The sequence below is a fragment of the Mauremys mutica genome, chromosome 5 (assembly GCF_020497125.1).
Source record: "Mauremys mutica isolate MM-2020 ecotype Southern chromosome 5, ASM2049712v1, whole genome shotgun sequence".
Taxonomy (NCBI): domain Eukaryota; kingdom Metazoa; phylum Chordata; order Testudines; family Geoemydidae; genus Mauremys; species Mauremys mutica.
The window spans coordinates 74,388,276-74,460,364 of NC_059076.1; the positions used below are offsets into that span (position 1 = coordinate 74,388,276).

General features: G+C 39.9%; 1 long non-coding RNA gene and 1 other non-coding gene across 2 annotated transcripts; one reads left to right on the forward strand and one right to left on the reverse strand.

Moving 5' to 3' along the window:
• The first annotated feature begins 13,104 nt into the window (after positions 1-13,104).
• On the forward strand, positions 13,105-13,214 carry LOC123372086. Its single transcript, XR_006580086.1, has one exon. It is a non-coding gene; the product is annotated as a U6 spliceosomal RNA (small nuclear RNA).
• Positions 13,215-14,906: 1,692 nt separating this feature from the next.
• LOC123370611 lies at positions 14,907-44,644 on the reverse strand. Its single transcript, XR_006579480.1, has 4 exons — positions 44,417-44,644; positions 34,792-34,860; positions 34,372-34,444; positions 14,907-15,028 (listed from the first exon to the last, which is right to left on the reverse strand). It is a non-coding gene; the product is annotated as an uncharacterized LOC123370611 (long non-coding RNA).
• Between the last annotated feature and the right edge of the window lie 27,445 nt (positions 44,645-72,089).

Below are 72,089 nucleotides of genomic sequence, written 5' to 3' on the forward strand. Positions count from 1 at the left end.
AGTTGTTTTAGAGAGATCCTCATAATTTATTATGTTCGGTATTGGGATAAGCTGTCACATGTTTTTTCAAAAAGCTTTAATGACTTCTTTCAGTGTGTGAAAAAGCTTAAAGGATGTACATGCCAGAGCACCACACTGAATAATCTTTGCATAACTGCACAACTACACAACTGTACTGTTATAGTCAGTTTGTATTTTATTATGTATTTATTTATTAGTGTGTTATATTTCACAGTAATATTCTATCAATTCAGTTTACTCTTTCCAAGTTCTCCTGTTTTCACTGAATTGTGCTCATTTTATACTATATTTTATAACCAAAGTAGAATATGTTACAAAAGATTTTTAACTTACTTTTATTTTCCTTACATGTCAAATCTAGTTTCATATGCATTCCATTTGTTTTTAGTTCAAAGTCACCAGGTTTTCTTTAATCAGAAAATATACTGTTGCTCTCCTCCAGTGCAGCAAGCAGATGATTCTGAGGAACTCCACTGCAATTGCCAGATATTTGGGTCTGGCCAAGTTCTGCTCATTGCTGTAAGGGCCCAGGGGTCTTGAACCTGGGCCCAGGGGCAATCCTCACACTCCGGCCTCGGCTGGGCAGCTCATTCAGAACTAGTGGAACTAAAGAGCTAGCAGAACTCTGACCCATCCCAGAGGTATCACCTATGAAGGTCCTGCCTGGGGGCAATGACCACTGACCCCACCTATAGGCCTGACCATACTGTTTAAGAGAGACGGAGGCACAAGAAGTTGTCTGAGCAATTGAGAGACTTCCTGACTGGTTGCTGAATTGGACCTTACTCTTATTTGATACCTGTTCTTCGATTCCAGCTCTGACCCCTGGGTTGGGCTCTAGTTCTGATTACCCATGCTCTGACCACTAGGTTCAGACCGCCCATGTCTTGGTCCTCCCAGTTGAATGACATGAGGAGTTCAAAGTTGGCTATAAGCCACCTTTATGCTCCCCTGACTTCTGGGGCTGATGAATCCAGTCCTGACCCCAGTTCAAGCTCCTGATGTAACTTGTTCTGGCTTATAACTTCCCCCAAAGGGGCCATTACACCAGCTAGGGACCAACAAAGCAGAACAGTGCTCTAGACATGCTCCCTGAGCCTTTGACTTACCCCATAAACAGAGGGACAAAAACTGGTGACGTAGAGCCAGATACACCAGCAGTGTTGTCAGTTATCATGAGACTGGCAAATGTTGGTGATTCTTAAAATCCCAGCTGCTGGAAGGATATTGCATGCGAATCTTGCCTTACTTTTTTTAAAAAATAAAAAATTCTAGCTCTCCTGCTTGCAGAGAAGTTTGAAAATGTGAAGTGAGTGCACCCTAAAGGTTCAAAAGCCAGAAGGCAAATAAAAAGAACCCAACTTGTGATATTTTACATTTGGAGTTGATGTACTGCTTCCTTTATGCCAGGAAAATCCTCAGCTGCCCTGCTACGGCAACTTTACAGCAGCTTTGCATTGCTGGAGCATGGGTCAAGATCTGAGTGCAAATATTTAACACTGGGCATCTGAATGGAAATATGTTCTGCTTCTTTAATAACTAAGACTCCTTAACAATGATAGAGAGTGCCTAACTAAACTAATTAATTGAAAAAATAGGCTCTTAGCCCTTCTGTGCTATGTGGACTAGGTAACTTCAGTCCCCACTTTTACAGACTAGGACAGTAGGGGGATGTATTAATTGGCATGCTGAAGGCTAGAGAGGCAGAGTCTAGGTCAGAACCAGGGCTGAAATTTACTGTTCTACAAATCTAACTTCAGTGCCCAGAACAGGAACAAATATTAACCTGGGGAGGAGGGAAGAGACTCTAAAACTTCTAGTAGATAATGGATGCACTAAGAAGCATGCATTTTATAAAGAGGAAATCTTGCCTGAGTGCTTTTTTTATTATTTTTTATAGAGTTACAAAATTAGTGGATGTCCTTTGATACTGGGCCAGCTCCAAGGGGTTGTTCCAGCAGCTAGGAGTTGCTGGAGCGCAGAGATGCTCCTTACCCGCATCACACCCCATTCCTCCAGCCCTGGTCACTGTGCTAGTCATAGGGATTGAGCTGCTGTGGTGGTTCTTTGCCACCCAATAGTCTCTATAGTCTGGAATGATCCTTGCATGGCTGGCTAGAGGTTTTAGGACCACTTGGCACCAGCAGAACAGTACAAAACTGTCCTAAAGTAAGGGAGAATCCAACTCCTTCACTCAAGATCATTACCTCAGTTTTTCCCACAAAGGGCTGAAAAGAGTCAAATGTTCCTTTAGAAAGAATATGACTGCAGGGAGGGGCAAGTCTATAGGAGCTGGGTGTGCACATCTGAGAAGAAGAGGCCAAAGACTTTTTTTTTTTTAAGATTATTGATATTTTAGGATTTTGTTTTATTTTTTGGGCTCTTTGTTTAAACCTGATAATAACTGTCTTCTGGATCTGCCATTACCCAGCTAGCCATGCCCTGACCAAACAGAGACATTCCTGCACACAGACCACATATAAGGGTTCAATGGAAGGGAGCAGGGATAATGTAGAGTTGGCTCAGACCATCCCTGCAACAAAATTTAAGCTAGAAGTGTGGCTAATTGATCCTTTCCTCCCTTTTCTGGGGGGAAAAACTGGTCTGGACTTAACTAATTTTTGTTCCAATTAAATTAGTGACTTCTCCATATTGCAGTGAATTGAAATCACTCTATATTTTGATACTTTATGGAGCTCTTTGAATAATTATAAGTGCGTAACCTGTAAACTTTTTCAATTATCATTTTCATTAGCATACCTGATGATGTTTTACTATAGAAATTAAACGCATTTCACTTTACTGAACTCCAGATATGTCTCTCCCATGACAGACCCAGCTTCCGCCAACATATGCAGGGCCTGGAAAATCTAGTTAAATTTCCAGGCTTTCTTACACATCCTAGAGCAATGAGCTAAAACTAAACTACTTGGCTGGCTTCAAATAATTAATATATTTTTTAAGTATAGAGGAGAGGATACTTAATTTTAATTTACTGCTACTACATTTAGTTAAATTCTGAATGAGGGTTTTCATTTGACATGATAATCTTTGAAAATTCATGAGGGAGAGCTGGGGCAGTGTCTTTTAATACATTAATCGACTCAGTCTGCCAAAAATGGCAATTTATTTAAATTTATAATGAAGGTCAGAACAAGTGCCTATGTAGTTTCATCCTTGGCACATTGCATGTAGAAGCCTTATTGAAACTTTGGCCCTGGTATAATTTTATTAGTTTTGCTGACATGATTTTATGTTATAACCCGTAATACTTTATATTTGGGGTTCGCCTCATAAATGGGTAATAAAATGTGACCTTCAGACACCACTTTCATCTTCAAAAAACTGATGAATTTTGTTTACTATTAATAGTAATGAAACTTCGTACCAGTGGTTTAGGATTCTTCTTAACAAAAAACCTACTTCTGTATGTATGAACATCACACATCAAGTCAGTCAAGAAGTTATCATCACAGGCCAGTGCAGCATTAAGACCCTGATAAATACAGTCCTCTGTTTCTTCCTCTTTTGTGCTTGAAATGAAAAACCCAAAATACATTAATCCCTGTGTTAAATTTTCTAATCCTGAAAATGAGCTGCTTTCTCCCTTTTTTTCCCCTCGGGCCAGAAACAAGTAACTCATACAAGGGACTTACTAGTTTTGTTACAATGCTTTTGAAGGCCAAACGAAAGCAAGAAAGATTGTACAGAAACAATATTTTCTGCTTTCTTAAGCTTGTACCATGCTCTATGTGTGCAAGTAATAAAAGTAAATGGGAGTGACTGCTGGTTCTTGTGGCTTCTCAAGAAACAATCTCTATGGTAATTGACTTCTGTTGTCTCTATGAGCTTCTGTCCTCAGAAACACTGGGCCAGATTCAGGCCTTTATGCAACTCCAGGGGTGTACATGGGCCATGAAGAGAGACCTGCCCCTGCACTGCCTGGTGAATTCACCCAGTTTAGTGATAGCATAGGGCTAGTGTATAGGACTTTTTGCTGACATTCTTCACAGTGCCCAACATAGGGGAATACCATGGGCAAGAGAGGAAAAGGCTGGAACATCCCATTCTACAGCAAATTTGGGCTACAGTGGAACCCATTTACAGACAGGTAAGATTGCTGTATAGTTAGAATAGCTCCTGGGGTTGCAGTGGCCACTGGAGCAGGCCCAAATATAGGAGAACCAAAGGTGGCCTAAAGCCTCTTTGGCCCCCAAACTCATCAGCCCTCATCGTCTGTGGTTCACACCATGAGAGAGAGAACATAGAATCTGTCCCACTGAGTTACTTAGCTATTGCATCGTAACACTTTAAACTGAGATTAAGTATGCATAAGGGGCCACACCTCTCTCTCAACCATCCTGAGTAACTTGCTTGGCAATCAGGTCACTCTTGGAAGACAGAGGGGAGGGGATCCATCTACATTGAAGCCAGAGGTATGATTGCAGCACATGCAGACATACTGGAGCTAGCTTAAATCTAGCGAGCTCAAGTCCCGGTAGCAGTAAGTAGCCACAACAACTCAGGTTTCAGAAGGGCAATCCACTTCAGTAAGTACCCAGGGTCCAAGGTGTCATGTCCTTCTTCTACACAGTAGGTTGCAGGTCTGCTACTAGAGTTCAGGCTTCTGTAGCAGTATCAGATACAGACTGACAACAGAGTGTTATGTTTAGAGAGAAACACACCAGATGTGTTTAATGTCTTCATTAATGATCTGGATAATGGGATGGATTGCACCCTGAGCAAGTTTGAGGTAGATATGCTGGAGAGGAGGGATAGGGTCAAGAGTGACCTAGACAAATTGGACAATTGGGCTAAAAGAAATGTGATGAGGTTCAACAAGGATAAGTGTGGAGTCCTGCACTTAGGATGGAAGAATCCCATACACTGCTACAGGCTGGGGACTGACTGGCTAAACGGCAGTTCTGCAGAAAAGGACCTGGGGATTACAGTGGATGAGAAGCTGGATATGAGTCAACAGTGTGCCATTGTTGCCAAGAAGGCTAACGGCATATTGGGCTGAATTAGTAGGAGCATTGGCAGCAGATCAAGGTAAGTGATTATTCCCCTTTTGGCACCAATGAGCCACATCTGGAGTATTGTGTTCAGTTTTGGGCCTCCCACTACAGAAAAGTAGTGGACAAATTGGAGAGAGTCCAGCAGAGGGTAATTAAAATGATTAGGGGGCTGGGGCACATGATGTAGGAGAGACTGAGGGAACTGTGCTTATTTAGTCTGCAGAAGAGAAGAGTGAGGGGGAATTTGATAGCAGCCTTCAACTACCTGAAGGGGGGTTCCAAAGAGGATGGAGCTAGGCTGTTCTCAGTGGTAGCAGATGACAGAATGAGGAGTAATGGTCTCAAGTTGCAGTGGGAGAGGTCTAGATTGGATATTAGGAAAAGCTATTTCACTAGGAGGATGGTGAAACATTGGAATGTGTTACCTAGGGAGGTGGTGGACTCTCCATCCTCTGAGGTTTGTAAGGCCCGGCTTGACAAAGTTCTGGCTGGGATGATTTAGTTGGGATTGGTCCTGCTTTGAGCAGGGGATTGGACTAGATGACCTCCTGAGGTCTCTACCAACCCTAATCTTCTATAATTCTATGTGTTCATTGTAAGGTCCTTTAATGCTCTGCCAGGTCTGGCTAAGATTAGGGTAAATGAGGCATTTATACCTATTCGTGCAACAGTATAATACAGTTTAGCATTTCATTGCACCAGATGAGCTTATGCAGCCTGTGCTGAAGCCCATGCTACTGCATTCATTCCTATTAGTGCTCAGTCTAGCTAGATCAGTGGCTCTCAAACTTTTTTACTGGTGACCGCATTCATGCAGAAAGCCTCTGAGTGAGATGACCCCCCCTTATAAATTAAAAGCACATTTTTAATATATTTAACACCATTATAAATGTTGGAGGCAAAGCGGGGTTTGGGGTGGAGGCTGACAGCTCGCGACCCCCCATGTAATAACCTCGCGACCACCTGAGGGGTCCCAAACTCTCCGTTTGAGAATCCCTGAGCTAGATTGAAGCTAGCTCAGGTTTTTCTGTGTACTGCACTCACACCTCTAAATACAGTGCAGACACACTGGCTTTGTCTACACTAAACACCACTGGTGGCAGCATGTAGTGTATGTGTAGTGACACAACATAGTGAAAAGGAGGCTGCATCCAGCTTGCAACGTATAGTTACATGTGTCAGTGGAAGGCTCTGGCAGAGGGGAAGCAGTAGGGAAAGGCTTTAGCAGCTTCACTCGGCCCTGGCAGAGCCTTTCCCTCTTGCTGGAGTCTTTTCCTGCTGTGGTGCAAGGGTTCCAGCAATGGCGAGATACTATACTGCTAAAAATGGCAGTGTAGACAGGGAAGCACAGCATGGGTGAATAGAAAGCTGTGTAAGGTATGTATTTGGGTACATGTCCACACCCTTCTGGTGAGTCTTTATTCTACTCACCTATGCGATGCCTCTCAGTCTACTCTGCTATTTTTACCCATTATGTGGAGCTAACCATGTATGTACACTGCACTGAAAGAGGTGTGCAACGTAGACATATGCATAGTGTCATTCATATCTCTTCCTTCCCAGCCTCCAACACAGTTGCTGGGGAAAGGACAAGAGGTTAATATACTGGTTCCACCTATCACTCTCCTGATCTGGGTCCAACCCCCCCAACTTATGAAAGCAAGGTGGGAGTCCCCTCATATCTGAGCTCTGCATTGCATAGGGGCTGTGTGGTATGAACTGCTTTCATAGTATGAACTGCTTTCTGGAAATAAGGCAAATGACATTGTTTTATAGTTAGAATAGGGCAGTAGGAGTCAAGAGACCTTGGCTGCGATATTTCCTCCAGCTACAGCTTCTGTATGCTCCTGCTGCCACTGTACTGGAGGATTAACTGTACAAAGAAATAACTAGTGCACTTTGTGCTGAAAGGAGGAGTATCAACGTAATGTATCTGAGTGTTCTTTTCTCAACACAGGATTCACAGATCCTAAAGTTAGACAGGTGATGTTTATCTTCAAAATCTAGCAAATGAAAGATACAATTTTTCAAAAACTGAAAGGTATTTTCTTCTAATGACCCAATTTCCAACTTAATTCAATGCAACTTTCCCTAACAGAGAGAAATCTGTCCAAAAGAATGCTGAAGGAATCAACAAACACTGGTTGCCAAACAAACATAGTCTTCTGAAAAAGGTGGAACAGAATTTGTATTCAACAGGCCAGATTCTCATCTTTACCCAGGCAAAAATCTGGAATGATGCCATTTAAGTTAATGGGAGCATTCCAGATTTACATTGATATAATAATGTATATATCTGCAAAGGTTTTTGTTTTCAATTTGTAGCACATAATGCTATATTATTGAACTCAAAAGGATTTTGAAATGCATTTTAGTTTTCTTTGAGTTATTCAGGGAAACTTATATAAATACCAGAAGATGTTTACCCAGTCTGTTTTTTTTCCTTTTCATAGAACCAAGCCATGCAGTTACAGATTCATTCTTGATGGATGTTCCCTTGGAGAACTATACAGTTATGCTAAGAACCTTAGTTTTAAGTAGCATTATATGTGACAGACAGTATCTTGATTAAGATGAACTTTAATTAAGATAAATGAGGGCTGCTTAGTCATCTGTTTGGCATGATGAGACTTGCATCTTCAGACTAATGCTGGAAGTAATGAAAATTTTCCATTTTCTTAGTGAAAGTTCAAATTAGATTTGTGAAGGGTTGCTTGCCCACCTGTGCTGAAAGTGTACACCTGTTAGAAAGCACTGATGCTGCAATTTCACTACACAGATTTTTCTATGTAATAGGGTTATGCTGACTTCCCAGCTCATACAAGGAGGTAAGTCAGCAGTCTGTTCCAGAAAGAATGTTATTTAAACAAAGCTAAGCTTAATTGCTACTGATGCAAATAGTCCTCGTTTCTTCATTAATATGACAGTCATGGCTTTTGTTTTATTGTGGGATTTTGGGTTGGGGGGCAGCAAAGAGTAATTCATTTAGGGATATAGTGTTGCAAATCATATAATGTATATATATTTTTAATTTTAATTCTGACATTTTGCCTTAGTAGTACTAAGCACACCTTTGAGTAACAATTAATTAAGCTGCCATTTTGTATGTACAGGAAAGATAGATTTTGATCTTGAGCAATGTTAAAATAAAAAAAAAGGCAAATGAAAATAACCAATTTCATAAAGGTATTTTTAATGTTAACTGCCTACTGTTCTGTGTGGTGGTATATATTTAATGTGGAATTTTCCATTTTTTTAAACAAAATATATTGAAGGCTTGTCTTTAAGAAAAAAGTATTATTTGTGTGTCCTGATCCTGCAATGGTGCATATGATTTCACAGAGTTACTCGTGTTTAATGTGACCAAAAATGAGGCCCAAACAGCCTGTGAGCCGGAAAGGTTGTCATGGAAGTGGAGAGACTGTACTAGATACCTTTGCTTGCCAATTAATTTTAACACTCCACCCACCCATCCCCATGCCATCCCCTATAGAATACCTGATCATGTTGTGCTTGATGAGGATGTGTGTGTGAAAATGTCAATTCAATTATAATTAAAAAACAAACAAAAACAGCCCAAACAAATAGACAAAAATCCAATAAAACTAAAAAACAATAATAGGAGAAACAATATGAGGATTTTACCTTCCTGGTTTTGTTGTCCTTACACAGTAACATATTTGTGGAGAAAAATATATGCAGACTGATATTTTTATTGTAGATATCTATATTTCTTTAAATATTCTTTGTCTGGACACGACACACTCTGCCTGTTTTGCAATGCTGTACATAAGAGAAGAGGAGGGTTGTTCCTGTCTCTGCAAACTCTCATCTTTCACTTTAAAACATATGATGGGGCACAAGTATTTTGATAGTCCTTACCATGAAAATGTACATTGCGTTCAGATAGCTTAAGATGTCTCACTCCTTGAGAATTTTTTTGATAAATCAATGAAAATGATAAATGGCATGTAAAAACACAGTTTGGGCTGGCCTAATCTGGGATCTGATTTATTAACGTATTGCTGTCTAAAAGTAGAATGTCACCTCTGAACTGTGCCTTGCATGTATGCTTTCCAGATCAGAAACAAAAGCAGCAAGTCAAACTTTTAAAAACACACCACCACCACCCAAGTACATATTTTATGCCTTAACATTTCCTGTTACTGTAAACAGCATTAGTCCTTTCTCAAAAGTGCTGTTCTTTTGGATCATTTAGTGAAAGACATACGGTTTGGGCAAATTTAATTTTATTGTTATTGCTGTAGTCATGGCATTAAATTTCAGCTACATCTGTGCAGAGATCACTGTTCACATAAAGGCTTTATTAGGAGTGAAGAAATACCGGTAAGTATCCTGATACCATTCTTGCTTCTGAATGATTCAAGATACTAGTTAAGCAACATACGCCATTCAACTCTCATTAATGCATTTTTGAAAGGAAAACAAGGCTCTAAATCAAAGTCTGAATTTTCAAAAGCTTGAGTGGTGCATGCAAGCCTGTTCCTTCTACATGTGTATATTTTGGGCCACAAGTGGGAGATAGGCTTGCATGGATAGGATTATCAAAGTGGTATATTTGTACTAAAGGATGGACTAGTAGAATAATAAAATAATAATAATAGCTAGCTCTTATATAGTTCTTTTCATCAGTAGATCTCAAAGCACTTTACAAAGGAGGTAATGAAAAAAGAGACTCACAAGTGTATTAGAAAATAAACTATTCAATTCACTGCTATTCATGGCATCTTACTGTTCATGACTGATGAAAAATTGAACAGTGACCAGGTGTCCATGAAAAATATTTGAGAATTTTGTAAATTACTGCAATTTTTATATTCATTATTTGCTATTCTTTATTTTCCATTTATCATTCATTATTCCCACACTAATTAAAATTCAGAGAGAAGCAAAACCATATGGTGTGGAAGCTCAGTTGTTCATTTGCACAGTCGGTAGAAAAATCTTGAAATTCAAATGTGACCCATTTTTTCTTTTTAAAAAAATGTGATTTCCTGCCCCCCAATCAGTTCTATCCATTTGCATAATTTGCTGAATGGACTTTTCTGCTTTGCAAAAGGTTCATGAAGCCAAAATTCAACAAATTAAATGTTTGACAAATACTATTTGCCCCAGCTCTGATTATGGGAGTGACCTAAATATAGCAATGCACAGGACATTTTCAGAACTGTGTGGGGCCAAAGGTGACTAACTGAATGAGCACATGGAAACCAGTTATGGTTTTGTCAAGTGCAAGCCAGGAGGCACAGATAACCTCTAATCAACCTTCCATGGGGCTCAAGTATGTACTTGTGCAAGAGAGAGAGAAAAAGACAGAAGTTTTAGTGGGAGTTTTAGGGGCAAGAAACCTCCTCTCGCTCACTAACATCATGGCCTTATTTGTGTCTGCTTGTCCTTGGTATATATGGAAACCTCCCTCTTGTGTTCTGCTGTGAATATCTACAATGTTGATCCTGGCTGCAATTGTCTCATAACCCTTGCTTCTGACTAACATGCAGTACATGGTCCTACAACAGCTTAGGCTCCAGTACTTCACTGAGGAAAAGTTTTACCTCTTTCTCCTGGTTTAAGATCTACACCTGGGAGAGGGACCATGTCCCATGTGGTCTGAAACTGAGTAATAATTGGAGATATACCAATCTTCTAGAACTGGAAGGGACCTTGAAAGATCATCAAGTCCAGCCCCCTGCCTTCACTAGCAGGACCAAATTTTTGCCCCAGATCCTTTAGTGGCCTCCTCAAGGATTGAACTCACAACCCTGGGTTTAGCAGGCCAATGCTCAACTATATCTTGGTTAGTGCCTGAGGGAAACCTAACTAACTTCTTTCCTGGCCTGCTGCTCTTCATTCACATTTGCTGCTTGGTGTAAGTGCAGCATCAACCAAGTATTGAATGCAGTCCACTAAGTCTTGCAGACTAGTGGGGGAGAAGTTCACACTGGCCTTTATCCCTTCTTTAAAAAAAGAAAATAATTTACAAGAGTCTACAGCTATGAATCTAACATTGTGTACAAAAATAAAATAATTTATTTAAAAAATAGTGGTCCTGATTCTCCTGACTTACAGCAATGAAACTCCATTGACTTCAGTAGAACTACTCCAGATTCCCTCTGGTATTAATGGAAGGGAAAGCTGGCCCTTTATTCTTTGGAGAAAATGTATATAATCACATGCATACAGATTGTAATGCAATGTATAAGCCTAATGGAAAGTGCATGTTCTGTGTTCAACCTGTATTTCATATTTCCTGACTTTTGAGTGCTTCATTATGAAACCTTAATGTCTCTTACTACATTCACAGGCAGGACCATAGCTTTTAAAATACAGCCCCGAGCAGAGCTAACATGGGGTCCTGTGAAGAGTACCAGAGAGAATCAGGCCAGCACAATCTCTATCCAGGGCTGATACACAAAAAGGGTGAGCTATCTGCATTGTCCTCTATCACACCGGCCCTATATCCTGGATAGGTGTGGAGGTGGGGTAGACTCATGACCCTGCCTCCTCCTTGTCCCTTCCCACCCTCTTTTAGACATGCTGTTCTTGTGGGGGATGGGGAGCAATTCTAGCACCCCTTAAAGTGCTAGGATTGCTATTGTCAGTGGGATTGGGGCAGCCATACCATGTATAAGGGCAGTTTCTGGTAGCTGTGCAGAGACCTCTCGTGCTCCAGGGATATAAATCTATATAGCATCATATATGTGTATATGACGTATTTTGTGTGCCATTTATGCACAAAGCAATGACATCTATGGAATGGGCCAAAGTCTAGTATTTTCCACTAGCTAAAGTATGTGATTTCAAACAGGAATTTCCTGAAAATAGCTTTGTACTTTCATCTTTCCAAATGGGAATATTATATTGAAAAATAGTTGTATGAACGTCAGGTATTCTCATGAAATAATGAAGTATTGTTTCTATTAAGCAGAACAAAATATCATACATACAATATCAGTTCAAGAAAAAAAACCTGAGCCAATAAGTCAGATTATAGGAAAGTAACTAAAGGGAATATAAACCAGAAGTATAAAAAGTTTTAGGGTTTAAAGCAATTAACTGCACAGTGATTTTATTTTCCAGGGACAACACTTACTTATAGTCATATTTATTTTTCAATGTTGTTCAGATCGGGGCTGGTTAGTGCCTTTCTCCCATTCTTCTAGGTAATGGGAGGATATTGTGCAAAGCACTGGCTGGGAAATTCTTAGTTGTCCAGGAAGAGTGAAACACAATGTATCACATCTCTCCTTCCTCCACCAGCAGGGTATATAAATCTGTGCATGTTTAATTTTGCCCAGTGACACTAAGGCAAAGTACTGCTGGTACAAAAAGTACCATGCATAAATCCTAGATGCCTAATATCCTTGTGGTATGCTGGAAGGTCAGACTAGATGATCAGAATGGCCATATCTGGCTGGAAAATCCATAAAGCAGCCACGGAAAAAAAGTTTTCAGGAAAATGGACTTTCTTCTTTTCCATCAATATTTGTCATATTTTTTTGTCAGGGAAAAGGTTGGTTAAAAAACTCCACAAACAAACAAATAAAAACCAACACACCCAACTCCCCTGAAAACCAACCATTTTTGGTAAAAAACAACCCTATTTGGTGTTTTTTTTTTCCCCCCAAACACAAACTCAAAATGTCATTCAAAAGCCATTTCCTGTGGAGATTTTAATTTCATCAAAAAGGCCATTTTCTCGTGAAAAAAAATTGATTGAAAATTTTAAACCAGGTCTCATTTCTTAATTCTCAGCCAAAAAGACCCAGGGCTACAGCAACTTAATGTACGTAGCTGAAAAGGATGTAGAGATTGGTAGATCTTGCTGGTATCTCCTAATTTTGTGCAATTCCTTATCCTGACATTTGTTGCAGATATGCATGAAGGAACTTCTCTAGGGGAGATGAGCAGCTTCTCAGGGGAAAGAAAATTCTGTTTGATGTCTAGCTTCTTCCCTCCCTCCTTCCCTCCCTGTGTTTTTGGCCCTATCTCTCTGTCCCTGCACCCACACATGCAATCATGCAAAAAAGTGATGATGCCCCTAGCCTGACTCATCTTAGGCAGCAAATATACTAAAATTGGAATGATACAGAGAAGATTAGCATGGCCCCTGCATAAGGATAACATCCAAATTGGTGGGTGGGATAGCTCAATGGTTTGAATATTAGCCTCCTAAACTCAGGGTTATGAGTTCAATCCTTGAGGGGGCCCTTTAGGGATCTGGGACAAAAATCTGTCTGGGGATTGGTCCTGCTTTGAGCAGGGAGTTAAACTAGATGACGTCCTGAGGGCTCTTCCAATCCTGATATTCTATGATCTAACAAAATCAGGCACCAAACCTATCAGCATTGCTTACAGGAACAAGAATGCTCCCATACAACATGTCTCAGGTAGTGAGGAAATTTTTATTTGTTTTTTTTCCCTAAATAACCAGACACCATTAAAACCATGGACTCAAACTGTTATAAAAGAGCTTTTTCTAAAATAAAATGTAGTAATAAAAAGTACAGTACCATAACACTATTTTTCCTACTTTCACAGCTATAGCTTCATTATATCTTTCCTCATTTCTTCAGTGTTTATATTCTTCCTTTACATCTTCCATCCTATGTTCCTCTTCTTTTAGATAAAATCCTGCTACATGATCTTGACTAGTTCCTTCCCTCCAACTGTCTCCTTCACCCCATCTTCATTCTGTAGAAATGACCCTGAGCATGGTCCCTACTCACCCCCTTTAACTAAATCTAAAGGTCTCTCTCTGCCCTCCATCCTTCTTAATCTTTGTGCTGTCTTTAACCCTACTTACCACTTGCTGTTCCGCAAATGAGGAGCACAGAGAACTCAGACAAAGCTCTTCACAGCTATAAAATAAGCTAATGGGAATTGTAACCTATGAAAACAGTATAAATGAACTCAAGGTGCTCTGCATTGACTTATAGAGTAGGCTTTGGAGTATGGTGATCAAAAAGTTAAATGTTTGAATAAATTGTCAGTTCTGAAAATATGTGTAATAAAGAACTCACAAAATCCATTACACAATTTCCTTGGACTAAGAAGGCTGAGTACTGCTATATGCTTTTTGAATGGAAAAATAAAAAGCTTTCTATGGTCTTTATATCCTACTGATTGGAGTTTGAAATATAATAAACATGTTTTAAAGCTTCATCATGAAGCCATACATAGATAAGAATGATGGTTAGACTGATGAAGGCAGTTATTCCTAAACTCTGTTCAGACAATCCCTCACTTACAAAAGTGATCATGTTTTCTCAGAGTAGTTTGAGATGATTATCACATTTAATATATAACTGAACTGTTTTTAAAAATGCTTGTCTTTAATTGATGTTAAAGATTAAATCACTATAAAATTAAGAAGCCTAATCTTATGCACCTCACCCTACTTTGTAGTGAGTAAAGAATGTATAGTAGTGTTGGTGTGCACATTGGATTATTATTCTGCTCAGAGTTACTCTGAAAACATCTTTTGTTTGTTTTTTAGCACCCACTTTCTGGTAAGGATGGATACATACAATAAATCTTATTTTAATAACTTGCTACAAGCACTGTACATTTTACATGATCATCATGCTCACAGTACCATAAGCATCATTCTTTAAATAACTAATTGCATGTTTCAATGTCCCTGAAACAAACAATGCTATGTTTTTAGACTACATAACAAGACTAATATAGAATCTAGTGAACTCTTAGGGCAAAATTCTGTCCTGTGGTTGAACAGAAGAGTGTGTTAAAAACTGTTAGAATTATATTTCTACAAAGTCATAAAATGAATAGTATTTAAAAACAAATACAAGGAGAGAAGGTGATGGGAATCTTTACCTTTCACCGGGCTCTTTCCACAGTACTCAAGAGAGTGTGAGGAAGCATATCTAGCTAATGTTCTTGTGCACACACAAGTGAGCACAATCATTAACTTGGGGACTGTGTCCATTGACTTCAGGGTTACACAACTGTAAATGAAAGAAGAATTTAGCTGCAGTTTTACTACTTCAGAGGCAAATTAATTGGCTTTATTAGAGTTGTGTGACTCATAGCTGAACTGTTAACTGCAGTGGTGAAGCCCCAATACATTCACATCCAAAATACAAGTTTATCCTACTGGATCCATATTAGGCTTATCCTCAGCTGAATTTTCATTTTATATTCCAAATTTGTCTGATTGTCTCAATGAGGTTTGATAGAACGGCAGCTTACATCTGTGGATGCTTTGCTATTGCCTCATGCTGAAGCCATCAGCTATAATCAACTCAAAAGAGCATGAGTCACTGTCATAGTACAGCTGCAGCACAGGATTTGTGGATCACAGACTTGCTTAAATCAATGAAGAGAGGAAGGACAGAAATAAGTCAAGAGCCTAATATACAGAAAAATAAGGGGTGTTTTTCTCTTTTAATTTTAAATCCATTATAAACTGGAATTGTTCTTTTTACAAAATTCCAGGTAACAGATAATTATTAGTCATTCCAAATAACTCAAGGGGGCTGTGATTTGAAAGTGCTATCCTGAATCCACCCACCCTCAATTGATTTACATGGGATCTGATGACCAGTTTTAAAGGCTCTTGAGTCCACCTGTGGTTAGTTTCCACCAATCAGCTCCAGCTAGGGCTCTAATATTTTATCCCATAGTCCCCAATTTTTTGTTTTTTACCACTAAAAATAGTTTGCTTTTTTCACTTCTTCTGGCCTGGAGAGTTAAGCGCATCTGTAGGGTCACTAACACCAGCCACCAATGAATACACTAACAGAGACAACATGACTTAGAAACACCTAACTCAAAAGAATAACAAACTTGTGTTTGGTAGTTTTCCCAGCCATCTCATTGGGAATGTACCACTAAGTGATGAGGTATAAACCCATAATTCAGAAGTAGTCACATGTTCACTCACAAGGTTAATGATAGTCTCTACCAACAAGTTCTGCTGCCTTCTTCAGAGGAAACCCTGACTGTAAATAAATACACCTTAAAGGTAAGAGTGCCCAGTGTTTACTTTGTAATATCATGGTAGGATATCTGTAATGTGTATCCTGTGATTTGAGTGTTCTCTCCTTATCAGGTTTCCTATAAAGTTTTAATACAGGTTTTAAAGAAAATTAGGATACTCTTTTGTATTATTCCTTTATTAATTGGACTTTATTTTCCAGTGGCTGATTGCTCTGTCACAGTCATTTTTTAAAGAAATATATGAAACAGGAGTATTTTGTTTGGCTGTTTCTATGAACAGTGGCTGTAAATCTATATCTAGGAAGAGGGAAAAGGTCAGTAGGAAGGAAAGGTGATAATGCCTTTTACATGTAAGTATTGGGCCTACAACTAGGAAAAGTACTCATAATTTTTTGGGACAAATCTAACTCATTTTATATTTGTGAACTTCTGCAAACAGGCTTTGATATTTTCCAATGTGTGGGGAGCTCTATGCACTTTCCAAAATGGTGGTAGAGCTCTATTGCAATATTAACACCTAGTTGAAATATACCTGAGTCAGTCAGAACTGTTTCTGAGTCTACATTTTCAATATGCCTCAGCACAAGGGTGGTTTCATTATAGTTTTATCAAGGTATAAAACAAGTCCCCCTCTTTCAAATAATTAAGTACATTCTTAAATTTACACCTGTGAGTAAACCTAAGCATGTACCTTATTGTTTGCAGGATTGGAGCCTAGGGATCCAAGTGTAAGGTCCCATTAGGGATAAAAAAGAACGTTTGTTTGTTTTGTTTTTCAGAGTATGTGTTCAAGAGGGGGAGGGGGATATGTTTTATGTGGAGCAGTGATGGGCAGGCTGTATAAAGAATAAACTTTTTAAAAAAAATAGTATTTCAAGTCAATCTAAAAAGGAAATCATTTTGTGAAATTTCATAGAAGTCAGTAAAGATCATTTTTGTCCGACAAAACCAGGAAGTCAATAAATCAACAGAGGGGATGACTTTTGTAACCAAAAGGTCCTGTTCTTGCATTCCTTGGCTGCTCCCATTTACTTTGGTTAGCATTTGGGATATAAAAGGTAGCAGAGAGAACTCCAAGGTAGCTGCTTAATGTAATCTGGCATGTTTGTTACTTTCAGGGTGGAGATATTTACTACAGCCATAATATTAGTATATAGTGTTTTCATCTTGATCTGTGAACTAGAAACAAATAGTTCATTTTAGCCATTATTTAAAAACAGTCAATAGATTCTTAAATAAAATAGGAAGGGAGATGTGGAGTAGAAGCAAGTATCTTTAGCCCCGATTCTGCAACTGTGCAGCCCACTGTGTGAGTGTAGGAGGCATCTTGTATAAAATCCCCAGGCACAAAGAGCTGCCCATGTGAATCCAATTACAGTATCAAGGACACTATCAAGTTAATGCACTGGATTTTGTAAATGTATTCGAAAATGTCTTCCAAAACAGCTTAACCTAGTGAAATACTTAGCTCTGGAATAGCTCTGGTGTGTTTTCTTAGTGTTCCTTATTAGCTGCTTGGTTTAAGTGGGGATAGGGATGAGTAAATTCCTTTGTCATTCTTGTTGACTGTAGTCTTATAACATTGACTGTGCTATGAACTGATTTTGTGAATGATTGGAAGCAAAACCTCAGGACCTGAAAAAAATTAGTCTTTTAGGGTTCCAAAGATCATTGACAAGAAAATTTTTCCCCAGCTAATATCTGTATATGGTACAAAACTGCATGGGAATAGGGAAAAAATACATATTCAGAGAATGTACCCAGGAGGAATAGAGTGAGTAAAATCCCAGATATCTCTATGTACAGACTTGTGTAACTGGTTAGATTGTCAGCTCTTTTTCAAGTGGTACCTTCAGTGATTTCTAGTAGGCTGTTTAGAGGCACTTCCCCTCTTTTTCTTTCATTTGTTGTGGCTATACATAGGGCCAATGCTCTTCTACATAGGAACAATCCATATCAGAGAGTGGAAAAATCAGAGTTTTCCACACTGTTTCCTGATCACTATCAGGTGCATTAGATTTGCTGCCCACCCTGAAGAAGTGTCACTCCCTCAAACCTCCAAGATCCACCTGCACTGTCAGCCACCTACCATTCCTTATTTCTAATGGACAGCATGGCTCCTGAAGGAACAATGCTGCCGGAGTGTCCCTCCAACCAATTTCCTCCTCAGCAACCTTATGGAGGAGACAGGCTCCACAGTGTGCACTGAAATTTTATGCTTGGGCATTGGAAATCTGAAGATCAGCCAACCATTCCTGACTGAGACTTTCCTCTACCAAGCACAGACAATACAGGGCTTTTGAGGATGGGATGGGATGTGATGGTAGCAAAATAGCCAAGAGACAGCATTCCTACACCCTTCCCCCCATTTGTCAAGGTTGAATCCCCAAGCTGAGGCTCTCTCCAAAGGTACATGTGAAATGGAGCGTAATGGCCATTGAATGAATGTCTATAATTATCAGAGGATGTAAAAGAATATTTAGGAAGATCAATAATGTTAATTTTCCAGAAAAAATCACATGTAAGCCTTCAAATTAATACTACAAATCTTTTCTGTTTTGGTTGTTTTTTGTTTTGTTCCTTGGTCAGATATTTCTAAAGTAGCTGCCACTTTGCCAAGTCTTGTTAAGGGCAAAAGATCAGTCCATCCTACTACTTCAACTGATTAGTTAACAGTAGGGTTGCTCCTGATGGTGCCACAATCATATTTCAAGAAGCAGAAAGGCATAACCCCCACCCCCAAACTTTCCAGGTATACTCAGGAATATTGCCCTGCCACTGCTATGCTTTACCAGCTCTTTGAGAACACAGAGATTTCTAGGGTCTGAGCCTGTAGCTCTTACTCACTTGAATAGACCTGTGAAGTAAGGGAACTACTCCCATTAGACAGGGCTTCAGGATTAGGCTTTAGGTCTCTTGGATTAAATCCACCCCTAAGAGGGAAAATAATTATTGATTAAACTGTCTTGATGGTGAAAGCACAAATTGAAGCTAAAGAGGGACAAGACATTACTAAAGTTTAGGAGACAAGTCTTTTTATTCAGAGGGCAACTATTGTGGAAAACAGACAGAAGGCAGTGGACATATTCAGAGAAGGTTTTGATGAGAGCTTTGAGGCAAGGTTCAAAAACCACCAGAGAGGGGGATGAATCCCCAGCTTCTTCCCTGGGTTAGTCTGCTGGCTATTTTTAAATCTTTCCCAATCCAGTTCAGAGAAATCTCAGAAAACACTGATTCTCTTTGGGCTTCAGAGATTTTAGTATGTGATGCTGTGCGTTAGTCTACCGATTTTAAAAGACAATATTTTATCTAGTTATAGTACTATTGAACACGTTGGCACTTTCCCTACGCTACCCTATTTAGGTAGAGAGGGAACTCTCTATCAATACTCAGAAAATAAACACTTTATTCACCTCAAAATTCACCTCTGCTATGAGGTATACTGAAAGGTGGCATGGTTAAGTAGATGGTTCAGTTGTGATTAATGCTACCAACTGTGTACACAGCTAATCTAGGTTAAAACATGTCATATTGTTATCTTGTGTCCTTCCCCTGCCTAACTGTGGTGTTTTGTTTTTCCGCCTACCTCTTACATCTTTCATTAAGTCCCTTACTGTATAAGTTACTCAGCACCTTATACTGAAGTCATTTGACTTAATGGAGTCCCTGTGGGCATGGACTCACTTTCAGGATTGGGGTCTTTGACTGTCAGCAATTTGAGGCTGGGACTGGCACTGACTAACTCAATGGAGTTTCTACCTGATTAAGGCTTCTAGGTGTTACTGTGGTATAAATATAAATACTTTTCCTTAATCCACAATGGTTGTATTTCATGTGCTATTATGTGGCAACTGTAGATAAATATTGACTTTTGTAAATTATTGTGTGGAAATAAACTATAGGCCCTTAATAGAATGTGATTTGGGATTTTTGTAGTAGCTGCAGCTTTTAACCCCTCTAATTCAACAGTGCCAGTCTACTATCTGGCAGCAATGTCTCTAAATGCATTTTACTTTTTCACTAAATTTAGACTGGCATCAAACAATTATGTGAGTTACTGAGTCTGACATCCAATTAACACTGTCTTTAAAGGTTTAATGAGAAGTGATAAATTTCTATCCTTTCTTTGGCATGTTTTAATTAGCTGTAATTAGGAGTGGATTGACCTGAAAAGATTGTTGTCCCATGGATTCACAATACATTTGTATAATTTATGTAGGCAGAGACAAAAATAAGCTTTTATGGATTGAAAGATCCAAAGGTTATTTAAATAACAATATCTGTCTCATAATAACCTTCTGTAAAGCTCAGGTAACCAGAACATTGAACATTAATATTTTACTGTACTGCAGGTGGTGCTTCATAAATTATATTTATTTTTAGTCTGAAGAATAGGTAAGCATCATAATCTTCATCTGTTGCTAGAGTATGAGACATTGACTCGACATTTATCTGTAGTGGGATTCTAAATTTCAGGCAGAGAGTTTATGTATGTGTTTTTGAAATATTTATTAGTATATTTAACATGGAATAAAAAAGTAAAGTTAAAAAACCAAATGAAAATATAGCTTTCACTAAGATTAAAACATAGGTACAAACAGCTTTCTTTTTAAAGGCATGCTGCAAAAGTAAACTGGAATCCAACTTTTCAGTGACTGAGATCTTTCTTACTCCATTGAAAGATGGGTTTGTGGTGTTGTTTATTACTGGTAAAGGAGGTATTATTTTAATGATGAGAGAAATTTCTACAAGACTGATGCAGACTTACATTATCTAATGCAGGCAGCTTCTAAAGAGTGGACTTAACTATTAAGAGACATTTGCATCTAATAAAAACAGCTAACTTTTTTCACAATGGTGTCTAATTCTGTTCCTGTTTTAGTCAATGGGCATTTACCCATTGAGTTTTCAATCTGAGTAGAAACAGGATACACTTAAGCTACATTATAAAGATTTAAAAGAAAAATACTAAAAATGAAATCCCCATAAATATTATAAAGCTCTCTGATATAAAATTGTCAACTGCCCTTCATATTAAAAAACGGTTTTATAAATTTCGGATCTCTGCTTGTAAACCTCGAAATGAAGTCTGGGTTACTTGTGTGATCTAATTTTGTAAACTCTGAGTAGAACACTTGCTGACTTCAAAGTATCTTATGAGGGGAGTATTTGCAGATTCCAGGTGGAAATCACTAGCAGCCCAGTCCTATGAGGTACAAAGTCCCCTTAACTTCTGAAGCTAATAGGCACTGAGGACACTCAGTACCCTTGTAGGAAGTGTTCAGTGATGTGCAGTGCTGGGCTCTCAATTCCCTCCAAAAGAACTATATTTACGATTCCATAATACATTTGTCTTCTAGGAACAAGAGGAGTTCCTGCCTGCATCTTAGCCTGCACAAGCATTTTACCTTTGAGATATTAAGTGCTCTGATCCACCTTTGCTATCAGAGGTATTTTTTTCTACTTTACATTCCATCTTAGTGGGCAGTGTTAGGGATGTCAAACAACTGTAGCCAAGAGATGTAAAACAGAAATGCCTGAAAGGAATGAGTGTATGGGGTAAGGAGAAGCAGAGCTGAAAATGAAAGGCAGATGGAGGCAACATTCTGAACATCAAGAAGTCAAATGGGAAAGAGAAAATGCAAATAAAAAAGAGAAGGAATATGTACCAAGAGAGAATACAGGAAAAGGAAGGTAGCTAATATACATATGGCTGTAACTATTGTTTGTTTCAGGAGACAAAGGATTGGAATTAAATTACATCAGTTATGTGATCTCCTTGTGACTGTCACAGATTAAATCTGTCATGTCCAGAGTTAAAAGGTTTGTGAGGACAGAAGCTCTTTGGCTCCTTATATAAGTGAGGTAGGAGAGTTGTGGAAATGTTCCTATCTTCTTCAGGATAACTTGTATATACTGGTTTCCAGCTCCTCCATTAGTAAAAAGGCAAAACCAAGACTTCCCTACCTTGCGGCATGTATTATTTGCAAATTCTGCAGAGGAGTTCCATGAAGTGCTCACATCTGTGCTATCTGGAGTTTATTCATACTCTACACTCATGATCTGCATTAAATGTGTTTTGTTACTGTAGATGAGTGTAACAGGGTGAAAATGTGGCAACACAAGGTTATTCAATGGGGCAAGTGAGCCATCCTAAGGTAGAAGTGGGCTCAGAATAGGTGCTCAGGGCTGAGGTGGACAAAAAGGATATCTATTCATTTTTGAGCCTTACTATGAAGGTGCGTAGTAGCAATTCCTTAGCTAGGCTTATGTTCTCAGCAGGGGTACAAAATTCTGCTTTTTCCCCTAACAGTAGGTGGCCAATCAGGGTGAAATTTCACAGGGTTAGTTTTTCTGTGTAGATTTTGTTCAATTTCTCTTCATAATTTTAATAGGAATTATTTGAATTTGGGCTTTGTCTGAAATTTTTCTTTGAAATGTTATACTGTTCATATTTCTCAAGGTCACTCACAGATTAAGAACCAACACTCCGTGCCTTAGAATTAAGACACATTCTTTTGCTAATATTGTAAAAGATTCTGGGGGAGTAGTTAATATGCAAATGAATTTAATATACAAGAAAAAGAGGGGGAAAGGGTTAATATTTACTAACAGGTCCTAACAGTAGGAAATTAAACCACAAATTTTTTTAGGAAGCAGTTGGGGTTGCTCCATACACAAGATGATTGATACAAACCGACAAAAGCAAGGAACTGTAAACTTAATACTTTCCAGTCCCCTGACAACAAATACACACTTATAATCACCACACCTAACATGCACCATAGATCATGCACCTCAACCTTAACTCTGCCTCCTGGGGATGCCAGCTCTCATTTACTAGCTCTTTCTCCACACAGTCCTTTACCAAATTACTCTTTCTCAACACAACCAACTACTAAACCAACATTCAAAACTACTACTGGGGTGGTGGGGGGAATAATATGGTAAAGTGATGTATGCAGGAGGATGAAAATGGGACAGAGTTAAGATTATGGTGCACAGTGTTGTTCTCTGGGAATATGCTTAGTATTAATAGTGACCAGAGTATTTAGATTTAAATTTTCTAGAACCAGAAGTGAGTGTGGTTTTGGTATAGCATGAGCCACTTATTTTAGCTATTTTTAAGACTCCTACACATTACATTTAACCTAGCCCTTATTACTTGGATACCTGGTAGAAGGGATTAAAGTAATAAAGAGCCTAATGCTGCACACCCGATTCATCTAAGTATCCCCATTGACTTCAACTTGAATTTCACTCTACAGGAGAGAAAGAACTGCAAGTTTGAGCTCACACTATGCCCTGCTGTGAGACAAGTAGAGGGCTCCTGCTTTCTGTTAATCCACATAGAACAAGAAGAAAGATCTGTAGGGTTTTTAAAAACTGTTACCTCCTGTCCCACCTGTCATCTTGGAATGGTCTCTTTATAGCTAAACTTGGAGTTGAGCATGGAGGAGAAATAAGACACCGCTAACATTGTTTAGGTATAGAACTAGATCGTGCCCATTAGTGAGTGGTGTGCCCAGACCTTTCTGTATGCCTGAGTGTAGAGGGCCAGACTGGTGCTCCACCGCCTCACCAACTCCACCTGCCCCCTTTGGAGTGATGTGACTCCCGGGAGGAGAGGGGGAGTGGTGCTGAGTGAGCAGTCCCTGAGCTCCCCATAGTACAAGGACAATGCTATTCCCAATTCTTGTGAAAGGAGTTAAGAAGGCTTCTTGCACCCTTTCTGCACCCTGTATGAGAAGTGGGGCCAAGGTGGCCCTCATAAGGAATACCACTGGACTAAATAAAAATGAAAAAAATATGAGACTAGGACTCTGAAAGCAAGAGCATTAACACAGAAGAGGAGACCGGAAACAGATAAAAGAGCATGAAGTGGAGAACTTTGAAAACAGCTGGGAGGAATGTCTTCCTCAGAAGGCAGCTTTAAGATTATATTAAAGTAAGGTTAAGCATCTCAAGTTCAGGTTTCAGTTTAACAGCCTTCCTCCTTTATTCATTTGGTCCATTATATTAATTACTATCATTGTCGCCTTTCATTTTCATTGCCTTTTTCCTGTTCCCTTTATGAAAGATAAGTAAATTGTTCTAATTTACTTTGCCTAATGATTGATGACAATGCCTGGTTTAATCACTCTTTTGATGGCTGTTTCAGTCACTTGTTGAGCCCTGCAACTGAAGTGTAGCATTTGTTAACTCATACTGTAATTTCAAATATGAACAGCGTCTCTTTCCCTGATTTAATCACATGCTTGTAATATAAGAACAAAATTGTGTCCCTACCTTGATATAGACATGAGATATGGAAAAGATCTATTACATCATCTGCTTTTTCCCACTGCAACAGCAGGATTGTTCCTTACAACAAATTTTTAATGCTTTGTTTAGATGAGTTTTAAACATAATAATGGGGCTTTCACCACTTTGCTTGGGAGATTATTCCACAGATCAACAGAAAAGATCTAACTATCAGAAAGCTTTTCCTGACTTTCAGCCTATAATATTCCTTTCTTAGGAGTCAGTTGTACCTCTCCGGAACTGGGCCTTATTGTAACTTCTGTCTGGCTGTGTTTATGATCCAGCAGCCACTAAAATTAACATTTTGTTCCTTAATTTTCAAAATGCACATATGAAACTTCAGGCTCTCTCATGGGTGGCAGAGATAAGATGAGCTGGGAGGCTCAACCTCCCCAAAATTAAAAAAAAGGCTGGCTAGGATCACCTCTCTCTGGAAGTGCACCAGCCCACTGCCTGTCTGTCTCCCTGTGTAGATGCCTCAGAACCTCCCTCAAAGTGGGGGGAGAGGGCATCAGTACCTGGGCTCTGGTCCCACCCATGTTCTGCCCCTGCTCTGTCACAGGGCCCTGCCCTCAGTCCACATCTTCCTGCCTCCTCTCCACCTCCTCCTGAAGCCCCATGTTTGGGAGGGCTGCATAGACCAGCAAGGCTGGATGTATCTGGGGGGCTGCACAGAACAGGGGGGCTGGGTGTCTTTGGAATGCATCAGCCACCACCCCCAGGCAGTACTAACACAACAACCCAGTGGATTGTTCCCACCATGCCGGGGTGAGGGGGAGAGATCGTCTAGTGCGAGGGTGTGCAGAATGGCAGCCTTTGTTCTGTACTCCAGGGCAGCACCCACTCAGCCCAGCATAGCTCACACAGAGGCACCTTCCAGGCTGTGGCAGGGAGGGGTGAATGACTGAATTCCCATAAGCAGAGGTCAGGCTGCACTTCCCTAGACTAGATTCTTCAGGGAAATAAATGGGGGTGGGCAGAAGGGAGGATCACAGACTATGGGGTTATGTGACTGTCTAGCACTCACCCCCCCTGCCCAACACCCCCACATTATACTTCCTGCACAATCCCCCCCCACCTACACACACACACTATACCCCTTGCGCACACACTATACCCTCCTACTTTTTTCCTGCCTTAAGGGGAAGTGATGGTGTGGAGAGGGGGCGGGGAGGAGCAAGTAGCAGGCAGGGCCTCTGGTGAAGAAGCAGCATGGGAAGAGGCAGAGCAAGGGGAGGACCTTAGGGGTAGAGATGGAGCAGGGGTGGGGCTTCGGGGAGGAGTGGGGAGGTAGGCCCACAGTCCAGGAGTTGCTGCCCGCCACCCAATTCTAGGGAGCTTCTGGCGCTCCTGGGCATAGCCTCCCCAAATGAAAGACACACACACACCCCGCCTATGGGATCCCTTATTCTCAATCTAGTTTCATTTTAAATCAAACTATTTTATTTACTTCAGATCCTGACAGTTTGTCATTTGATCAGCTGGGTTGATTCTGCCACATTGTGTTCTGTGTTACTCACTGATCTCATGTCAGATCATTCCAAGATTTGGAGCCAGATTAAATTTGCTGAGCTCCAGCAAAATAAGTCTCATAAAATTTGACGCAAACAGACAGAGCTTTTTTTTCCCTATGCCATTTCTTATTTGGTAAATCTGAACTACTCCAGCTTTTCTTCTTTCCATTTCCAAGTCAGAATAACTTTCTTCATCATCGTGTCTACCATATGAAATAAACAATTTAAAGAAAATCTGTGGATTTTATTTTTTTTTAATGTTGCATTTTGGAAATGTCCTGAGAAGACATGCAGAGCCTCAGCAGATCAATGTCATACATGTGAAAATCACTTCTGAAGGTGAACTTCAGCTTTTTTTCTCCAGTAATGCCCTTGCGTACAAGGGAATTGGCCTTCAGTCTGCAAGGTTTTTTAGCTGGCATTTTTTGGGGGGGCACTAAAGTCACTGGGAGGAAAAAGATGAAACCAAATGTCATGAGAATCAAAAGGAAAATTATCTAGTTTATGAGCCAGTTTCTGGAATAATCATCATCCCTTAAATACTGCTGCTCATCTCTCTCCCTTATAATTGCCACTGTACTGTCATCAAGGAGGAAAATAATTAAATCACAAATCATCCCCTCACATATTTGAGCTGATGTAATAAACTTCATGCACCCCCGTTTTGAGGGTCTGTTCCACCCGTAGGGCATAATGCAACCTCGGTGCATAGGGAAGGAGAAGTGACAAGGGGAACACATTATCTTCACCCTAAACTTGTTGGGATTACTTAGCAAAATTAATGACAACAAATACTAACTTTGACAGACACCTCTTCCAAACTGTGGAATTTCCTACTGGGGAAAGAGAGGCATTTGTGGGGAGATTGAGGGGAAGCCCTGGCCATAACATCGGGGGTAGGGGGAACCTTGTAGAGCTTTTACTCCCCCATGTGTGTTCCTGTGAAGGGAAATGTATTTCCAGGAGCAATGGGGTGAAATTAAGGAGGGAAAAATGTAAGTTTAAAATAAGGAAAACCCTCTTGCAGTGAGATCAATAAGGTTATGGACTAAAATCCCAAAGAAAGTGATAGAAGCCTCATCACCGGCAGTGCTTAGAACCATATTAGACCAAAAAAAAAAAGGGTAGAAAACACAAAGCTGATGATCTGACAGGGAGATAGAGTGGATGGAGTAAAATAGGACACTTTTTTATCAACTGGAATCTAGCCAGACCACAAACAAACAAGGCAGCCCAACAGATGATATATTGAAAAATAATGAGCAAATATAGTATGTGTATTATGTCCACAGCACAGTCACTGCTCATTAGAAAGCAGCTTAATCAATACCATAAAATCCCTTCCAACTTACTTGGCATATCCACCTCTTTTGAGACAATGCTTATGTATGTTGCTATAACACTACAGTAATATAGCTTAAACTTTTGGGCCAAACACTGTAATGACTTATGCCCAATCCAACTTCAGTACATTAACTGCTCATGGGGGGAGAGCGCAGTATTTGGCTTAGTGGCTGCATTTTGAATGACACTGCAACTAAGGATTCCTCTGGAAATGAGTTTTAAAAAAAAATAGTGAAGGAAGAGCCTTATTTGCAGGTAATTCCACTCTGTCTTGGTCTCTTTCTGACTCAGCGCTATTAGTAGTAGTAATAATAATACCTAGCTCCTCTATAGTGCTTTGCAGCCATAAAACTGAAAGCTCTTTACAAAGGCAGTCAGATGAAAAAGTAATGTCATAGCCATGGATATGGACATAGGAACAAGGAAGGAGAAACTATATTTATATGCCCAGACATATCGTTTGGTGGTAGTTAATCAAGTGCTCTTCATTCTTAGTAATATATTAAGTATAAGAGTGGTAGTATGAGAGCCAGATAGGTTACTTCCTGGTATTCTTCAGCTCAGTTTATCAAAAAAACCTGTAAGGTTATCCCAGAGTAAAGCCTGCAACAAAATGCTGCTTCTTGACTATAAATAAGAAAATGGTCCAAAGCAGTACAGAAAATCAAATGGTAAAAGATTAACAACATTAGCAAGGAGTTTAAAACAAAAATTTTGGAGAATGGTTACAAAAATAATCATATTGAAAGCAAAATTTAAGAATGTACAAAGAGGCATGCACATAGTGACAGACCTGTTTAATTTTGTCATGAAGATTGAGAGGATTCCTCATGCCTGGAGAATGAGCAAATTTGTACTAATATTTAAGGGAAAGGAGAAATATAAGGATATGATAACTACCATAGCATTAAATCCATGAGCCACTCACTGAAAATCTGGTACAAAGTTATTGATAAGAAACTACAAAGAGAAGTTAAGATTGTTGGCAATCATTTTGGGTTCATGCCAGGCAAGCCAGCAGTGGATGCTATCTTTGCATTAAGATTGCTTGTGAAAAAATACAGCAAAAAGAGGAAAACACTGCATATAGTATTCATCAATCTTGAGAAGGCTTATAACAACATTTCAAGAAAACTCATCTGGTAGGGTATGAGAATGAAACAGATGCCTGAAGACTATATCAGGCTCATTCAAGCCATGTATAAGGGTGCTGTTATGCTGTCAGAAGGCCATGTGGAGAAAATGAAGAGTTTCTGTAAGAGTCGGAGTACATCAAGGCCCGACACTAAGTCCCCTTTTGTTCACGTTGGTACTTGATGCACTTACACAAACCATCCAGAGAGTAGTACCCTGATGCATGCTTTTGCAGATGATGTAGTGCTCATGGTGGAGAGCAAAGAGGAAGTGGAAGAAGATTTAGAGAGATGAATGTATGTACTTGAAAGAAATGGCATGCAAATCAGTGGGGGGGGAAGAGAATATGGTCTGTAGATTCAATGATACCCTGAAGAAAGTCAAGAAGACTGTAAATCTGGGGGCAGCCACTACCAAAGATACAGAAATTCAAGTGCCGAGGCTTGATAGTACAGGATAACGGTGAACTTATAAACAGTTCAGGAAAGGCATAGACTAAATGGAGAGAAGTGAGCAAAGTGATCAATTGAAAAGTAATATCTAGAAGACAGTAATTAGCCTTGTACTTTTGTATGGCTCCAAATGCTAGGCACTGAGGAAGAGATGGGATCAGATCTAGAATAAAGTGGAAATCAATGTTAAAATGCTTGGGTACTTGGAGTTATAAATATGAATCAGATTTGGAACAAACCAATTTGGGGAAGTGTGAAGGTGGTGCTAATTATAGAAAAGCTGAGGGAATCCAGCCTTAGATGGTTTGGACATTTGGAATGAGTATTGGAAGAATATATAGGAAACGGGGTGTCAAACTTAGAAATGGAGGGTAAGAAAGCTGTTGGAAAACTCATAATTTGATGGATGGATGAATGTCATGCAAAAGGATCTTACTAGGCGCAGATTTTCTGAGGAACTCCTTCAAGTCAGACTAGAATGGAGAAGAAGGACTCGAAGAGCCAACCCCATATAGATGGGACCAAGACTAGAAGAAGAACCAATTATTTTATACCATTTTTAAGTTTTACTTTTTGAATGGAGCTGCCATTAACATTGCTTCATTCTATTTTAGAAGACAAAAAGTAAACTAAATGGGAACTTTTCAAGCAAAAACATCTTTTGGCACTTCCATAACAGAAGATGCCATCACAGCCTTTGGGAAAGTGCTATGTGAGTAGAGAAAACCCAAACACATGGCCACATTTTGTTGTGTATTATTGTACACTGGTGTAAATCCACAGTTACTCCAATGGCTTAAGTGGGGTTACTCCAGATCTACACCTGAGATCACAATCTGGTCCAAGGAGTCATTTTCTTTAAAAAAAAATTCTGTGATGGAGTGGCGTTTTTATCAATGCTATTAATTTGGAAAATCTTTCCCTGAATCTGCCTGCCTGTGCATCTCCAGATGCATTATACCATCATCATGGTATCTCATTACCTAAGTGCTCATGAAAGAGAAATTGGCTTTAGACATAATGAAGACAATCAGTGCAATTCAGTCTTGCCCTGACAAAAATATCCCTGTTGCTGAAGTCTTGAAAGTTCTTAACTACAAGGACAGTTGTTATCCTTCATTATGGAAGAATATGATATGCAACATCATGGAGATTAGATATGGAGAAGCAGGGATGTCAACTTGCCCATAATTGTGGATGTGGTCTGCCTGCTCTCCTTATCCTCTGGAGTATCAGTTTCAGCACTTCCCATATTGGTCTGGGAATGAGCATGACCAGCCATGGGAGATCCATCTTTTTCATGGCGTTAGTTAATTTGTGTTCACTTTTATTGCCTGTGTTCATCTTCAGGGTTAGAAGAAATGTACTTGAGTTCAGAAACAGGGATTGTAAAAAGACATTTTTCAATCTTTTTAGAAAGTATTTTGGAAGAAGTTTTAGTTGTAAATTGTTTTCATGAAGCATTTACCAGATGGTAGGAAAACACGTTAATTGTGCATTATGTGGAGTGAACAGTGTCCTATAATACAGATACACAGCTTGTTCAATAAAGTGTTAATTCTTTGCTGAACATCCATCAGTTAAATATCTCTTACTGTAGTTTTAGTAGATGAACATAGTCTCAGGCATCTTTTATTTCCTTTTCACCTCCTTCAGAGAGAAGGATTCCCTCACTTCTGATACCATGTAATGGGAGGACAGGAACACAAAGAACCATGTTGTAAGCAGCAACTGGAGAACTCCCTGACCAGGAAAAGATCCCCCATTTGTTAAGTCCCCAACTACAGCACATTTTGATCTTCTTTGGTAAATGTGGAGGACCAGGAACTCTATAATCACTCCACCCATATGGGTGTATAGAGAACTGTAAAGGGAAGCTACTGATTTTTTTTTTTTTTTTTAATCTCAGGTCTTATTTTTATTCTGATAATCAGAAAGCCAGTTCTTGCTCTCTCTTACATGTGTATGACTCTCAGAGACCCAAATAAGAAGTATGCCCATGGAAATTAAGTCAAAACTTGGTCCCTAATTTATAGCTCTAGATTGTAACTTTAAAAAAAAACTGGGAAGAGGTAGAGAATTAGTAGTAACTTTCCACAGTTGTGTTCCACACTGCAGTTGCTTGTTGCATGCTATAACAAATTTAAGAAAATATATTTTCCAAAGGGGACATAACTAAACAAACTAGTTTTTAGTCTAGGAAACACACATGCAGTCTTTGACATAGTCAAATAATCAGTGTTCTGTTTTTTACGTGTCTTTGCAAAGCACTGAGTACATTTTTTAAAAAATAGTATAAACCTTAAAATCATATATGAAACTCCCAACGCTGATTTATATTTCTTCCCCTCATAGTCTATAATCAGTCATAACAGCCCATACTGTCCCACCCTCTTCCGACATGTTTCATTTTATTGTGATCCTGCCATAGCTGGCCTGGTGAGGTAGTCTGTAAGGTTGGCATGCCCCAAAGAAATTCTAATTACTGAGATGGCAGCCCCGTTCTTCGCTAGCTTTAGCTTCTATAAAGCCTCAAAGTTCAGTGTTGGATAGACTGCATAGCAATCTATTGATGAAAGAAGAAAGGCATAGATGAATGCAACGAGGTTCTGTATCCAAAAGAAATAGTGGTTTCTGTCTCACTAGGTGAAGATGGAACACAAAGCACTCATGGCTACCATTACCTGAGCATCTAAGGAACCAAAACAATCCATATGGAGTTGGTTGATTGTTGCTTACAGTTGCATGCTATAAGTTTACATGCTGTTTACAGGGATTAAAATGTACATAGCCATGCTCAAAAGAGTCTTCAAGCTAAAGGGCCTTATCTTCTCCCATTGTAGTCAATGGAAAAAGTCCCTCCCATTTGCTTCACAGGGAGGACAATTGGGCCCTAAATTAAACACTGACTATGAATACAGATAAAGAAAAGGATAGAAATTGAGAGAACAGAGGGACAAAGCATAAAATCTCATATGAAAGTGTAACTTTTTTTTTCCTTATCAGCTATGTTTTTCTTCAATCTACCTTCAAGTATATTTTTAATAATCTGGGAAGAGCAATGAAGAATGGTGCTTACGTAACCCACAACAGGTCATGGCCTTTTATTAATTAGACTTCAGTTATGAGGATCAATTTTGGTAACAATTCCCTTTTTGCATCCTCCAATATCTCAGTAGTTTTAAGATGTGGATCTATTAAACCAGTAAGTGTCCCAAACTGAGCTAATGCATAGAAGGAAAAAAATTTCTCTTGCAAGGGCAAAGAGAATTCAGTGAGGCATTTTATTATCATGGCAGGTGAGTCAAGTTATAATTGGCTCAATTAGCACACTCCCAAGGTCATAAATCCTTTACTTGCACTCAAAATAAATGAAATTCTTTTTCCACATATGGAAATCAAATCACTTCCAGTTTGGTGGTCCTATCAAAAAGCCACCTGCTGATCATTATATCTGAGAGCAGGGACAAATGAGCACTGGCTTTGGAAGTGAGATTTCATCCATGCCGTTAAATACTCATTTAACCAGTGGCTCCAGATAAAAAATAAAATGATCAACACAATCAAATTTCACTGGAGTCCATACAGAATACAAAGGATAAACAGAAGAAGAGGCCAATCATGAGCTACAGAATTTCTAGTAACACAAGCAAACTGTAGCATTATACATGGAGGTACCAAAGTCCCAACCCCTTGTAAAGTAGGACTCCATCTACCAGTGCACATACCATGTCATGCAACTATTATGAATATTGCTTCAATCTGGAATTTGTACTGAGAGCTAGAGTTCTTCCATACCTGTCAGTCTTTTTAATCCTGTTTTTCATGATGGTTTTCATTAATTAATAACATCTAGATTTCTGATGTATTAAAGTGGCACATTGGTGTGTTTGTGATCAAGTTTTGAAGATCTCTTCATCTGAAATGATATTTTTAGGCCTTTTTGACAAGGTACTTGGGGGGAAATTACTGAAGTGTACCACAGAAAATAAGCAAAATAAATTAAACTATTTTGGGACTCTGTACGACAGAAAAAAGTACCCAGCACATTGTGGGTGCTACCAGAATAAAAATAATAATAAATGCACATAACAGCATGCCTATCATTATATGGAAAGACTACTGAAAAGGACACTGGACATGGATAACTTCTGAGGGCCATAGGCTTAAAAAAGTTCAGGAAATTAATTTAAAGACTTTTCCTAGTGAGAGGAAATCAAGAGCTATTCCACAGAGAAAGTAGGTGAAAGACAACTGCTCATGCAATACGTGGCAGCAGCATCAAATAGGGTTTAATCCTGCTGGCACCACAGCATTGCTGAAAGAAGTGCAGGAAGCCCCAAAACATTAGGGCTTAGATTATGTGCAGAGAGGCTTCCACATAGCTAGACTAAATATGAGTAACACTTACTTGTTTAGTAATGTGAGCAACTCTCTAGAGTGTAAAAAGAACAGGAGTGCTTGTGGCACTTTGGAGGCTAACAAATTTATTTGAGCATAAGCTTTTGTGGGCTACAGCCCACTTCATCAGATGCATGCAGTGGAAAATACAGTAGGAAGATATATACACACAGAAAACATGAAACAATGGGTGTTGTTATTGATCTGAGTAATGTTAACTAGTGAGAAATGTGGAAGAGAGGGTGTGTGGCTAGAACACAGGTACTTAAATACAATCCAGCAAATGAAAACGATAGAAATAGTAGTAGCCATTTTAGGACTTGTAGCCAGGAGCAGGGTCTCATATCAGTGCACTGAAGAACTGCTCATGGCAGAGGGTGAAAGCAGGGGAGTCATAAGGTCTAGTGACACACACCAAGACTTCCACAGCTTGCCATACAACAGTTCTCACAGGCAGCTGTGATACATGCTACACACCAAATATGCTTTAAGGAGACGGGGGGTTGGGTGGGAGCAGAGGGGGAGAGGGCAGAAGCCAGAGAATGGGGGGTTTGGGATAGCAGCAGAGTAAGAGGGGGCAAGAGACATGGAAGGGGGTGGGCAGGATAGAAGCAGAGAGGGCTGGGGACATGTAGGTGAAAATCAGGATAGAGCCAGGGTGCTGGGGAGGTAGGATAACAGCAAAGGGTATAATGGTGAGGAGCCTAGATGATTGGAGCAGGAGCTGGAGCACAGGAATGGATAGGAGTAGTGGGGGAAGGAGGGTGAAAAGAACCAGAAGGGTCCTGTGGAAAAATAGTATTTGATCATGTAACTAAAGACTGTGTCATAATGGGTACACACACAAGGGGGTCTAATTAAGGGTGCACCGGAAACCTCAATTCCAACATTTTCTAACTTTTCAGTGCTTGACTTTGCACTTAACATTTCTTAACATAGACTTCTCCCTCCCACTCCCAATTCTGGTTGAAATAGTTAAGATAAAAATTCAGGATCATGCCAGAAAACTCTCCTGCTAATGTGCATTACATAGTAAATAGGCAGAAACTGAACAGTAAAATTGAAGAAATTATTTTCAAATTCCACTTGAAATAATGCAAAATCATAAAATCTTTCAAGTATCAAGCTGACACCTTTAAACCATATAAAAAAGTAATATAACACTGAGAATGGATGATTTTAAAAGGTGTTTTACTAAACTTTGCAAACCATGAGGAATAAGAAGCTTTCAGTGATCAGAGATGACAAGTTGCTCAGCTTCTCTGGCTTCCACCTGCCAAAGAAAAATAAAATCATATGATTAATGGTACAGTGAACCTTTCTTTTCTAAACACAAAATATTCTGATTAGAAAAGCTTATGGATATACAAGAAAAAAGTACTCTCCACCTATGGATGTGCGAGAGATGAAAAATTTGTATTTATTTTTTAAATCCCCACATGCTGTGAGACAACGTACTGGCATGATGTTCAATGAATAAATACCTTCCACTCAGAGCTTGTCTTTTTTGCACAAATCAGCATTTCCTCTGAATAATAATGAGATATGGCTGACAGATAAGACAAGCTGAACATGTTATCAGAGAAAATGGCAATTAGAGACGTGCATGTCACATGGTACCTGTTTGGGAGTCTGTTCACTTATCAGCAAGGACAATGGAAATCCACAGGCAGCGCAGTTCTATGGAAACTGTAAAATGAAGATTTTCCTGAAGGTTTTGCTGTATTTTCTGGCATCTGTTTTGCGATATGTATAATTTTTTTTAAAAAAAGCTTCTCTACTTCTGTTTGTGCACATAATCTCTCTAGTATGATCCAGTAATGAGTCTGCAACCAAACTGTATTAGGCAGTAGGACAGGGTAACGATAAATTTCCCACACTCATCTTTATAGGATATTTAATAGGATTCAAACTCTTCCTTGAGTTACATAAACGCCAATGCTGTTAACCACTTCAGTGCTGAACAGTGTATAAGGTACAGCCTGAATACATGGGCTTTCACTGTACCAGTTTACTTAGTGCTTCCTAGGAAATTGCATCAGGATAAATGTATGTGTGATGATTTGGGAATCTGTGCAATTTATGAATTCTGTGTGAGATAATGAATTCTCTATATTTTTATCACACTGCAAACTCCATTCTGAATATGGGGACAAGTTGCCTTTTGTGTGGTCTCTCTGCCACCATGTTAGTCTGACATTTGATAGGGTAGTTATGCTGGGCTGACAATAGAGGGTGGTTAAATCAAGATGGTCCTTTATTGAAATACAAACATTTTGGACAATATGGTGGCTCCCAGCCAGGAGAACTGGTTTGTCAGGGGAGAAGTTGCGGGGGAACTCACCGGCCAGGGGTCACACATTGAGGCTGATCAGAAGGTCCCCTTACAGAAGGACTGGAAGGTTATAAAAAAAAAGAGCAGGTGCTGATCTATTTGGGGTCTTCAGCCGCTTTCAGCTTAATATGAGGGAAGTAGTAGGAGCCTGACAAGGCAGGGGGGAACCTTGCCTACTCGAATTCAGATGGTCCATGAAGGACTCCCAAAGGAAAGGTGAGCTAGAATGTGACTGAGAGGTGGGCATTGTATTCAGGATGTTTGAGTTTTTTATATGATCTGTACTTTGTGGATTTTAGAGCTGGGTGAAATTTCAGACACAATATTTGATGAAAAATGTAGCTTTGGATGACTCAAAACTATTCATGAATTTGACATGTATGATTTCAGCCATTCATAAAACAGCCAATGGAGGAGGTGGTAGTGATGGTCCTGCTGTTCTCCTCACCTTCACCCATAACCTTGAGCCCAGTGGTTAAGCCGCTCACCTAGGATGTCAGAGACAGAGGTTCCAACCTCCATTCTAGTACAGACTTAAAATGTTATTTTTTCCAATTCACCCAAAATTCCTAAACACTTTAGATTTGGTTTGACTGGAACCATTTTCCCCCTCCCCAGAACTGCCATGAAACTGAAAATCAGTTATTCACCAAGCTCTAGCCTATTTCTGTTGCTTAAGAGCAATAGTGTGTTAGGATCCTGTGTGAAGTGTCTGCGTTCTGTGCCAGCGCTAGGCTTCACAGATTAAGCAATTGCTTAGGATCCCCAATTCACTTTTTTTAGTATCTGTTGGGGGAGGGGCAAAAATATTCCTGTTTAGGGCCCCCAATGGGTTAGCACCACCTCTGTCTGCATTTCATATGTTACATCTATTGTGTTCCCCTTTAACAAAGTAAACCAGAAGACTCTCACTTTTGGGTGGAGTTCTGAGTGTGTGTGTGTGTGTGTTTAAGTTACAGGGGCAGTCTGAGGGTTTGGTACTGATTCCACAAACTGGGCAGTAAACTGTGTGGTAAAAACTCTTTGGACAGGATGCCAGCTAGAAGATCCCTAAGCAATCAGGCAGCTTAAAATACAAATGAGTGTGTGCTTGACTGAACCAGAGACATTTTCAAGGAGATGAACAAGAAGTTGGGACAAATGGGCTTATTCAACTCTGAATCAGAGAAACTAAGAGGTGTCTAAGACTTACTAGTTCACTCTTTTCGTCTTCTCTCCAATGCAGAATTTATCTCTACAATCCATTTGCTAATATTTTGTCCAGTTTATATATGTCAAGCAATGCGACTTGCTCTGTTCTATCCATAGAGGACTATTCTTTACTCTAATGGAATGTACTGGCTGGAAGCTTTCCTCTAATTCGACTTCTTAATTTCATCCCATGTCTTGCTGCATCTCCAATCTTAAAGCACTGCTAATGTTTGCACATAATGTTCTTTTAATCTTTCGTTATAAAAAAAGTCCTCCAAAGTCTCTGAGAAGTCTTGTTTCTATATTCAGAACACACTGCAATTTGTTTCTTTTGAATGCCCAGTTACCAGAAAAAAAGCAAAAACAGTATTTCATGTGCGGTGACCAGTGCCGTATGGAGACATAATATTAGCTCCCAGATCAGTGACATAGTGCCTCTTATACAAACTGAAATTAAACTGTCCTTTTTTGCTGCCATATCACACTGCAAACTCATGTCTAATTTGCCCTCCATTATCACCCTTCAATCACTTTCATCTTTACTGCTATCCAGGATTCTCTTCCTTGTGGTATATTTGCATTAATGATTATCTTTCAAGTGTGTATCTGTTTTCCATTTCCCCCCAACAATCTAATTCTGTGACTTTTCTGACCATGTTTCTGGTGCATCTAGGCCCTTTATATTATACTTCTGTCCTTAGTGTCATATTAGTTTTATATGTGGATTTTATTAATATAATAATAATAATTAATAAACTCCTGGTCATTAATGAAAATTTAAACTAAAATAGCATATACCACTGTTCCCTTGAAACTTCCCACTAGAAACCTCTGGTTAGTTTCATCTGGGGGGACCAATGTGCAGAAAAGTAATTGGCACCTGAGACACGCCTGTGAAACTTATAGTAGAATGTGTCCCATTGCTTGATTTTCCTTTGGTTTTTGCTTGTGTTTGTTCTCTTGGTCTTAGATTTCCCTGTTTTGAGGTAGATGGAAACAAGAGGACCTACATTACTTATAAGTATGTGTTCCATAATCACATTTTCTTATGTACAAAGCTCTGATTTGAAGATAGGCTTGACTTTTAGACCATCTGATAGCAGTTCAGTGGTCTTTTTTAAATGTAGTAGTAGCCCCCAACACTAGTGCCTTGTATACAGCTGTTAGCAACACAAACACCACCATGATAATATTAATAGGCACCTTGTTGGCTGGCTCATCATGTTAACCAGAGAATTTTTGGATTAGAGAGTGAGTCATCCTGTCATATCTACAGCTGCAGCTCACATCATGCTTGTTGTTTTGTTCCAATTTTAGTTCCTTTTTTATAAAAATAAATAAATAAATAAAATAGCAAAAAGGACAAATCCATAAATAATGTGACACAAATATACAGTACTTATGTGAGCCCAAGAAAATGCTTCCCTTTTAATGTCAATACCATCTTTTTAAAAGAATTATTGTAAACTTTTTCAGGCATTTCAGTTTCCGATGCTGTCAATATGGCATCTTTTAGTGGCAATAAATATACTTTGTAAAAAGTTTTGTTAGTTGGTTAGTTAAAAATCTTGGCTATTTTCTCAATTCCACAGAGTTAGGAGCTCAGTGTTCCTCAGTGTTCTTCAGTTCTGTGTTAGGAACTCAGCAGGAATGGTGCATCTCCTATACTTCCAATGACCAGCATTTCTTCTTTCCTGGGAATAACCACTCATACTCTTAGGCTCCCTCACACCAGCACTACTACTCCTGCTTATTCTAAATTCCCTGCATCTAGCACCAACATTCCTTCCAGGTGAGTCCCCTCGTATGATACCAGCTCCTTTTCCTCAGTGGGTCACTGTGCAACATGTAAATAAATCAATCCAGCTCCATTACTGATTGTGTACCGCCATTTCAGAGAACTCAAATATTGATTTACAGGACAGGACACAATCATGGAAATATACAGTTCAGCAATAATCTCAACTGTTTTGTATATAATGGAATGAATTAATAAAATGGTTTACAGCATTATTATTAGTTAATAGAAATGCTGTTTTATTTACACCATCAAAGCCAATCACTAAATACACCATTCCCTTGATTTGTGATTGGTGGCCATGAGCCTTGGGCCTGTCTGAGCTTTGATCAGCACAGGACCTGTGGTGGAGGTGGCTCTACCCAATCTTTATGCAACCCTGATCCTGATGCTGGCTGGGGACTTGTTCTGCCCCCCAATGCAAATTACAGCAGCTTCAGAGCTTCTCTAAACTGAGCCAGCTGCTAACATGCTCAAAGAGCCATAACATCCTGCTTGTTGGGCTGATTCTACCCCACACAGGGATTTCTGCAGCTCAGTGGAATCCTCAGCTGATTGGTTGAGCCAGCTGTGTGGCCCTTTGTGCCATGGAATTAGCCTTCACTAAAGTAGTGGTAGCCAGAATTATTTATCCAAAGTTAATGTGTTTATTTAAGGCTCTGCACTTATGTGAGTTACACTTCCAGTTCTGTGCTGGAAATATTTTCAAAACAGTGTGTAAGCTTTTATTTGTGACTTAGATCAAGATCATCAAAGACAAGACAGTGTTTTGTTGAGGGTTTAGTTGAGCTTTCTTAAAGTAATTAGCAACTATTGTGATTATTACAAGATCATTAACCTTAACTGGGTATAGATATTGAAGAACCTCGGACAGTAGGTGCAAACTGCATGGGAAAGGAAAATTTAGGGTATGTGGTGAAATAAAGGAACTTGGAGAGTTTTCTGACCATGATAATCAGAATAAGGTGTGTATATATGTGGTTAGTAATGAGTTAAGGTTTTTTGAGCAGACTAAGCTGCACTGGCATCCCTGGATTGAGTAAAACTAATCTTTGCCCCTCTGTCTGTGCTGTTATATATTTAGTAAACAAACTTGATTGAGTGTTATCTGTTTATTAATAAAGTTGTCAAAACCTAATGGTAGTTATAAAGTGAACATTAGTTATTGTAGCCACAGAAAAGAAAAAAATATTTTAGAATTTTGTAGAGTTTTCCGTATTCCCATCTCCAAGCATTCTAAAATGAGTCAGTCCCCCCAGAATCCCGAGATATTATTTTTAATCTGACATTTTAAAAACAATTTTTGATTCAAAGCAGAGTTTTTCTTCCACAGTCCCTCTAAATAAAGCAGAAGAGAGACTTGAAGTTGGGTTTCTCACATGCCAAGCCCTTCTGTCTCTGGTACATCTATACTGCAATAAAGCACCCGGGGCTGGCCCATGTCAGCTGACTCAGGCTCATGGGGCTTATGCTGTGGGGCTATAAAATTGCAATGTAGACATTTGGGCTTGGGCTGGAGCCAGGCTCTGGGTCACTCCCTCTGTGGGTGCCAGAGCCTGGGCACAAGCCCGAACATCTACCCTGCAATTTTATTGCCCAGTGAGCCAGAGTTAGCTGACCCAGACCAGTCACAGGTGTTTTATTGCAGTGTAAATGTCTCCTCTCAGCTCAGAAGTAACAGAAAGCCTTGGACCCAAAAAATCCAGTGAAAACATAATTGAAACTAATATGTTATCCCCAAATCGTTTCAACCAGCTCTATTTAGAACCACTAGTGCAGAGGTCAGCAACAATGGATAACAGCATAATATGAGTGGGCAATGAACTGAACATTTTTGAACCTTTACCAATATTTGCTTTGGTTAGAATTCTTGGCAATGGTTCAGGTTAGTTCTTATTTTACCGAACAGGGTTTGCCCATGACTACTAAGATCTTTGAAGTGACTTAATAGTCAATAAGTAAAAAGTAAGCTGCTTCCCACAAGCAGACACAGATAATCTATCCTACTGGTAGTAAAATTATGCACGATTGTTTGTGATGCTTCCCCCTACCTCAGCTACCTTCATTGGCCATAGACATGGATTTTTGTTTAGATTGCTGAAGGTTAGTTCTTATTTTACCGAACAGGGTTTGCCCATGACTACTAAGATCTTTGAAGTGACTTAATAGTCAATAAGTAAAAAGTAAGCTGCTTCCCACAAGCAGACACAGATAATCTATCCTACTGGTAGTAAAATTATGCACGATTGTTTGTGATGCTTCCCCCTACCTCAGCTACCTTCATTGGCCATAGACATGGATTTTTGTTTAGATTGCTGATTTTCAGCTTTTTTTTCATTTCAGTATGGGAAAAAAGTAGCAGCTCAGTGCATTTAAAGAAAAAAAAATGCCCTAGTCTGAATAATCTAGCAACGATTTCTACAGGCAGGATTTGTGAGGCTTTTTATTTGGCAGTAGTAGTTGTGTTTATTGTTTGTTCTGTTTCTAGCCAGTCAGTTCAACAATAATTGACTAGTTAAATAATCATAAACCCTGGTCCACATTCACTTGTGACTCAGTGAAGGTCAAACAACTTTCTATATCTTTTTGTAGAAATGAGTTGTTTCTTCAACGTAGCTGATTGATTTAGGAGATGAAAGGAAAAAACATGCCAATACTGCCTGTTGGAATGGCAGGAAGCTGTAGAACTCTTGAGTAGCTGTTGTGGATGCAGTTGCATGGGGATCTGTGAATTTAGGAAGGAGAACCCCATTACTGATTATAGAGTGAGGTGATAAGGGGATGGTCCAGCTGGGTAACTTCCTCCTCCCTTCCTGTTGACTGGCTATCTCAGCAGCAATAGAAGTTCTTGATTTCCTTCCTTTGCCCACAGTGCTGGAAAAGGAGAGCTGAATAGAAACCTGTGCCTTCAGGCAGGGTCCACTTGAGGCCAAAGTTCCCAGATAGGATAAGGTTCAGCAGTGTCCCCTGGTGTTATCTGGATCAGTGATCGCTAGGTCACTTCAATCCTTAACTCTGGGAGCCAGTCTTACCCTGCTCTGCTGTGAGAACCCCCACTCCTGGGCTGTTCACGCACAGCCTCTAGCATGTAAGCTGCTTGGATTGTGCAACTGAATGACACTAGCCAATATCTCCAGTCCCAGACACAACACTAGGAACCTCTGTCTTGCAGTGTCCAGTTATTCCTGCTGGACACTGCAAGCTTATATGAGTTCATCAATTTAACAAAGAAATTGATGTGAACCAGGCTTGGTATCCCAAGGGGAGTCTCTGACACACTTCAAACCAAACACACTGCTTCAGGTAGAATAAACAAACAGATGTATTAACTACAAAAGATAGATTGTAAATGATTATAAGTCAAAGCATAAGAAGTCAGATTTGGTCAAATGAAATGAAAGCAAAACGCATTCTAAGCTGATCTTAACACTTTCAGTGCCCTTACAAACTTAGATGCTTCTCACCCCAGGCGGCTGGTTGCTCTTCAGCCAGGCTCTCCCCTTTGATCAGTGCTTCAGTTGTTTGGGGGTGGTATCTGTAGATGGAAGTGGAAGGGAGAGGAAGAGTATGGCAAATGTCTCTCCCTTTTATCATGCTCTTTCTTCCCGCTTGGCTTTGCCCCTCCCACTGCAGGGTCAGGCAAGCATTACCTCATCATTATCCCTGACTGACCAAGGGAAGGGGGGTGACTCACTCAAGAGTCCAACAGATCCTTTGTTGCTACCTAGGTCAGTGTCCTTTGTTCCTGTGAGGTTGGGCTGGGTTTGTCCCATATATGCCCTGATGAGGTGTGAACTGCCCCTCTGTTCCTGGAGAGTTTTGCCTGGGCTTGCTTTAAGCCATGAGGACACATTTTCAGCTTCATAACTATATACACATGAAATTACAACCTATAACATTACTATTAAAAACCAGTGCTCAGTGCATCTTGAGCCTTCCAAAGACAACCGACATGACAAACTTTGCATTGGATACCACACAATCATATTATATGGATGAACATAGGGGTGCAGGGTGTTCCTCCAAGATACAGAGTGTCGCAGCAGTGTCTCTAGGATGCAGGTAAAAGGAGAATTGAAACCCAAGAATCGATACTACTGTAATACAAAATGACTAAGAATTACACTTCTGGTCAACTGAAATCAGGTTTAGCCCAATTTCTACCCTGTATACAGGCACACACAGGGGTGTGCACAAGGAGGGGAAGCAGGGACACCCCCAATAATCAGTTGGGGCATAGAACTCCTCTGGCCCAGGAGCCTTGGCAGGGTCACAGAGCTCTTGCAGTCCCAGGGCTATGGCAGAGTTACAGATCTCCCCGGCCCCAGGGCTGTGGTGGCCAGGCCACAGTGAGGAGAGTGAGCTCCTTTGTCCCTGGAACTGCAGCAGGCGCACAGAACCTGCCCCTCCAAAATTGGTCATATTTAAATTCCTGTGCAACCCAAGGGACACGCATCTCTTACTAGTTTCAGAAAGACTTTCCTGTGTAAAAAGGACAGAATTTGGCCTACCCATCCCTTGCAATTATGAACTGAATTTTCCAGGCCTTTCAGCCTAAGGAAACAAGTGTTTTTTAGAATTTCTCTGCATGCCATTTTTACAAATTAGAAACTCTAGCTAATGCATATTTGTCAAGTATACCAAGGTGTCAGGAATTCACTAGGGACAAACAGAAATATAATTTACTGACTAAAGAATTTTTCAAGTTGTTTAAATCTTATTCCCTTTCCCCACCATTCCTCCAGACCCTAGTAGGCTGCAGTTTAATATCTAAGGAATAAAGTCAGTGCTAGTAATGGGTACTGCTGCACAATCTGTGTGTTTGGGTGTGGGGAGGGAAAGAGGTGGGGGTTGTGGTTGGATTTTTTGTTGTTCAAAAGAGTGAAGAGCACTAGGAGGTTTTAGTATTTCCATAAGTATGCTTGAGTGTATTTTGAAGTGGTTCCCTGTGCCTGTGTTGATGACTAGGATGGTTGAACCAGTTCTGCTAAAGTAACAACCAATTTGGTCCTCTGTCCAGCCTTTCCATGTTTAGTTGTTTTTACTCTCTTTGTATTGATTTGCACTTCCTGGAGTATAACTTCACAAACATTAGGGTTACACCATTAGGGTTCCGTGTCAAAGCAAACCTTTCTGAGGGTTGGAAAATGTTTGGTTAAGGATCACAGGTAGAACTTCCTCATGTGTCTGCTGGTATTGGCAGAGTAGAATGAGTGATACAAGTGAGATGCCAGGCCTATATCCCTGTATCACATTCTACCTCCTCTGCATGCTACTCTCTCTTGTGCACTTTGTGAATTCACTAGGTCCTACCACAAACATCAGCTATCCAGCCTGCCTCTCCCTGTCTACAGTGGGTCTCACCCTCCTGTCCTTCACCCTTCTGCCTTCCTTTCAATCAGTTTCCATCTCCAGTTACACCCTCCCACACACTACTACAAAATTCTCTTGCTTTCCCACAGACTGTGATGGCCCCGCTCTAAAAATAATCTTTACTACGTTTTTGTAATATGACAAATATATAAACAAATCTCCACATGGCTGCTATCATCCTGGTCACTTTTCTTGTATGTTTTGTCCCTTTCCCTAGGTCTCATGTGTTTGCAGTTTTTAGATTAAGCCTTTCAGGGCAGGGACAGTGTCTTCCTACACGTGTTCAGTGTCCAGTATGATAGGGCCCAGATCCTGAGTGGGGCCTTTGGGCAACACTGCAATAATAAATCTAAATTAATAATATTGTTCTTTAACAAAGGACTCCTGTTATCCAATATGAAGGGCTACCTAGCCAGGTCAGGTAAGAGAAAACAGCGGGAGCGGGGATGGGTAGGAAATCTTAATGTTAAAAAAAATGCATTTCTGTTTTTCATCCAAACTTCCTTTCATTTAAATTTTCCAACTAGTTCTACTAGCTGTTTACTCACCCACTTCCTATCTTCCAGTTTGTGCTCTGTTCTTGTGACTTCTAGGGGGCACTTCTCACTCATCTTCCAAAATTCTTAAGTATGGTGTTTGACCAAGCTTCATGTTTACACAGTCAGCTAGTGAAAAATAGTTCACAAGAAAGTTCCTTAAAACTTTATTAAAGTGCAATAGTTCCATGGAAGTCTCAGACCTGAAAGCGGGGAAAATATTGTCAGTTTTAGTGTTTCACTCACTTCTAACTGAACTTGTTGGCTGTTGCAACTGCAGTCAAGTGATTGGTTTAGAAAGTGGAATGTAGAATTCTGTCATCATTGAAGGAATAATTGCTTGTCTGCTGGTCATAAGACTACACAATCAGTTTTTGAATTTTTCTTAAAAACACAAGACTGCCTCATAAACCTGAGGTCCATACAAGCCTTCCAAAATAAAAAACACTATGGTCATCTCTGAAGCAAACTTTGAGGGAACAGACCACTATTTGTTACAGGTTTTGCCTGTGTTGCAAATTAACATGATAGTTACTGCCTGCCAAATTGTTTTGCAGATTTGTACTGAGTGTGAACTATTTCCATAAATATTGGCTGATATATCAAACACTTGACAAGTCTGAGAACACTGAAAATGATTACAAATTTAAGAAAGTATTCTACAAACAGATGTGGAGCACTGACACACTGATAATGAAATTATATGGACTCTGAGACTAAGAACTGATCTTGCAAGATACTAAATACTTTTAGCTACATGGAAGTCTGTAGGAGCTGAGGATATTAAGCATTTTTTAAGGAGGTGTTCAGCATCATGCAGGATTATAACAGTGTTTATAATTTATCCATGGAGGTTAAGTCCATTAATGGCTATTAGCCAGGATGGGTAAGGAATGGTGTCCCTAGCCTCTGTTTGTCAGAGGGTGGAGATAGATGGCAGGAGAGAGATCACTTGATCATTACCTGTTAGATTCACTCCCTCTGGGGCACCTGGCATTGGCCACTGTTGGTAGACAGGATACTGGGCTAGATGGACCTTTGGTCTGACCCAGTACTGCCGTTCGTATTAGTGTCTAAGCGTATGTCTTAACTGCAAGAAGACATATGCAACAGGCTCAAGTCAGCTGCCCCCTAAGGTGTCTCTTCACTGTAGTTGTATATGAGCTAGCTTTGATCTAGCTAGCTCAGGTACCACTAGGATGTGCTGCTGCAGTTTCACTATTATTGATACTGACACTAGCTCAGGTATATCTACATTTGTTGAATTCACACCTCTGACTCCACTGTAGGCATACCCTAAATACCAAAACCAGAAACATGGAATTAATGGTGACAAGACATACACGAATTAAAGTCTTCGCTGTTCCACTACACAAAGAAACAGACATAAAAAATGGTGACTCAACCTCCTCCCCTCAAACTCATGCGATTGATTTAGAAGTCATGAGATTTAAAGAAATGAAACTTGGGGTTCTTTTATTTGCCTTCTGGTTTTCTAACTTTTAGATTACTCTGGGATCACATTTTCAAGCTTTTTTTCTCCACCCATGATGATTAGAAACTTACTGTTATTTTTATGATAAAGCTGGAATTCTCACAAATCTACCTGACCCCAGTAGCTAGAGCTTTAAGAAGTATAATGATTGTGAGATTCACAATATAATTGTCAGAGTTGGCAAAGGAATAATATTTTGTACCAGAGAATTAGAAAGCACCTGTGAAGAATTCTCCTTCATGTTTATTTTATGACATGTATGGCTCTATAGAACTTACAAAGCAGTGAAAGAATATTACTGACTTTTCAGTGATGATAAATAAGGTCTGTTCTGTTTTTCATGAACTATTTCTTAAATACCCCGTTCTTCATCATCTTGTAACTCTGATAAGGGAAAGCAAAGTAATTACATTTTTGTGCTGGGAATAATTTTATGGTATAAAACATAAATTAGAATACTGCTTTACTGCATTAATATTATTCAGCTCAATTGCATTGAAAATGAGATGTGAAAGTATGCAATTAAAATGTTCTCTTTGCTTTGGGAGATGACTTTGTCCACTGCAGTTATATCGATCATTGGCATAACAGGGCAGCTGCCTCATGGCCAGAGGTCACTCTGCAGCACTCAGACTCTGTTTCCGCCCCCTCTCCACCCGCTTCAGCGTCTCTTAAGAATTCCACAGCATTTTAAACAACATTGCCTCTTCAGGGACTGGGAAGGGCAAGGATTCTAGTTTATTTAATCTAGCACAGAGTCTCCAGTATCTGGTTAGGTCTCAAGGCCTTCCCTGTTGACTAAGGGAACCCCACAGCTCTCCTTCTGTGTCTTGGACTGTTCTTCTCCCTGGTCCCTTTGATTCACCCTTTGCCAGTTTTACTCAGGCTGGCAATAAAGTCTGGTACTCCAAAAAAACACTAAGTCTTTACACCTGTTTGAAAGTGGACCTGACCTATGCCCTCCTTCCTGAAGGGTCTGGTCTCCCTCATCTCATTCAACACCTACTTATAGTCTTTACCTGGCCAGAAGTCTGGCTCTGGCCTCCAAACTCTCCCTATCACTGCGTCTTCTTTGTTGAGAGTCTCCTGTAATTTGTTGAGCTTTTTTCCTCCTTTCTGTTGCTCTTTATAGTGGAATCACCTGATTCATACCCAGGTGTGGCTCCTTAGTAATCAGGGCTGGCTAACCTCAGGCCCTCCAGTCTTTGAGGTGACACTGTCTAAATCTCTACTTACAGCCACTGTATTCTACACTGAACATAGATACAGCACACTGCAGGTGGCCCTGTGAAATCATAGAGGAAAATGGATACTTTGATTACATTTCATATTTATTAAAAACCTGGCAGCTGCCATTATAGTCTCTTACATTTCAAGAGTAGGTGGAGGTAGGCTCATTATAAATCTTATACCATATTCGGGCGATCAAAATGTGCAAACAATTACAGGCAAATTACAGTCCAGAGAGTCCACTTCAAAGGGGAACAAAATCATTACTTAGTACTTCATGCAATATTTGAATAATAGATTCTGATGTGGCTGCTTTCCACTTGTCCCTTCATAAATCCTAAAATTCACAGATGTATCACAAAGGTTCTGAATGAATAATTGATGTGCTTAATATTATGGGTGGCTATTAGAAGTCATTCTTTTGAAATAATTTGAATTAAGAGGGTTAGTGCCCACCTAGGGTTTGATAATTTATTTTTAAGGATTTAAAAGAGCAAGCCTGCTTTGCTAACAAACAGCTTCTACTTGATAAGCACATATGAAATTACAATCTGTTGTTAGTGTTGTTGCAACAGTTCTAATGTAACATATTGTATTAGTCTAATATATTCCTAATAGAGAGTTGTACCATATGGCAATTTTTTCAGCATAATTTAATCATATCAACTACCCAAATACGGTATTCAGAATGCAAAGAACACACTTTTTACAGATATTATGTTGGCACTCCAGTAGTAATATGTAAAAGCTGTGAATCATTGAATAATTCCTGTTTGCTTAATAGGTGGCTGACAGCTGAAAACGCTCACCTCAAACCCAAGCACTTCCTTCCAACCCAAAATATTTTCATTATAAAATTCTTACAAAATATCTCTATTTCTGGGTTACTGGCTAACTCATGTTAGGAAACATAACATACCTTTACTGTGTGTGTGTAATCAAGATTTTACTCTGATTAAAGGAGCATCAATTGAATGGTGTAATATATGATGATTCCCATTAATGAAAGATTTGTGGATATTGTTCCGGTGGAGGGGAAAACGCTCTCTTTCTCTTTCTGCTTCTCAACAGTCTTTTAGATAAAGCATTTTTTGATATATGAAAATAATGCTAGATAGGAAGTATGGTCTTACGGTTAAGGTACTAGACTGGGAGTCAGGTGGAGGTCTGGTTTCAGTTCTCATTCCTGTTTGGAGTCTATAGGGATTATCTCTTACTTTATTATAGTCTTCTGCCGTTAGCTGCCTCTTGCATTTGAATTAGCATGCTACTGTGCTTTGCTGTAGCAGTGTGTCAGATTATGCCTCCTTAGTGTACTGTTGGTATAATTGCTATTTAAATTGTGGTAGTGCATGCACATCCCAATCAAGTTCAGGGCCCTAGTGTCTTGGCAAAGATCAGATAGGTGGTATTCTTCAATGCTCTGCTGACAAAATAAGCTTCCCTTCCCCAGGTGTGTCAACAAAATGACACTACTAACAGTGGATTGTGTAGATATTCAAAATATGTTTGTTTATGATCTCTGAACTCCACTGCACTTCCTGAGCCTGGCTTCTCAATGGAAGGGCTTCTTCATGTCCATGGGCTCTGCTAGGCTCCTTAGACTTGGGCTCCTTGATTGGGGAAAATAAGTGGAGGTATCTTCCATATGTCACCTACTTGTATCACCAAAATGAGATGTTTACTCACAGTAATTTTTTTTCATTTCTGTGACTCCTCTTCTCGTTTCTCACATGAAGAGTGAACTAGTTGACAATGTTCACATTTAAATTATCATCACTGGGCATCTGAGTTAACACCTGACTGAGGTGAATCAGCCAGGGCACACTTCTTAGAGCTATTGCTCCAGGCTCTCTGCAGATACACTTGGGACACATTTTTGAGGTTCTCTTCACAACTGTAAGAGCCAGAGACTTTTATTTTACCGCCCTACCCCCCCCCCAAAAAAAACCACCCCCGAGATTCTGGAAAACAGACTAACAGATAACCGCTTCAGAGAGGTACTCATAGGACATATGATAAGATGCGGTAAAAATAGATAGAACAACTCCTGGAGCCAAAGAGTTTACAGCTGAAGTTAAATTAAAATTCAAGGCATAAGAAAGAAATACTGGGGCTAATGACAACCCCACCAAAATCACTTTCTTTTGCCTCCTGGTCACACTCTTCTCCAAGAGTGGCCTAAATCCTCACTCGGATGGATCATTCAGTGCATCCGGGTCACTCTGTCACACAGGGCTAAGACCCACCCATGTCAATGGAATCTCTGCTTGGCTTGATTCCCCTTGTGTCAGGGTCTGATGCTGCAAGGGGGCATCATCCCTGGCACCTCCTGCTAACCATCTGCCTCTAGCTGAGTCTTCCATGGTTCAGGCATCTGGCCAAGTCACAAAGTCCAAACCCCACATCTGCTGATTGAAAAGGCTAACTTTAGTAGCTGCTGTTTAACATCCTCCTGCGACATTAGTGGAATGAAAAGAGTATTATTATGTGATATGATTACATCATCTGTTGTTCCCCAACATACAGAGTTGAACACATCTGCCTTTTCTGTGTTGTTACTGATAATTGTAATGGTCTACTGTAAGGGCTCTTGCCTACAGTGCCAGAGGTCCTGAGGCCAAATCCTAGATGTGGCATCCCTACGAGACTGAAACATAAATACACGGACCGCAGTTTTGTTAACCCATTTATCTTCAGTGGTGATACATGTATTCAAAGCTGCTCAGAACAACAGTTATTTCATTACGGCCATATGTAGCTCTATTAACCCAGCTTGCTACACTTTGTTGCCTATTATGAAGAGCAGCTTTCCTATTCCCTAGCAGGTGTTCTGTGAAATATGAGGATCTGAAATGTTCACCTTTAATTCTAGTGATTGCATCTTATACTATAACATGATTGATTCTTCAAAATGGATGATGGAAGATAGTAGCAGGTCTAGTTAAATTTAAATATTTTTAAAAATTAAATGCAATTAAAATAGGTTATACTAGAAACCATCCAATATTTACAAGAAAGTATCTCCATGACTTTTGATTATTTTGGTAACATGTTTATACTTGACAAAATATTAAGGAAATGTGCATACATCTTTATTTGCATAAAGACTTTCTTAAGAAGCATTATGAATCAAAGTGGGGATTTTTATAATGCCAAATTGTATTACTATTGTGTAGTATACATTTTTAAGTTATACTCTTATAACATGCTGTTATAGTTATCTAGCCTCTTTCATCTCATGTATTTTACAGATAATAAAGAATAACATTCCCGTAAGGTAGGTAGGTGTTATTATTACTATACTCCTTTTACTGAGGCACAAAGGAGTGTACATGTTCAAAGATAGTTGCCTAACATAAATAATCCAAATTCATATTTAGCTGCTTAATTAGCAGGTGCCTAAATCAATATAATACTGTTAAACTTCCAGAATTTCCTGCTTTTTAGTGCATGTTTTTTATTTATAAATAGATGAATGGTTCCTACTAAGCTTATACAAGTATCTATGACAAAAATTATATTCTCATTATTTACATAATACTGCCTCCCTATTGACAGGTTGTTTATTGGTTCGATCAGGGAATTGTGATTGCCTTCCTGTTTCTGCCCAGATATTTCTTTCCTGATAACTCACATACTGTTGAAATTATGCAGTCTAAAATTAAGGTTCTAAATCCTATTTATACACCTAAGCTACTGTGACTTCTTCCCCTTCTTCATAGCTGTCATACATGCATGGTTGTATTAAGGACCAAGCAGCTACCACATGTTGTATGGTCTCTAGGTAGTTGTGACTGTGAGTAAGTTCAGTTACATTTGTTAGGAGTGGGTGGTGTAGTGAAGTAGGATGAAAACAATAAGAAATAAGTTGAGTTACTTTTCAAGATGCCCTTGTTAACTCATAGGATTCAGGATATTTTGGTATATCTTACATATATACTTGCCCTACTTGCTGCTCCTTGTTAACCTCCTCATCCTTCTCTTCCCCCATCCTTTTTGAGCCAGAGGTTGTTTCCCTTACATTCAGAGCAAGGTGCTGCTATAGTGTTGAACAGTGATAGACTGCTGCTAGGAAAAGGCTTGTCTCTGGATTCTGCTTATGACTGGACTAAGAAGTCAATGTAGAGAACTGGTGTGGACTGGTCCCTTTCTGGAGACAATACTGGGTGAAAACTTACACTGGAAGAGCCTTGGGGCAAGGACCATATTTTGGTTCAGTGTTTGTATAGAGCCCAGCATAATGGAGTCCTGGTCCATGACTGGGCTGCTAGATGCTATGGTAACACAAGTAACAAATAATAGTGGCAATTGCAATTGCACTCAGGCATACTCCTTTAGGGATTCCATATCAGGGGCATTTTCTAGAGCCGCTCCTGGCAGGTACAATTCTTGCTGAATACAACTCAATTAAAGACCAGTAGCACCCTCCTTTATAAATGAACAAACACTCTTCTTTGTGCTCATTTTTGCATCCTCAAGTTCTTAATATAGGTGTAAGTCTCTGGCTGTGGTATGTTAGGTTATGTCTGTGGCTCTCAACCTTTCCTGACTACTGTACCCCTTTCAGGAGTCTGATTTGTCTTGTGTACCACCAATTTTCACCTCACTTAAAAACCACTTGCTTACAAAATCAGACTTAAAAATACAAAACTCCCACAGCACGCTATTACTGAAAAATTGCTTACCTTCTCATTTTTACCATATAATTATAAAATAAATCTATTGGAATATTGTACTTACATTTCAATGCATAGTATATAGAGAAGTATAAACAAGTCATTGTCTGAAGGAAATTTTAGTCTGCACTGACTTCGCTAGTGCTTTTTATGTAGCCTGTTGTAAAACTAGGTAAATAACTAGACAAGTTGATGTACTCCCTGGAAGACCCCTGGTTACCTCCAGGGGTGTGTGTCCCCCTGGCTGAGAACCACTGGGTTATGTAATAGCCAGGGGTGAAAGTGAGCCGGTATGGGCCGGTACAGCATACTGGTAAGAACCCGCACCTGCCCGTATGCAGCCCATATTAATGTGCTGCCGCGGCAGCGCTTTAATGTCCCTGCCCCGTTTGCCTGCCCCGTCGGCAGCCCTGCTGGTAGGGTCCATACCAGCAGCCATGCCGACACAGGAGGCAAACGGGGCAGGGACGTTAAAGTGCTGCAGGGTCCTTTGCCGCAGCAGAGCTTTAATGTTGCTGTGCCCCCCGACCCCATCAGCGGCCTGTACCAGGGTGCTGGTGCAAAAGCACCTAATTAGCCCCTGCTCAGCCAGCCCCAATCAGGAGAACTAGATTGGGGCTGGGGAGAAGGCTGGTGCCTGGCCTCAGGAACTGGCTGCACCTGGGGGCCTGCTAGTTGAAGAGCTATAAAGGCTGGCTAGCAGCCAGTGCAAAGTGGGGGAATGGCCAGGGAAGGGGTAGTCTCCAGGCTGAAGGGAGACCCCCTGTAAAGAGGAGACAAAAAGCCTTGTAAGTTTGTACATAGTATCGCTGGTGGTGGGAACTGTTTGTAAATAAAAGCCATGGGTGCTGCAGTGAAAAAAAGCCTCACAGTGCTTTCTTGAGGGAGCACAGACCCAGCAGGGGGGTGGCCCAGGAAAGGACCCGGTTACACGGCCCTACCAGCAGGGCCACCGATGGGGGGGGGCAGCAACGTTAAAGTGCTGCCATGACAAAGGACCTTGCAGCACTTTAACATCCTTGCCCCTTTTGCCCCCTCCCTCAGCCACCAACGGGCGGGGAGGGGCAAAGGGAGCAGCTGCCCCAGGGCCAGCAATTTAAAAGGACCCGGGGAGTCCAGACGCCACTGCTGCTACTGCAGAAGTGGTGTCCAGAGCCCTGGGCCCTTTAAATTGCCACTGGAGCCTCAGGCAGCGCAGGCCAGGCGGTCTGGAAGTGCTGACTGAGGGGATCCTGACTCCCAGTGCCACCCCTTCCAGGGGCCAAAGCTGGCCCCGGCCCCATACCGGTAAGTGTCTGGAGTTACTTTCACACCTGGTAATAGCCATCTAATGTTCCCATGCTCACAGTATTCCATCCTAACCTACAACAAAGGTTTTTCTTTCAGCACATCATAGTGAATTCATTTGGGTTATATTAAAAAAGAATTGATAAAATTTAAGGTCAATTAAACATAAACCTTCTGTATATAAGACTACATTGAGATGTTTTGTTTAAACTTTAGACACAGCTGTTTGATTCTCCCTAGGCAAGCAGCTATTGCCCTTTTGTGCAAAGCAGGCTGCTGGAAATTGTACTGGGAACAGTTGAGAAAAATAGTTGTTGTGGGGCAGATATCAACTTAATAGCATTAACTCATCTCCATAAACTCAGATTTAATGAGTTCTAACCCTTGAGATCTTCCTTTATATGCAGCATTATTGTTCTCAGATTATCCTTCTTAGCTCACAAATAAATCTTTAATTCCATGGGGCAAACTGAAGAGAGTGGCAAAACATTGCTATCATTTTGCCACATGATTTTATAATCTGATACTAACCGAACATTGCAAAATTCTGCTTTCATGGGACAAATATTATCTGTATATTATCAATAATTGACCATTGGGGTAAGAAAATAAGGTTTTTTATAAGGCTGTGCTAAAATCCAAAATCTGACATTGCCCTCGACTTGAAGTATCACTGCCTTTCTGTAATATGATGATAAAAAGTTTGTCATTCTCATACACTAGTAATTTGAGCTTCCTGTACCTTCTGGATACTGACTGTGTGTGTCTCTCTCCACTCTGCTACTGCTAGTAATTGCCAGCACTTCTGATACCAATAGAAACAGTAATGGTAACAGTGGGTATCCTTTCACAAGCATCAGTCACTGAGTTGTGTCCAAACTTCCCAGCCTTTGGTTTTTGGGACTGTTCTCTGGCTCCCCAGGCTCCCTTGCTGAGTGAGCTGGGCAGGTTGCTGAGACTCCCCTCCTCTTCCTGCCAGCCCATCTGTGCCCTCCTTATTCTTAACTTCTCTCTACTTCTCCAGTGAGAGACCTAGAGGAAGCAGGGGCAGTTGTTGCCCATACAGAGAGTTGCCCAGTGCTAAAGTAAATTTTGGCTGCCTACAATTTAACCAGCTCTGATACCCAGAGTCTTGTCAGTTCAAGTTCTTATATGTTCCAGAGTCCCAATGGATACATTTTTGAGGTGAGCTTGGACAAAGTAGCATACATATTTTATGAAGCTTCATGTTGTTTGTGCATGAAGAAAATCAAAAGGAGAACTACTAATTAATTTCTTCATACATTCTTAATGCTTCTTCACATTTTCTCTGCAAAACATCTTCATTCTCAGTAGATTGGTACGCTGTAAAATCCAAAATTAAGTTGAAGATTTTATCTTAGAAACCAGGGATTTATTTGATTTTGTTTTTCATTGTCTCCCAAATTCATTTGCAAGCATTACATACAGTATTGTCATTTTTAATCTTTATTGTGCATCAATTACACATTGTATAATGATAAAACCCAGAGTGGGATAGATTTCAATTATTGAAATCCCATACTTGCCACTGTATGTATTCTCTTTATGTGTAATAATCTACAAGTGAATCTTAATTATAGTTACTATAGTTCAAATATGGCGGTGTTATTGTTATCCAAAGTAATGGGTAGTTTAATTGCAGTGAATATGAAAAAGATCATACATATTAATGAAACATTTAACACTGTTTTCTCTCACAGTAGGGTTTCACTGACATTAGAATATTAAATTCTAAACACTCTGCTTGAATAATGTGAAGGTTGAGCCACAAACCACAAATCCCTGCTAATTCAAAGCTAAGGATGATAATCAATCCTTAATATATGCTGTTGAGAAAAGCACAATATTTTAAATTAAGGGTGGAGTGACCAACTCACTCTGAAGTTCCCAGCTTCTTTACATTTGTGGCATGACCTTATGTTAAGGGAAGAAAGAATGTCAAGACAACTATGACAGCAGGAATATTATTGTTTATAGCAGGTGGACCTATTGCTGAGTGAATTTACATAGTGTTTGGCGGTTGTCTTGTGAGGTCTGTGTGTATGGGTCTTCTGACTGAAAGTGCAATTGGCAAATAGCTTTAAAAATTGATAAATGAATACTTTATAAATAAAGCACTAAGTTCTATTCACTGTGATTCATTGGGTCATATAAGTTATCGGTCATGAGATTTGGAGGTCTGACTGCATGGTATTGCTGAAGTACTTGTGAATCTCAAAAGTTTGTCATGAATTTTAGTATGGATATTTCTTCACCCAAAAATAAATGCAGGAACTTTATTTGCTACCATCCTATTTAAAGAGTTTGTCATCGGTTGGACTGTAGAAACAATATTACGTGACCAGTCGCACACACAAATAATGAATAATGAAAGCAAACATTTCTCAAATATTGCAGAATTTTAAAAAAAATCATGATAATGATTTGATGAATTTTTACAAATAATGAACACTAGCCAAAATCAATAATGGTTTTTGAGTAGTTTGCTAACCAAAAGAGGAGTGAATTAATGAATATTATTCAAAACTAATAGGAAATAATGTGTGAACATTATCTGTTGCTGCTTTGGACAGTACTGTCTCAGTATATCCTGACTTCAGTTAGTTTTAAGTCATATAATATTTAATTTTTGTAGAGGGGGGTAAGAATTCAGCCTGTAGGAGTTGATTGTACCTCCTCCAGTTTTTACTCCACAAAAAGGAAATGCTGCTCCAAAGAAAAGTCCTGTTGAACTCATGAGCACAATCATATCTTGCCTTCGATGATGAGATAACTGGCTCTGTGGATACAGGGAAAGCGGTGGAAGTGATATATCTTGACTTTAGCAAAGTTTTTGATATGGTCTCCCACAGTCTTCTTGCCAGCAAGTTTAAAAAGGTATGGATTGGATGAATGGACTGTAAGGTGGATAGAAAGCTGGCTAGATTGTCGGGCTCAATGGGTAGTGATCAACGGCCAGATGTCTAGTTGGCAGCCAGTATCAAGTGGAGTGCCCTAGGGGTCGGTCCTGGGGCCAGTTTTGGTCAACATCTTTATTAATGATCTGGATGATGGGATTAATTGAACCCTGAGCAAGTTCACAGATGACCCTAAGCTTGAGGGAGAGGTAGATACACTGCAGGGTGGGGATAGGGTCCAGAGTGACCTAGACAAATTGAAGGATTGGGCCAAAAGAAATCTGATGAGCAGGGCTGGTGCTACCATTAAGGCAAAAAGCGGTGCCCCCAATTTTTTTTAAGCGTTCCTGGGCTGGGCTGCCGGCGGCACACTGACACGTGTGGCTCAGACTCCCTCTCCCAGCGCAGCGGCCGCTCCATGCAATTATTGTCATTGCCGGCCGGGGCGCTGGCAGCTGGGCAGAGCTCCGCTTAGCGCTCACATGGCACAAGCCCAGCGATGGGTGCGACAGCAGGGTTTCGGCTCACTTTCACCTCTGGTGGAGGCTAAGGCAGTAAGGTCCGGTACGGCGTACCAGCAAGAGCCAGTACGCTGTGCCGGACCGCATCAGCTTCTGCGGCTGGGATTAAAAGGGCTCTGGGCTCCCTGCAGCGGCGGGGAGCTCTGAGCCCTTTAAATCCCGCCCGCAGTTCCGGTGGCCAGGCTGGGGCTGGGATTTAAAGTGCTAGGAGCTCCCTGCCACATGATAACTTACATGGTCAGATGTCTGCCCAGTAACTTGGCCTCTCAGTAAGAAAGAACAGTACAAACCCTCCACAGCCCTCTGTATATCTGTGAACACTCAGCCCCCACCCCACCCCTTCGCCTTAAGGGTAGCCATAGATAATTGATGTAATCAGAATAGTTTCTATGCGTATGTTCTGCTCCTGTCATTACATGTTAAGTGTTCTCTCTCTGTCTCTGAAACAGTGTTAGTTCCTGTAAGTACAAGATACATGCAAATGGATTGATGATAAAAAAGGTGTATAACTGGTAACTGTAACACCATCCTTTTGAAGCTGTTTATCAGTCTTCCAGGTGTTGTGAATAAACCTCTTCAGTATTGTCTGTGCCTCCATGATTCTTGGGGAAAAGAATCTCCTTGCTTCACATTAGGAAACACTATTTCACTAGGAGGGTGGTGAAACACTGGAATGGGTTACCTAGGGAGGTGGTGGAGGAAATCTCAGTCCTTCAAGGTTTTTAAGGCCAGGCTTGACAAAGCCTTGGCTGGGATGATTTAGTTGGTTTTGGTCCTGCTTTGAGCAGGGGATTGGACTAGATGACCTCCTGAGGTCTCTTCCAACCCTAATATTCTATGATTCTATGATCTTGAAGTACAAGCGATTTCTTCACACAGCACACAGTCAACCTGTGGAATGCCTTGCCTGAGGAGGTTGTGGAGGCTAGGACTATAACTGGGTTTAAAAGAGAACTAGATAAATTCATGGAGGTTAAGTCCATTAAAGGCTATTAGCCAGGATGGGTGTCCCTAACCTCTGTTTGTCAGAGGGTGGAGATGAATGGCAGGAGAGAGATCATTTGATCATTACCTGTTACAGAACTCACTTTCAAATGATTTATTGCCCCATCTGTGTTGAAGAACAGTCATTGGGAAAGGGATAGCGATCTTTGGAATTTCAATATAATGAAAATTCTTAACTATTCCCATGTGATAGTCAGAAAATGTAAGACTGAACATATTGTGGAATAAAGTTAGTCCAAATACAAGTTTGCTAGGAAGATTTGTTATCTCCCTTCCTGAACCTACCATCAAAAAGACCACCATCTGGAAACCCAAAATGTATTTATTACCCTTTAAAATCAGAAACAGTGTTACAGGTTTGACAACATTACTCTGTAGCTTGGGAATGGAAGAGTTTCTGTCTCCTAGCCCCCAAAGGACTCTCAAACAATATAGATCTTTTACTCAGACTGTGCACTGAGTGAAGGTATTTGGTCTATATTACACCTGCTCATCCACTGGGAAGCCACAACTGGTCACATTTCAGTGACTTTGTTTATTCTCGTACTTTTTAACAATTAACCATAAGTCTTTAGGGTAAATGAAATTAACTGATCGATCAAAGTCTTTCTTTCCTTTCTCACTTAAGGAACTCAAACTTTTAAATTAAACAATTAGACAAACTAATTAAAAATGAACTAATACCTTAAACATAATGGGCCCATGGAGAGTTAAATGCATTTTATTTTTATTGCTATGAGTGTTTGAAACAGCAAATACCTATTAACAAGGAGGCCACAGTGAGAGGTTTCAGAAATGTGTTGTTAACAGGAAGGTTAAAAACATAATTACTTATAGGGAGGGAAGATGTACTTGTGTTTGCAATACAGTCATTAATGTGAAGACTAGTACATGCATGTGCAAGCACACACACATTTTAAGGATGGGTGTTCATTTTCCAGGCAAAAAGAAACGGTTTTTGGAGGACAGTTTTCTTTTAGTGCAATTGTATAGCATTATGGGAATTATGTCCTTCATGGGAATAGTAGATGCCTTCTTACTACCACAGTGTCTGTTCTTGTTGATGGAAAACAGAGTTATTAATATTTCATATGTTGAACATCTTTAATTCTCTGTTTTCAAATTGTTTTATAGTTTATAGCATTAGCAACTTGGATTTTGAGGTAATAGCAGGAGAATACAATGCTAAATAATTACACTGGTTATTGCAAAACACAGACAACCTAATTGCCTGATTAAAATGTTGACAGGCTATTCAATGTGAGGGTTCAAACAAACAAACAAAACAAACAAACAAAAATTCATACTAAAGCATGTAGCTACCTAAGGGGTGTTTGTGAGACTTATTTCATTAGTATTTGTAAATAACTTTGGGATCCATGAATTGAAGGCACTATTTAAGTTTAAAGCACTATTAAAGTAATTAGTATGAAAATGTATTTCAAAGTTTAATGTAATTCCTGACCTGTTTTTCCCCTCCAGTTCTGCAACTCAGACTGTCTCTGACCACAGCATCACCCTTCTTTGAATCTCTCTGCCTGTTCCCTTTTCTCCACATCAGCATTAAGCTATTTTATCCTCATCTTCACACCTCTGCCCCTGCAAACATATCAGCTCTTATCCTCTTCCATGTCTGCTTTCCTTTCTTCACTCTGACAGTGATACTAGCCTTGCCAGCTTCTTCAACAGCCAACTTTCACCTTCTTCAACGTGCCTCACTAGGTGTGGGATGGTGTCTGTGAAATGATTCATAAGACCGGTACCCCTTCCTGCTTCAAATCAGACCTCAAAATCTACTTCTTCCCAGATGACTACAAGAGAGACAAAGTGGGTGAAGTAACATCTTTTATTTGGCCAACTTCTTTTGGTGAAAGACACAAGCTTGTGAGCTTACACAGCTCTTTTTCAGGTCTGGGAAACTTACTCAGCATGTCACAGCTAAATACAAGGTGGAGCAGATTGTTCAGCATAAGTAGCTAACACATTTCAAGGGATCACTCAAGGTGAAGTGGCCTGTTAATACCCCCTCAGTCATAGGGAGGAAAGGAAGTGGAGAAGGAGCGGGGATGGGGGCAGAAGGTTGTTGGTGGGTTATAGCTTGTTGTAATTAGCCATAAATCCAGTGTCTTTATTCAGTCCATGATTTGTAGTGTCTAGTAACATTATGAATTTAAAGCTTACAAGCTCATCATCTGAAAAGTTTTGTGCAGGTTTCATATGAGGATGAGGACTGATGGAGCAGATATAGAGTGATTACTCTTTGAAAAAGTATTCACCCACAGGTGATGTGGTGTTTTTGCTTTTATCATTTTCCTGTGTGAGTTGTGATTGTCTAATTTCAGCTACATAGTTGCTATTGAGGCATTTAGTGCATTGGTTTAGGTACATCACATGTTGTGCTAGGCATGCATAGGACCCATGAATCTTGAAAGGTGTGTTGTGGGAAATGAGTATCATTGTAACAGTGGAGATATGTTTTCAGATTTTGCATGTGTTATTCTGGCAGGATCCGGTGCAGCTTTGCATTGGTGTGTCCTGGTCTGCTGGGCGCTTGCTTTTGATGATGAGCACTAGAACACATTCTCCTCCAGAGCCAGGATTCTTGAGTGTCACCATTCCTCTGCTGTCAGCAAATATCTGTGAAATCCGCTGGGAAAATGTCTGACTCATCCCCCTCTAGTGTCGGTCTACAAAGAATATGATAACCTACAACTGCTGTCAAGTAGCTCAAGGGTCAGAGGTTGTGCTGTAGATTTACTTACAAATTTGCAGCGCTGCAGCAGGGTGTGAAAACACACCCTCTCCAGCGCTGCAAATTGCGGCGCTGCAAAGCGCCAGTGTGGTCAAAGCCCCAGCGCTGGGAGCGCGGCCCCCAGCGCTGTCCGTTATTCCCCACAGGGAGGTGGAGTACGGACAGCGCTGGGAGAGCTTTCTCCCAGCGCTGGCGCTTTGACTACACTTAGCGCTTCAAAGCGCTGCCGCGGCAGTGCTACCACGGCAGCGCTTTGAAGTGCTAAGTGTAGCCACAGCCTTAGAGTTCTTTTTAACATACTAGGTATAAAGAAGAATTAAGGGACGCATGGCTTGAATCTGATCCCACTGATACCAGTTTTGCATTATATATAAACTCCAATGACTTTGGTGACATTCCTGTAATATACTGTTGTGAAATCAAAACCAAACCCAGAATATACAAAGATTATTTTGAAGCCACTATTGTTGCTCTATTTATATAAGAGCGCTGGGGGTCGGGAGTGTAACTGCTATAAGTGTTTGAGGACAAATGTTTTTCCAGAGCAAGTTGAATAACACTGAGCAACCATATCATTTAATGGTATATTACACATATAGGCCTGATTGTACTCTCACTCCTACTCAATACTGATTATAAAATGGGTACATGATCAGAGTCTGGCCCATAGAGTACAGCACTGGGAAACTTTGTGTTTAAAATAGCAGCATGTTAATATCATTTCTGCTTATGAAGTGCAGCACAATGAATTTATTTTTCCGGTGCCTGTGGCTGCATACAGACTTTCACAACAAATCTGAGGATGGAGTTGGGTGGTCAGACAGTTAAGCAGCAGATTAGAGTTGAAATACACACAATAGTCCAGCTGAGTTGGGCACTTTGGGTGAGTGAGATACCCTGCTGTTTTACTGAGTGGTTGAGGGTAGTTTCCTGCTGTCCTAACTGGCAAATCTGACATGTGTGCACAGCAGTTAGACTTTTTATTTTTATTTAATTTTTATTCTGTGGACACAAGTCAGCTTTGTCAGGCAGCAAAATCTCTTATTGTGATATTTTCTTTCCCAAACATGTTTTCTGTTGCTTAACCCTAATACATGTTAATCCTGTATATGGTTGGTTTGGGGCACCTTTTATCAGATAAGGGTATTGCTTAGCAAAGAATTTAGATGAGACAGACACTTCACCTTCTGCTGTCTGTACATTGTTATATGTCTGAGTTTTTGATGCAAAAGAACTCTAAATACATGTACTGGGTTTAAACAGAAGTAATCTGTCAATCATTCACACTGCAATAAAGATAGAAAGGGTTCCTAATGTATGCCCTAAATGTTTAATTTGAACATCTGTTTGCTTAATCAGCCGAGAGATTGCCTATGTTGAGCCAGGAAAGCAAGAGTCTGGAACCTGGTAACTAGCAGTGCAGAACACTATGTGTGTATTTTTAATTGAAAGGGAACTGAACACAACTTCTCATTCAGGTGGATATTGCTCAAAAACCTCAAGCATTTGAAGGCAACCTTAATGTTAACTTGCCTGGGTACTTGCCTAAGTCCTTAATACCTTAGAAAGAAGATACAGTAGGTTACAAAATAACTGTAGCTGAAGCATGCATTGGGCCCATAACCAATTCCTGAAAAATTCATTTGATAGGGGATCTTGTGCCTGAACAAGGATCTTTATCAGGCAAATGCCACAGAACTGCAAATGGAAGATATCACTTTTCATAATGTTTTTGAAAATTAGTTCCTTTCAGAGCCCAAGGCAAGAATATAAACTAACAGAATGCCACCTTTTATGTCAGCTGTCACAGCATTTTTCAAGTAGTCTTCTATAATAAAGATGAATCTCTTGAAAAACTGGCCTCTCAGATATTGTAATTGGTTGGCCTGATTTCCCCCCCCCCCCTCCAATCTGCTGTATTTCTCTTGCACTTGGTGAGGAATGTGGATTAGACAAAGGCTAAGTGGGATAGCTTTCAGCATTAGTTTTTAAGTCCAGATTTTTAGAAATGTGCACACACAGTCACTATTATTGTATACACAAACATAGTAATTACATACTCAATTGATCAGTTATATGTCTTCTGTTGAGGAAGGAAAGTCACATTAGTCAAGCCAGTCCTGGAATTCAGTTCTGGCTCTCCTTTGCCTCCCAACTATTTGAGATTAAAATGAGAAATTTATTAGCCCAGGATCTGCTGGGGCATAAATTAAACCAAGGATATGCAAAGCAAGAATCTGTACATTGATGTAAGTATGTAGAGGTATTAAACATGGCCACATAGATGCCACTTTGTTGAAGGAATGGTTATATATCTATGCACTCTTTGTCTTAGCACTTAAACACCTAAAGTTTGTAGATCAATTTAAATCCCTAAAAATATCTCTATCAATGCAGTCTAGCAGTAGTCTGAAAATTTCCACAAAAATAAAATCTTGATAGAAAGAGACACAAATATTCATTTTTTTTCTGTTTTGACCAGCTCTTCTTCATTCAGACCTTTGTCCACCACATACTTTCCTGTCAACCCTCCCCCCCAAATGAGAGCAAATATTATCTTATACTGCTACCTTCGCAACTCCATCAGGTCAATCTGTGTGTGTTAGTGCTATCTTCATAAGTTTGTGGTAAACATAAAATAAGATTCTCCAAACTAAGCACAATAGTTTAGATGTAGTTATGCGAGAGCCATATTTATTCCCTGCTTTGTGACATGAAACCTCTGCCTAAGGATCCCAAATTGAATGGTGAGAGGAAGGGACATAGCAGAACTAGTGAAATATAACCTAGCTGGAGCGACCCTAAGGTGGGTGCATAACTGGTTGGAAAATCATTCCCAGAGAGTAGTTATCAGTGGTTCACAGTCAAGCTGGAAGGACATATCAAGTGGAGTCCCACAGGATTCATCCTGGGTCCAGTTCTTTTCAATATCTTCATAAATGTCTTAGATAATGGCATAGAGAGTGCACTTATAAAGTTTGTGGTCAATATCAAGCTGGGAGGGGTTGCAAGTTCTTTGGAGGATAGGATTAAAATTCAAAATGATCTGGACAAACTGGAGAAATGGTCTGAAGTAAACAGGATGAAATTCAATAAGGACAAATGCAAAGTACTCCACTTAGGAAGGAACAATCAGTTGCACACAGACAAAATGGGAAATGACTGCCTAGGAAGGAGTATAGCCTAATTTTGGCAATTAATTTGGCAACTGATCTTTGATTATCAGCAGGTAAGTATGCCCAGTGGTCTGTGATGGGATGTTAGATGGGGTGGGATCTGTTAGATGAGGTGGGTTACTACAGAGAATTCTTTCCTGGGTCCTGGCTGGTGAGTCTTGCCCACATGCTCAGGGTTTAACTGATCGCCATATTTGGGGTCGGGAAGGAATTTTCCTCCAGGGCAGATTGGCAGAGGCCCTGGAGGTTTTTCACCTTCCTCTGCAGCATGGGGCATGGGTCACTTGCTGGAGGATTCTCTGCAGCTTGAGGTCTTCAAACCACAATTTCAGGACTTCAATAACTCAGACATTGGTTAGAGGTTTGTTACAGGGGTGGGTGGGTGAGATTGTGTGGCCTGCATTGTGCAGGAGGTCAGACTAGATGATCATAATGGTCCCTTCTGACCTTAAAGTCTATGAGGCTATGAGTACTGTGGAAAGAGATATGGGGGTTATAGTGGATCACAAACTAAATATGAGTCAACAGTGTAACACTGTTGCGCAAAAAAAACCAAACTGAACAGCATTTGCAGGAGTGTTCTAGGCAAGACACAAGAAGAAATTTTTCCACTCTACTCTGAGATAAGGCGTATGGGGTCCGATTCTGGGTGCCACTTTCAGGACAGATGTGGACAATTTAGACAAAGTCCAGAGGAGGGCAACAAAAATGATTAAAAGTCTAGAAAACATGACTTATGATGAAAGATTGGGGAAAAAAATGGGTTTGTTGAGTCTGAAAGAAATCTTAGAAAGAGATCTTGGAGTCATTGTGGATAGTTCTGTGAAAACATCTACTCAATGTGCAGCGGCAGTCAAAAAACTAACAGAATGTTGGGAATTATTAAGAAAGAGAAAGATAATAAGACAGAAAATATCATATTGACTCTCTATAAATCCATGGTATGCCCACATCTTGAATACTGCATGCAGATGTGGTTGCCCTGTCTCAAAAAAGATGTATTGAACCTGGAAAAGGTTCAGAAAATGGCAACAAAAATGATTAGGTGTATTGAACATATGCCATATGAGGAGAGATTAATAAGATGGGTAATTTTCAGCTTGGAAAAGAGACTACTAAGAGGGGATATGATAGAGATTTATAAAATCATGACTGGTATGAAGAAAGTAAATAAGGGAGTGTTATTTACTCCTTCTCATAACACAAGAATTAGGGGACACCAAATGAAATGAATAGGTAGCAGGTTTAAAACAAACAAAATAATTTTTTTCCCCACACAATGCAAAGTCAACGTGTGGATCTCCTTGCCAGAGAATGTTGTGAAGGCCAAGACTATAACAGGGTTAAAAAAAGAACTAGATAAATTCATGGAGATAAGTCCATCAGTGGCTATTAGCCAGGATGGGCAGGGATGGTGTCCCTAGCCTCTGTTTGCCAGAAGCTGGGAATGGGTGATAGGGGATGGATCGCTTGATGATTACTGTTCTGTTCATTCCCTCTGGGGCACCTGGCATTGACCACTGTCGGAAGACAGGATACTGGGGTAGATGGACCTTTGGTCTAACCCAGTATGGCTGTTCTTATGTGACTCCATTATAAGACTATTGTTGTACTTTGGGAGTTCACATTTGACACTGGGTTAGTGAACATACAGTCTGCCCTGAGGTAGGCACTCACCATCATGAGCCAATCTATACAGTGTGACAATGTATAGACAACAGAACTAGGGGCCACGAAATGAAATTAATAGGCAGCAAGTTTAAAACAAATAAAAGGAAGTATTTTCTCACACAACACACAGTCAATCTGTGGAACTCCTTGCCAGAGGATATTGTGAAGGCCAAGACTATAACAGAGTTCAAAAAAGAACTAGATAAATTAATGGAGGATAGGTCCATCAACGGCTATTAGCCAGGATGGACAGGGATGGTGTCCCTAGCCTCTGTTTGCCAGAAGCTGGAAATGGGGCAACACGGGATGGATCACTTGATGATTACCTGGTTTGTTCATTCCCTCTGGGGCACCTGGCATTGGCCACTGTCAGAAGACAAGGTATTGGGCTAGATGGACCTTTTGTCTGACCCAGTATGGCCATTCTTATGTTCTTATATTCAGAGAAGACTGATGGGGGGGGTATGATAATAGTTTTCAAGTACATAAAAGGTTGTTTCAAGGAGGAGGGAGAAGAATTGTTCTTGTCAACCTCTGAGGATAGGACAAGAAGCAAAGGGCTTAAATTGCAGTAAGTGAGGTTTAGGTTGAACATTAGGAAAAACTTCCTGTCAGGGTAGTTAAGCACTGGAACAAATTTCTTAGGGAGTCTATGGAATTTCTGTCGGAAGTTTCTAAGAACAGGTTAGACAAACACCTGTCTGGAATGGTGTAGCTATTATGTAGTCCTGCCTTGAGTGCAGAGGACTGGACTAGTCCCTTCCAGTCCTACACTTCTGTGATTCTGTGAAAAATATGAAGGAGACTGGATGCTTTCCTTGGTATTCAGAATACCACTTGCTCAAGACATAAATTGGAGGAGTTGTAAATAATGAAAAGGACAGGCCAGTGACACAGAGCAATCTGAATCTCTTAATAAGCTGGACAAAAGGAAACATTATGGATTTTAATATGGCTAAATGTAAATGTATCTATCTAGCAACAAAAAATGTAGGCAATACTTACAGGATTAGAGACTCTCTTCTGGAAAGCAGTGATTCTGAAAAAGATATGGGAGTCATGGTGGATAATCAGCTGAACATGAGCACCCAGTGTGACACTGTGGCCAAAAGGGCTAATGCAATCCTTGGATGCATAAATAGGGAATCATAAGTAGGAATAAAGAGATTATTTTACCTCTGTATTTGGCACTTATGTGACTGCTACTAGAAAACTGTCCAGTTCTGGTGTCCAAAATTCAAGAAGGATGTTGATAAATTGCAGAGGGATCAGAGAAGAGGCACAAGAATGATTAAAGGATTAGAAAACATGGTTTATAATGATAGCCTCAAGGAGCTCAATCTATTTAGCTCACTAAAGACAGTGTTAAGGGGTGATTTGATCACAGTTTATATTACTCCTTGGGATACAAATATTTGACAATGGGCTCTTAAATCTAGCAGACAAAAGTATAACAAGTTCCAGTGGCTGGAATTTGAAACAAGATAGGTTCAGACTGGAAATACATTGTAATTTTTTTTATAGTGAAGGTAATTAACCATTGCAACACTTTACCAAAAACTGTGGTGGATTCTCTATCACCAGCAATTTTTACATTGAGATTGGATGTTTTCTGGAAAGATATGCTCTAGTTCTAAGGAAATTGTTTTGGGGAGGTTTTATTTGTGATGTCATACAGGTACTCAGACTAGATGATCACAATGGCCCCTTTTATGAATGAAAAGAGCTAGTAGTTGACAGACAGACCTCACAAAATTCTACTTAGAACCAAGTGCCAGTCAATATGTCAGAACTTTCTCCTCTTCAGTTTTATTACTGTCTTTATATTTTTAATGTGAATTTTTGGGTTGACAAACATAGTGTCAGTTAAGTATCCAAAACATGAAGACATCATATAAACACTTAACATGATTTGATAAGGACATGAAAAATTACATTTGTATTCCAAGTAAATTGTAAGAAAGATTCCATACCAGTTCCATAACAGAATCTTTTTTTGTTCCCTCTCTCACAAAGTCCAGCCACCAACTCTATTCTTCATAAAACAAACTTTCAAGCTCCCTTTTTCACAATCTCCAGAAAGAGAGAGAGAATCATAAAAATGTAGGACATGAGGGAACCTTGATAGGGTGTCTAGTCCAGTCCCTTGCACTGAGGCAGGACTAATGATTATCTAGACCGTATGTTTAGAGCCTGCACTCAGAAGCCTAATGGGGGTGAGGGGTGGGCTTCAGACCCAAAACCACAACTTCACATCTCTGTCTACACAGCTATTTTTAGAGTGCTAGTGCAAGCCCCACTAATCCAAATCAGTTGACCTGGGCTGGGAGGCTCACTGCCATATACTAAATAGATATATCCATAAAGGCCTAAATCCTACTTCCCTATGCAAACAAATTACAAAATGTAACAAACCAATAGAATCAGAACCTAAAATTTAATGTGGTAATGTCACGATATAAAATGATTGCATTTGCTCTTACTCCTTCATTCCTATCCCTGATGCATCTAAATAATCTTGATTTGCATAAGATATCCTTTTATAAGTCTTTCCTTTTACGAAACAAAAATCAACAAGCTGCCAGAGAAAAGGCTAAATAACACCCTCCCCACCAAGAGAGTTAAAATAGGTCATATTTTGCACTACATTGTTAGTCTGGTTCAATAATCTCTGCTTGTCATACAAGAAATTCATGAGGTAAACCAATAGTATCAGATTCAGGCTGGTATTCATTAGGACAAGTGTAACCATACCCATCTAACCCAGAGAGAGGAAATGAAAACAGCAATCAGAACTTGTCACTGAGAATAGATCAACCCATCTGTATTAAAATCCAGAGCTGAGTGGGACAGGAAAGATACATTATTGCAAAATATAGCCAATGTAATAATAGTAAGATCTGTGATTAGATAGAGGTATTGCTGATGTGTAAAAGGAGATCTCAGAAGTTGGGCAGAATAGTACATGTAATTGAGAAAAAAGAAAGCTAATATATCCATGTTTAATGAAGTAAGAGCTTGCATGACATAACTTCTTTTAATCTAAAAAAGGGAATAAATGTGCCATTCACTTTTGAGTTAATACAATTTGTATTTGCAGAGTGTCAGGCTTCTTCATACCTGCAGACCATGGCTTGCTTCTGTTTGATGAAAGCTGCTATTTCTCTGCATTTGTGCAATGTATGCACCACATAATCTTTTTTTAACCTTTAGTTAGCACTGCTGGCTACAGGAGGGCACAGCTAAAGAATTTTCTTCTCAGGGAGGGTCTGACTTAAGCACATGTAATTCTTTCTTTCTATAACTTGGGGGGGAGTTTCGTTTGCAATATTATTGTAGCTGTGTTGGTCCCAGGAGATGAAAGGGATAAAGCAGGTGAGGTAATATATTTTATTAGACCAGCTTCTATACATGGAAGAGACAAGCTTTCGAGCTTTACCTCAGGTCTGGAGAAGGAAACCAGTGTCTAAGCTAAATACAAGGTGGGAACATATTGTCAAGCATAAGAAGATCACATATGTTGTAGGAGACCACTTAAAACGAAGTGGGCAACTAAGGGTTAGCAGGCAATAGGATGTGTTACAAATTGTTGTAATGAGCCATAAAGCCAGTTCCTGTGTTAAGTCCACGGTTCTTAGTGTCCAGCAGAGTTATGAATTTAAATTCGCAGGCTCGACTTTTGAAGGTATTCAGCCAGTTTCATCTTGGGAAGCTACACTTCAAAGGAGGTTATAGGACAGGGTCTTCAGCTCCCTTCTGGAGATGTACAATTAATAAATTGTTTCTTCTATATCTATGTACTGCATTTCCAGGCAAGTCCAACTTTCTCACTTCTTGCTGGGGTTGTTGCATACTGAAGTTGCAGCTGCTCATCCTCTTGATTAGAGACACTTTACTATCCTTCCAAGTGGTTCATGTATTCATTATTTGAAACTTTAGTTGTACCATGTTCATAATATAACTGGGTCAAGGACAGAAGAAAGAGCAGCCACTAGAGTCAAGCCCTTTAAGTTTAATTACAAATTAATTTTACTTTTCTTGCCTCTTGAAAATCAGCTGAAATGTTGTCCTCTGCTAATTCTTTTAGGATTTGCTCAGCAACACCTCTTGAGATGAAAACCAAAGAAACACTTTAACTGCTACTTTTGTCTTTTTGATTTTTTTACCTGATTCAAATAACAATTTTTAAAAAGGCACATAGCTGCCACTTGACATTTGCCAGTTCCTGGAGTGCCAGACTCATAGACTTTAAGGTCAGAAGGGACCATTATGATGGTCTAGTCTGACCTCTTGCACAATGCAGGCCACAGAATCTCACCCACTCACTCCTGTAATAAACCCTTAAACTATGTCTGAGCTACTGAAGTCCTCAAATCATGGTTTAAAGACCTTAAGGTACAGAGAATCCTCCAGCAAGTGACCCATTCCCCACGCTGCAGAGGAAAGTGAAAAACCCCCAGAGCCTCCGCCAATCTGTCCTGGAGGAAAATTCCTTCCTGACCCCAAATATGGCGATCAGCTAAACCCTGACCATGTGGGCAAGATTCACCAGCCAGAAACCCAGGAAAGAATTCTCGGTAGTAACTCAGATCCCACCCCATCTAACATCCCATCATAGCCATTGGGCATATTTACCGCTAATAGTCAAAGATCAGTTAATTGCCAAAATTAGGTTATCCCATCAAACCATCCCTTCCATAAATTTATCAAAGCCAGACTGAGCCTCTAGGGAGTCCTACCCAAGGGGCTGCAAATGTAATGGGTACTAGAATCCTCCGACACCATTTCCCAGAATGCTTGGAGTTGGGGCTGAGGACAGAAGGCATTAGAAACACCTGCTGAGGCCAATAGGCTTGCTTCTGCATGGGGGTGATATGGACATGTAGTTTGGTGGGCCGGTGATGAGCCAGGTCTGCTCAGCCCCTCAGTGAGAAGGGACAGTCTAACTGAGAGACTATTTTTCAGGTTGAGCTTTGAGGTTGGAGCTGAGCGAAGCAGAACATATCAGGGAGTCTCTGATTCACTCCCCTTCCCACAAAGGGAGTCTTTGAAAGCTGTGGGAGTTCATACATGGGTAATGCAGTTCCAGCCCTGCAGAGAAGAGTGTCCTCAGTAGCAGAGATCTGACCTGGCATCCTATTATTTATATTCTTTGTTGTGGGGTGTCATTCTTTTGCTGGGGTTTGTGTTGTGTTGCTTTATGGTTTCTTCAGTAATGGGTTTTATAGTCCTTGTCTGCCAGTAGAATTATTCCTAATCCCAAGGTACAGCACTCCTTGTGTTTTGGCATAGTGAGGAGTCACCTTTGGTGGAGGCATCAGAAAAAGAACCGAGGTGGGGAAAAGGGAAAAGCCACCTGTGATCCTGAGGCTCTTTGTCAATAATTCTAATTAATTCAAGGCCAATTCTGCCACTCTTATGTTGCAATGAATGGGGTGTTCTTGTCTGAGTAGAAATTGGCACTACAATCTCTCAATTTGCAGATTAAGAGACCACTTAGCATGAGTAACAGTGACAGAATTGGGATCAAAAGCAATTTCATATGAAAATTCACGGTTTAAAAATATGGCAAACCAAACAATTTTACATTTATTTTGATGATGTTAACTTGTATCAAAGTGAATCCCATGTTCTTTAGGTTTATGGAAAATCTTCGGTAGTACATGCTGTGGCTAGATAATCTAAAATATAAAATAAATCCTGAATTCTCAAAGGTGATATTAGAAATGTGTCACCTGTAACTTTACCTTTCAGCCACTGTAGGTATTATGTGTAACAATGTTTTCTAAGAAATTATTCTGGTACTGAGAAGGTAGGCATGAAAAAAGATGACCTCTATGACCAACAATACATACCTGAGGTAAAACCAATTTGTTGATATTTCTTTCAATGTCTAATAGATAGAAAATCCAATATTCTGGATAACAAGAATGTTAATATCTATACTTTCCCATTGGGAATCACTGGACATTTGAAAATTGGCGTAATATTCATATACAATACTTCTGACATTGAAAGAGGAGCTGAGCAGCTAAGCTTTAAACCATCTGGGAATATCATAATGCAGTGAGGGAGGTCACCTTGAATTACAACTGATACATCTAGTTTAGAGTTCTTGTGGCTAGATAGAATGACAAATATATTGTACCTCTTGCAGTGGGCCCACGGTTATCTTAATGCCATTTAGAGCAAGATATTCATTTTCACTGTTACTGATTGCACATTGGAATGATACCTTTAACTATAAGCAAACACAGATTTTGTTACACCTACATAGTAAGAAAGAAAAAACCTCCAAAACTCACAGCAAACTGATTAGAGCAACATAATGAAAGATTCCAGCTTCTGTAATTTTTTAAAAACAATTTGTTAAAGATGGATGCTCCAAAGTGTGTTAAGAAAAAAATCCCATGGAACTGCAGATGAAAGCTCCAATTCAGCAAGGTGTATTTACACATAAGTTTAGCCCTATTGACTTCACTGTAATTATTTGTATTTAATGTTAGGCAGATGTTTACGTACCTTGCTGAATCAAGGCCTAAATGCAGACAAATCTAATGCTTATTCTCTTAGCATGCAGTTGCTTCCACTATCAAAGCATTGCTTATTTCAATTTAAATAGCAGTTTTCCTTGATCTGACTGCTGAAAATACATATGTTGCCAAGGAAATCAATTCTAAGTATATATAAAAAATAAATAACATCATCCTGACTTCTGACCTCATCATCAATACATTCTGGATGGGTGTGAATGGGATTATGTCACACAATCAAGCTCACATCCAATAAATTGTCCTTAAGGAAGAATTGTTTCTTTTAAATATAATAAAAACTATATTTATTTTTTTTAAAATGCAACTTCATAGGTATGGCAACATTCAGGATTTGCATTAAGTTTTAGGGTCTAGCATAATTGAACTGTATCTTTGAATCCCCTGAGATTCACTTAAC